Source organism: Hydra viridissima, unplaced genomic scaffold, assembly GCF_058129835.1.
Source record: "Hydra viridissima isolate aposymbiotic clone 2 unplaced genomic scaffold, HvirCarnegie_v1 scaffold_1, whole genome shotgun sequence".
Classification (NCBI taxonomy): Eukaryota; Metazoa; Cnidaria; class Hydrozoa; order Anthoathecata; family Hydridae; genus Hydra; species Hydra viridissima.
This window is the reverse complement of record NW_028324300.1, coordinates 27,370,913-27,430,688: the sequence shown is the minus strand read 5'-3', so window position 1 is coordinate 27,430,688 and position 59,776 is coordinate 27,370,913. Positions and strand designations below refer to the sequence as shown.

The window sequence follows — 59,776 nt, the reverse complement described above, 5'->3', positions numbered from 1 at the left end:
GTTAAAATTGGCACCATGTTTTTATAGGAAAACAAAGAAATATTCCGGAACATTTACTTGTTCTGGGTTTTCGGGGCGGTACTAAAGTTCCTCAAATGTTCCGTGAATTTTTGTTCAAGTTGCGTTCATACCAGAGAATATTTGTTCCCGTTCCATGTTCCACAGAATGTTCCATTAAATATCCCCTCGTGTGAATCGTATGTAAGTGACGCATCTGTTGGTTCATCATAAATTTAAATATAGCCACCAGAGGCGCTGTAATCGAAGTAACGTAGGACTACCCTTGTGAAAATTTGCGCGCAACATCGCCTATCTAAGGAACACGTGTCTTTTCTATTTACTTTATTTTTTAACTAAATAATTGTGTTGCGCTTTAACGAGTTTTGTAATATTTTATTGACCATATTTTATTGAGATTAACTGTTTTATCATGGACCTATAAGAGATAGATGTGCAACCTATTGTTTTTTTTTTCGAACCATGCTCGTTGCGCATTGTTACAAACCTTTTATTTTAAACAATAGAAATTAAATTATATTAAAGTCTGTCTGATTAGTCGAAAACTTTTGGTCTCGTCTATTTAATTTTAACATAATATGATTTGTAAGCTATATATAAACAAATTTTTATTTGACAAATGGGCTGCTATGTGCATTTTATGACAAAACGAAATATGAAATATGAAAAACGAAAACATGAAATATCTGGCCGCATTTTGCAAGATTATTGTAAATTTGAATAACTTTTTAAAAGGTTTTGCATTATCAAATGAATTATAAAAAAGCCCATTTGAAAATACACCTTCTAAAAAATAATGCATAGTAGAAACGAAAAAAGTTCCCAAATTTACAAATGTTTATCTTGGGAAAATGAGAAGTGGAGAAGAAGTTTTAATCGAATTTAAAAATCGAATTAAAAATTTTTTATTTTCGAAAATTGGAATTTAAAAAAATTAAATTTTATTAAAACATTTTTGAAAAAAAAAATGTTGAAAAGTTCGAGATAACGAGAGAAAATTGCCCTGTGGACCGAAAATATTGTTCGAGATAACAAAAAGTTCGAGATAATAAGGTTCGAGATATCGAGAGGATTTTAGCCTAAACTAGTACGTTATGTCCATGGGACCGCTAAAAAAGTTCGAGATACTCAAAAGTTCGAGATATCAAGTATTCGAGATATCGAGAGTCGACTGTATTTTTATTGTTTTTTATTTGTGGATAAGTTTTGAAACCTCCTTTAATATAACTAACATTGTTTTTTTTAATTAAACTTTTAATCTTGAACTGTCATGAACTTTATAAAGATGATAAGTAATTGGCCAAAATGAATAATCTGCACTTATTAACCCAGGAAAAAAGTTCTATAAAGTTTTAAAAGAAAATAAAAATTCTATGTGAATCTTAAAGATGTTCCATAAAACTCCTATAGAATCCAAAAAGGCTGTAAAAACTTAATAGGATTACTAAAAAACTCTTTTGTCCTTGATCCAATCAGAAATTTTGTTGTCCAATCAGAAATCAAAATTGTCCAATCAGAAATTTTGTTGTCCAATCAGAAATTTTGTTGTCCAATCAGAAATCAAAATTGTCCAATAAGAAGTTTTGTTGGTCTTTTGATTTTATAAGTCTTAAATAAATACTCAAAATTCTTTATATATAAACGGTCTCTTTAGAAATTGATTAAATGAGAAGCCAGGTATACTATAGAATTTCTATTAAATCTCTGCTAATTTCTATAGAAATTCCAATAAAACTTTTTTGTTTTACATATATTAATATAAAAAAAAGTTTTATAGCAAGTTCTATAGAAATTAATAAACATTCTATAGAAGTTCTACAGAATTTCTATAGGCCATATGTTCCAAAAGTTTATAGAAGTTCTATAGAACTTTTTTTCCAGGGTTTTTCAAACTGATGGTTTAGTTAGAATGATATAAGTTCATTCTTAACTGTTTGCTTTTTTAAGGTTAACGTTTTTTCAACTTATAAGTTTTTCTTCTCTCAGAAGCTAAAATAACTTTTGCGTTGAAAATGTAAACACATTTTTTAAACTTGAAAAACAAATTTATCTCAAAAGATTTTTTGAGTTTCTTATGATATTTTTAAAGTTGTTTAATAAAACATTTGAAGTTTTACTAAAAACAAATTTTATTTAAACTTGGTTTAAATAAAGTTCTCTGCCAAACTTCCCTGCTTATAAACTGTCTAGTTGTTAAACGTCATAAATAAGAAGCCAGGTGTTTAAACATAATTTCCTGGACCTGCCGTTAAAGTACTGGAAGGGGCAGTACAACTGCGTTTCTGAATTAACTCCTTATTCATAAGTTATCAACCTAAGCAACAAGGGAGCTTAGATCTGGGATCCTCATGCTAAGAGCGTTTTAGTTTTCATAAAACGTAAGATGGGAAAAATGATGATTTGGTCGGCATGATATAAGCTCCTTCTTATCTTGTGTGGTTTTTTAATGTTAGCGTTATTTCAGCTAATGAATTTTGCTTCTCTGTAAAAAGTGAAGATAAGTAATATGAATCATCTTACTTCAAAATGTAAAAGTATGATTCAAGTTAGTTATCTTTAACACATTTTATTAAAACAAAAGTCTAATGACCTGAAATAACTCTAATGTTGAAAATAATAAAAATGAGCGTTGTAGGTATATCAAGAAGATACATAGATTTCCAATATATAAACAGGAAACTCTGAATATCTTCTAAGTATTCCTACAAACCTTGAAAATGTTGTGGGACAAAAATTAAAATGACTTCTAAGAAGGTTTAGAAATTAATGGATTTGGTTGCTTAAAAACCCTAAGATCTTTCTAAATCAAAAATAAAATTCCTAAAACAGTGAAAGTGCGGCTACGACAAAATTAGTTTCATTTAAAAGGCGAAAGTTACCATTTTCTAGTAGAACTAGTACTGTGAAAAAATTAGGTAAATTGAATGAAATTCATATATTTTTTATAAGATGGGTTTATAAAAAAAGCAATGTACTATTTCATTAGATGGCGAGAATAATTTTTTTTTAATTTTATTCAATTTTTCCCAAAATTTGGTAAATTATTCGTAAATAATTTAAATATTTAAGGTTATTTACAAGTTACAGCTAAAAACTAATCTGGCGAGTTATAGCTAGTTTTTCATAAAATGTATTTAAGTAAAAAATTTTTTCAAAAATTATGAAAATTTCAAAAATACAAATTATGCAAAAATGTTTTCATTACATGCCAAAATAATATAATTCAAAAATAATATAATTCAAACATAATATAATTCAAAGTTAATATAATTGGAAAATAATATAATTCAAAGATAATATAATTGAAAAATAATATAGTTCAAAGATAATATAATTGAAAAATAATATAATTCAAAGATAATATAATTCAAAAATAATATAATGAATGCAACAAAAGAAACAATATAACATAAAAATTTTTATATTTTTATATTTTTTTTTAGTTTATGATTTAAACAAAAAGAAATTAGATTAAAATTCAACATAACCTTGAAATTAAAACTTTACTGTTAAAGAAATTATCAATATAATAAAAATAATTGATATAAAAAATAGTAAATATTTCTCTTTAATGCAATTATTAATAATATAAGGTTAATAATATAAGTAAAATTTATTTTTTTTTTTTTTTTTCATTTGTAGGTAAACAGATAGTTAAGGTTCTCATTAATATGGCGCCGTTTTTTAAATACTTTTTAACAAGAATCTCTTAAAGTATTTTTTATGAAAATCTAAATTAAGCAAGAATAAGTAATGCTTTTTAATTTTATTTAAAAAAAATTCAGTTTACTAAAATATTTAATTTATTTAAATATAAACTGTTGGGAAAATTAGTAATCAAATACAAATTTTGTCATTCAAGTATATTTCTTTATAGCGCCTTTAAAATGCAGAAGTTATAAACGAATGAAGCCTGTATATCTTTGGATATAATTATGTTTATCGCAATGAACACTTTTTGAAAAGTACTTTGTTGAAATACTATAAACTTTGATTTGTGTTCCATGGTCTTCCAATCGAAATATTTTACAAAATATTTCGATTAGAAAACTATGAGAAAATTCCGTTTGAGAAAAAACGTTTGGAACACCGTGGGTCATTATTTTTGAATGGAAAATCCATAAGCCATGGGTTTCTCAAGTTGTGCAAGTATCAACTAAAATATCATTGGTTTTTTTATCATGATTTTCACATGGATAAGCTATTATCAAAGTGTTACCAGGGCGGCCAAATTTGAAATGCTAGGTGTTGATATTACAGCTTTTTCATGAAATTCTTTGGTTTATTGAAATTTAGTGTTTTATCTATTAGGATGTAAGCACCATGCAAACCCTTAAAGCATCAGTTTTACGACACAATTGCAAATTAAAATATCATTGAGTTTTAGAAAAGGCATACTATTTAAAAGTCTTGTTACAAGTTAACTGACAATGAATCCAAACCTTCAAGAAAAGTTTTTTTTTAAAATAACTCTTACTAATTTGTTGGCCTACAATTGAGCTTTTTTCTGTTCAAAATAGGCCAAATGTTTTTCTTTGGGTATAAATTAGAATACTGTGCTGGCCAAGGCATTATTGGTATCAGCTTGTACTCTAAGTACGTGTATTAAACCATGCTGTATGCTTCGGGTTTTTATCCTGTTGAAACATCTAGTCACCATTGGGAAAAAGTTGTTCAATACTAGATCTACACATGCTGGTCCATAATTACACAACCCGGTGTAATTACACAACCCAGTGTAATTACACAACCCGGTGTAGTTACACAACGCGGTGTAATTACACAACCCGGTGTAGTTACACAACCCGGTGTAATTACACAACCCGGTGTAGTTACACAACCCGGTGTAGTTTTCCAACTTTTTGTGCACTAATCAAACCTAAACATTTGCCTTGCAAGTCAAAGGGTTGAAAACTTTCTCCAGTTTCTTTCAACAGTGGAATCGACCATTTTAAAACAAGACTTAGGGACGCCCATCAATCCAAATGGCTTTTCCCTACTGTTTTAATGTCAAATATAAGTGCTTTAAGAATGTAGCAATATTCTCCTTTAGACGTTTTAGGCCTTCTTCCTGATCAAACTCAACATTTTAGTTTTACCAGTAGGTTGATAATTCTTTACCAATCTTTTAATAGTTGAGCTTCGGTGTTTAAGACCTTTCCCAGTCTTTTTGTGAGGCTCATTTTAGTCAACAGCATCAATAATGCTGTATTAAAATTATTGTTTCATGAAATGTCAGTTTCATAAACAGGTTCATGACTTTTAGTTTTTTTTTCAGCAGAAAAATTTTGCTGATTGTGCTAAAATACTTTAACCTTTTTAAAACAGAATTAAAATATCCCTTTGTTTTGCTGTTCATCAATGTTTCAAAATGATTTTTTTTAGTTGTGTTTAACTAAATGTTTAAATCTTAGAAATTTCATTTAAATTTCCTCTTATGCAACTTTTATGCTTACTTTTCTTTATAGCTGATCTGGCACAAAAAAGACCATGTGTTGTGATGTGAAGTGAAGTTCTTCGATAAAAATACTGCCCGATCTGAGATTACCCAAACTGTTTATCTTTATATATAAAGACACCATCATATATTCCAAAAAAAGCGGCAATAAATGGTAAAAATGAGATTAACTGGCAATACTCTCTGTTATATGTCTAGTTAAACACAGACTTAATATGACTGTGGCGACGATTAAGTTTAAAATAGATATCGAGCAAAAATGTTTTGATTCTGGCGCCTTTCGATCCAAATACCATTCCGGTTCAGTTGTAAACCAAGCGGGGGGAAGGGGGGAAGGGGGCAGATCCCCCCTTCCTCAACTTCTTCAAAAGTTGAGAAAAAAATTAAATTTCATGCATAACTTTTCTTTTTTCTTTAACCCCCAACAAGCATTTCGCTCAGCTTGAAGTTTAATTCGGGGTTTTCTTTTAGTAGCGCACGGTCTGTCGAGTGTGATTCCTATGGCTGCACTGAAATTGTTCATGACCATTTGCGTGTCAGTAGCATCATGTGAGAGGAGTTTCAGCAACCTAAATTTGATAAAAAACTCTTTACGGGTGCCACGCGAGCTAGTTAGACCACTGTTCCTGTTGTAAATCTTTATATCATTGCCGTTTTAATCGCAGTTTGATTCTGAAAATGATTTAAGACTTTATGTGGTAGCATATATAATCTTTCGATAGCATATATAATCTTTTATGTTAGAAAAGTGTTTAATTCCATTAAACACTTTTCTAACATAAAAGATTATATATGCTATCGAAAGTTTTTTTATCATTCGACTCATAAAAAGTTTTCCGAATTCGATTTCGGCACTTTTTGCCCACAAAGGTATGATCGTGGCCACACGCGCTTTGAGGAATAAGTATCATTTAACCGCAGGAATCAATATGAATAGATAATTTATCAATATAAATCAATTTAAATAGATAACTTTGTTAGTACTGTGCAAGATTTCTAAAGACTCTTTGCATTCTTTTGCTTGAAAAAGATAAACGAATAGGTAGGCGTCCAGTTTTAACACATAGTTCTTTTTGCTTACTGGAACATTACTGATTTTAGAAGGTTTCTTTTTTTTTTTTTAAGGTTTTAACTTGTTAAACTTGATTTTTATTAAACTTAATTTTTTTTAGATAATTTATAGAATATTATCAATTATTGTACATTTAAATGTTTTTAAACTTTGAACATTTAGAATAAACAAAGTTAGCGCTACTGCAGTTTCTACCCCTCCCGTTTTTTTATGATTGAATATGATAGAGAACTTTATGTTGATTCATAAAAATATAAAAGCATTGAGCTGAAAATTAACGGAAAGTGCTCTAATTCGAAGTCAAAGTTTTAAAAAATCCCACTGGAAACCCTAATATTCGCCATTTTGAAAATAACAAGTTAATGATGTTTTAGCCAGCAAAAACAACACGTAAGCAACATGGTTTACGATGAAAAGTATTTAAAGTACGTTTATCTTGAGCAATATGCGCAGGTTAAGCCTTTAGTTTGCTGATAGAGCATTTCTCTTTTCTTGAATTTTCTTCTCTCAATTTTCATTATCAGCTTTTTGCTTTTGGTAAAAAGATAGAGGCTGGTAGGATCTCAAAGAAAATAGTGGAGTTGTAAATGTTAAAAAGGATGCAAATTATAATGTTTCAATAGTAGATAGCTCATAAAAAGTAATTACATGAACCATAAGACAAATCGATGTCTTAGAGTAATTCAAAATATTTTTTTGCACCCAAAAAAGTAGTCTTTTACTAAGAAATTAAAAAAAAAACACTTTAAATTAAGCTTTTTCCTAATATTATCTTCTTCACTGTTAAGTTTGGAAAAATAATTCTAAAGAGACATTAAAGATGGTTTGGTTTCACAGTGAAGTGTTCATAAATCACAAAAAATGTTAATAAAAGTCTTTATAAAGTATTTACAGAAGTTCTCATTAAGTTGTTTTACGTTTTGAAAACAATAACTAAATTCACACTAAAAAAAACTTTTTCGAATGAAATAAATCTTGTTGTTTTAAATATATTACAGAGTTAAAAATTCTTTAACTAATTTATAAAATGATTCACTCAAGACATTTCTATAAAATCATTTAAAAATACATATTAAATTTATATTATTTTACAGCACGCACTTGCTTTTCGCAAACTAAGTTCAATGGGTTACACTTCAGTTAAAACAATTTTTGAATAAAACATTGACACCCAAGTAAGTGATTATACACTACCAAATTTTACTGACCCTAATATGTTATCAGTAATGTCTCACTTATAGACTGACAACTACTTTTTGAACCTAATGATATAATATTATTGGTCAGGAACTTTTCTTTTATCTTCGCTTTTTCTTATTGCATAATTTTATAAAAGATTTAAAGTACAAATAAAGTACAAGGGGTGTTAAATGCAAATTACAGTGTCAGGGGCGGATACAGGTTGTAAAGATAGGGGAGCACAAATGGGGTGGGGTTTAAGGGGAGGGGGTATCCCCCTCCCCTTCTGGGGTCTATAATCAGCCGCCAATGATTTTTAATGAAATGACAACCCAAAATGGACAGTTTCCAGTACCCTACCCTGGAGTCGTGACTCCAACAATAATGGTACACTGCTCGAGGGGATTGCTGGGTGAAACGTGCTGCCAGGCCTTTGTTCTTCCCAGCCATGTTGCCAGCCCCATCCATTGTCTGGGATGGACAATTTGCAATTTCAAGCCCAGCATCCGAAAGAGCATCGATGACTTTCTGGCATAGAGCTTCTCCAGTGATAGATTCACAGGGCAAAAATTCAAACAAACGTTCAACTGGTTTATGCCCTACAGTATACCTTAGAACAAGTCCCAACTGCTCCCAATTACTGCTGTCAGTAACCTCGTCACATTGTATGCCATATAATGGTCCCATCGGTTGGGTTTTAATTTGTTTAACAATGTGGTTTTGAATTACAGTTTTCATACAGAATAATAGGTCATTCTGGGACGTTTTTGATATGTATGAGGCATTTTTATTGCAGTTCAGTAAATGGTGTTTGAGTACTTCATCCCCAGCTTCGGCACGCGACATAATTATAAATTAAAAAATTGATCAAATTTAAGGGGGGGCACGAGCCGGCTGTGCACAGTGGGCCAGGTGGTGGAAAAAAGTATAAAAAAAATATTCTCAAAAATGACATTGTTATATACCATTTTAAAGCTTAAACATCTGGCTTTTATAAAATGTATATATTTCTGTACAGCTCTTATGCCGTTTGCATTTCAAGCTGATAATAAAAAAGGTTTTTTTTTTTTTTAATTTTTTTTTTTTTTTTTTTTATTTAATAATATTTTTCGTGTTACTAATAAGCATAAAATTGTTTTAATTTTTAAAACTTCATTTTTTATTGCACAATTAAATAAAACTAAGTATTATCTATGAAATGAGCTATTCCAAAGTTATTTTGCAAGTAAGCTATATCAAATAAACTGGTTTCTAATGATGGCGTATTTAAAGTACTTTTTTTAGTGAAAATTTCATTTAAATAACAAAATACTTTTGCGCTTCAGGGTGCTCCAGAAATTTGAGACTTGAAATATCTTGCCCAATATGTACATTATCGATATATATTTTACCTATTGTCGGCGGATGTCAGCTGCGTCTCTATACATGATTTTTACAAGCTTCATTTTTGGGGCAGGGGGGCCAACATTCTGGCATTTTTTGTGTTCCCAGCTCCAATCATCGCGATTTTTTAGCAAAACATCTTTTTTATCACATTAAAATGAACATATAAATATTTGGAGCTTGTTTCATGTCTGGTTGTCCAAATGTCTAATCAAGAATATATTTTTTGTATTTGTAGGCTGAAAATAAAATACTTTGATATCTATGCATTCATCATGCATAAGCCTAATAATTTACAAATATCTGATTCTGGTATTGTGGACAAACTTATTGATGCTATGAATTTGCATTTCAACAAGCAGCAATTAGGAACAATAATAACGCATCTACGAGATAAGTGGCGCAAGTCATATAGCAGCATGGTTCGATTTGAAGAAAAGAATAAAAAATGGCTTCAAAGCCATGTTCCTGAAGATTTAAATGTAACACCAATACCTATTGGAAGACCAGTTAAGGCAAACTTTGATGACTACTCTACTAAAACCAAAAAACATAAAATTAGTCACTTAACTGAAATGTATTCTGCTTCTGCTTTACAATTTGCTTCAGAAATTAAACGTAGAAAAGAAAATCCAATTGAAAAAACCTCAAAAAAAGATGGTAGAATGTCTAAAGATGAAGCTCTTTGTCTTCTTTTAGATGCTAGATTGACAAAAGCTTCCTACCAAATTATTCGAAATCAAGCAGTTGAAAAGGGAGTTGATATATATCCTCCATATAATGATGTCCGTGATGCAAAGCTGTTATGCTATCCTGCAGATATAACTGTCTCAGACTTTTCAGCTGAAATAAAACTGCAAGCTTTGGTGGATCATACAGCAAAAAGAATATGCAAGGCACAGTATGATGTCCTTTGCACTGAAGGCACTCCAGATAGACTTTCTCTGAGATACAAAATAGGCTTTGATGGTGCCACAGGACAGTCCATATATAAACAAATATCGCAAGGAACGGTAACAAGAAATTTAAACAATGAGCAGGCACTTTTTATTACATGCCTAGTACCATTGGACTTGTGTGGCTTTAAAAATGGAAAACGGTACCCAGCTTGGCGAAATCCACGACCATCATCAACAATGTACTGTAGACCTCTGCGTTTTAAATTTGAAAAAGAAACGACAGCAGTTTCTAAATCAGAAGAGGATCTCATTAAGCTTGAGATTTCAAATTTGCAAGATACTGAAGTTGATATAAATAATAAAAAAATCAAAATACATCATATAATACAAATTACTATGATTGATGGAAAAGTTCATACTGCTCTTTCAGATGTTACAAATTCTAGTCAATGCTGTACTATATGTGGGGAAAGTCCCAAAGGAATGAATGATATTGAAAAAATGGCTTTGAAAAAGGGTATAACAGGCAGTTATTCATTTGGTTTATCATCCTTACATGCTTGGATACGTTTTTTTGAATGTTTATTACATATTGGATATAAAATGACTTTGAAAAAGTGGCAGGCAAAAACAGTAGAAGATAAATTCAAAGTAAAGGCTCTGAAACAACAAATTCAAAATAGATTTAAAGATGAAATGGGCTTGATAGTTGATGTTCCAAAATCTGGTGGTAGTGGAACATCAAATGATGGAAATACGGCTCGAAGAGCATTTCAAAATGCGGAAAAGTTCGCAGAAATTTTAAATATTGATGTTGAACTGATTCTAAATTTGCATATTATATTGACAACAATTTCATGTGGTTTAGACATCGACACTGATAAATTTGAGGCTTTCTGTTTAAAAACAGCTCGACTTTATGTTCATCATTATCCTTGGTACTATATGCCCCAATCTCTCCACAAAATTTTAATCCATGGTTCTGAAATTATTAAAACTTTAACATTACCCATTGGTATGTATTCTGAAGAAGCTCAAGAAGCACGCAATAAAGACTTTCAAAACTATCGTGAACATTTTACAAGAAAAACATCTCGTGTGAAAACTAACCAAGATTTGTTAAATCGACTATTGTGTACATCTGATCCATTTATTGCATCTCTGAGAAAGACAGCAGGAAGTCACACCAAAACGAAAAACTTACCAGCTGGAGTTATTGACTTATTGAGATCATCTACAGATGATATTAGCTTATAAATGTGTCTTATGTACCTTTATAGTTTTGGAAATGTGTGTACCTATATGAAAGTGTGACTATGAATTAAAGCAAATAGTTATGCTCAATCATATTATAATCATCAAATTAATTTGCATACCAAGTTTAGAAACAAATGGCTTTAAAAATAACCCTTTAGAACTAAGCATAAATATCTGTTGCTATGCAACTGGGGTTGCCATGGCAACCACAAAAAAATCATCATGCTCATTCAAATTATAATCATCCAATTACTTTATATACGAAATTTTGAGGCCTATGGATGAAAGGAAAAAAAGTTATGACTTTTTTCCAAAAATATGGGATTCTGGCCCACTGTGCTGTGCCCCCCTCTAAATCCGCGCCTGAGTGTAATAGTGAGAAAATGAATTGATGACAGGTCCAATGTCATCATAGAATTTAACAAATGCTTTTTATTTTTAAAACAGTTTTGATATTTCCTCTAAGAAAAAAGTACATTACTAGCAAAATAACTAGTGCTATTTACAAATCATATCCCTTTTGATGATTAAGTAAAATGTTTTTTACTCTGTCAAGCCTTTTTATCAGTCATTTGAAATAAGTTAGAATATTTTACATAATCAAACATTAAAAGTTATATGTTTCCTGAAATAAGTTTGCAAAGCCTCGCATACCTTGTATTGTTTTGTTTAAACCCTTCAAGCAATTGCACCGAAGTGCTATTTACTTATTCTATTTTTTTAATTTTTTTTTCATAAACAACAATTTATGAATATAATCATGCCGCACCAAATACATTTGCTGTTTTAAACTCGTAGAGTTCTATTTTAATAAACTTCAGAAAGATCAATTTAATTTACAAGGCAGAAAAACCAAAAACCAATTCTTAGTAATCATTATTCAAAATATGAATATATAATTTGGTTAATACAGTTTCAGATTTCTTCAGACTCTTTGCATACTTTGCTTAAACAGGTAGACATTTAGTTTTTAAAAATGTTGTTTTAAAAATCATATTTTGCATTTCTTAGTTTTGAGTTTTTTTTTGGGATTAGTTATTTTTAGGGAATTGAAAAGGGATTTATGAGTTATAAAGATAGTGTATTTGGGAATTTAATATAAATATAATTACCAATTTAGAAGCAGTTGCTAACAAAAATGATTTACTTAAATTAGGATGATTATAATCAATAGATTACTCAATTTTTTATTAAGAAATTCACAGTTGCAAATGGAAAACCCTAAAGAGTCAATCTCTTTAGGGTTTTCCATTTGCAACTGTGAACATTCTTCTCTTTATTTCAGGGGAAAGTCTTCATTTATCTAAACCAAAGGACAAAGTAGAATTATTAAACCAACCATAACTCAAAAAATTTAATATATTTTTTGAATTATGGTAAATATATGTAGGCATGTATTTTGCTGATAAAAACATTTAGGTAGAAAGATATTTGATTTGAGAGAATTTTTATGAAAACAATTCAGTGAATATGCCTCATCTAAGTTTCATAATTTTTGATTTTGTGTTAAAAAGAATATTATTTTTTATTTATTGAAATTTCCTGGAAAAAAAAAAAACATTTTCTAATTAATTCTATTATTTAGGAAGCAAGTAACAGTAATAAAATGGCAATCTATGGTGATTATTCATTTACATATCATTTATGTACAGGAAATTATAAACAATTAAATGTTTTTATATCATTAAAAATAATGATTATCTGTTACATTTACCCTCATTTCTCCTTATACTACCAACCTATTCATTAAAAGTTTGTTGCAAGTTTTGTTCTGTTATTCAGCCCTTCATTTAAATAAAGTTTAGACAACTTGAGTTGAAAATTACTTATTTGATTGCTAAGGACTTTCTTATAATGAGAGTTATAATATGGTGGTACCTCTTTTCAGTTAAACCGCTCTATTTAAAGCCAGTACTAATAATTTTTTTGCAAACAGGATCCTTAAGTACTTTTCAGATTTATAAAATGGTTCAATATATTTACTAAGTCATTTTAAATATTATATATTAAAATACTATATTTTACATTACATTTTTCCTTTTAGCATACTAGATTATATGGTTATCACCTGTTGTGCTGAAGTCGTTAATTAACAAAGTATTAAAGAAACCATATTTTGAAAAAAATAATAAACAATCTCTGAATTAAATGAGAAACTGCCAAAAGAGTAATAATACACTACACAATGCCACTGGCACTAACACATAATCAGCAAGTTATTTGGATAAAAGAAACTTCAGTTTTTTTGACAAAATAACTCTAACACTTGTTTTAAGTTTCCAGTTTTCACGATCTATTATTTTAAAAAAAATACTGATCACTTTTCTTATAATACTTACCTTTAAAATGATCAAATGTATTTAAATAACATAGCACTTTCCTTTAATTTTTTTTCTTAATTTCGACGGAACACCCTTTAATATCAACAGTTTATTAAACAAAGTTAGTATTATAAACTGGAATCAAAAGTATATTAACAAACCTCAGAAGATTGAAAATCCGAAATGAATGTATTAACAATTTTAAACATGCTTTTTAAGTTCCAAGCATGTTAGACTTCAAAAGAACAAAGCTACCTTTTTAACATGCTTCAAACTAGATAAAACACTGAGTTTTTTAATTTTTATGAAAGGAATAAGATAACATATGAAGTAGTTAATATCACTTTCTTAATTAGTCTATAAATCTATCTTTATGTCAAAAGAAATTTTGTTCTAAATTTCAAACTTGATCCATATTAACAACTTTAAAATCAATATTAATAACTTTAACATCTATTAAGTTACAAAAATTTATTGTGTAATTTAAATAATTTTTTAACTTTATTAATCACCTTTTTTCAGAGGTGTTGATGTTTAAACAAGCACAACATGTGGCAAAATGTTTTACACAAAAAAAATGTGGTGTCATTGTAGAATCAGTCAGTTATGGGGTTATAAAGATAGTCAAGTGCAATACTTGTAGTGCAATGTAATAAAATTAAAAAAAAGAATCATAACCAAGGAAAGTTAACATATAACCTCTATCAGATGTACCAATTTTTGTGAAATTCTATGCCTGTTTGGACTAATACCTATTTGTCCAAGCTACCTAGACAAATTGCCACAAAAAAACAACATACACTTAGCAGTATAATATTAATGTTTTATAACATTCGGAGGAGGGGGATGGTGGTGGGGAGGGAAAGGGGAAGTTAAAATTGAAAATTGAAAAAGTACACTTTCATTTCTTTTTCTACTATGCCTCTGTTTTAAATATCTTTTTAAGTATAAAATATATGTATTTTCTTATAATTTATTAAAAACATTGAAGAAAGTTAATACTGAGTTTGCAATAAAACATGGTGGTTATAATTGTGTTTACCTTTTTGGAAGAAAATCTTTTAGCTAATGTATCATTATAATTATGTTAGTGTTTGCCAAAAAAGAAACTCTACATATTATTTGAAGTGGTTTTGTGCATAAAATTGTTGTTATTTTTTACTTAACTTTTCCTAGAACTTGGAATTCTTTAAAAATTTACAGATTTTAACACTAACTTCTTAAATAAATGTTTTGAATACATTTTCAAAAAAAGCTTTGAGGAAATGTTTTGAATATGGAAATAAAAGTAAATCAAAGAACTTACATTAAACCCAAATAAAATTCAGAAAAATTCTTTGCATGTAATGTTGAGTATTCTGAACATTGTGTTTAAATCTGAACTTTTTTTTTCATTAAGGTGACATTTATAAAGTGTGCTGTTGAACAACTTAATAATTTAGAGTTTTAGGTATTCACTCTTAATGAACTTTCTATTTCTAATGATCTTCCTTAAAAAAAAAACAGTTTAAATAAAACACCAATCTACAATGGATGATATTTTAAATCAACATTTATGTCTTAGGGTAAAAAGATTGGGAAAGACTGGAAGATTTTGGGTCGTATTTTATATGTTAAAGATATCTAGTTGGAGAATATTGTCAATGAAAAAATATTTTTGAAGAATAAAGCATACAGAATGTTAAGCCTGTGGAAAAAAGATCATGATTCTGCCACTCTAAATGTTTTTATAAGTGGATTGGGAGAGACATAAATGAAGATTCCATAAATATTGTTAAACCAAGTATGACTTCTACTTTTTATTATTTAAAGTTTTCATAAATTATTAATACATAGAATATAAACTTCAGTCATACACAGAAGCTGTATTAAAAATATTCCGTAAATTTTTACTTTGTTTTATTTTAGCTAATAGTAAATAAAAAATGCATTGTAAAAAAAAAGTTAATACTCATGATGGCATTATTAGCAACTGGTATATTTTTATTGTTTTAACTTCGAATTAGTGCACTTTATATTGATTTTGAGACTTATGCTTTCAAGACCTATCTTAATCAATCATAAAAATATGACCTGAGAAAGTTAAGTAGCACCTTTTTAATAAAAGTAAACTTATGCTTATGTTAGCTTAAGTGTTTACTTTTTTCCTGTTTTAAAAAAATTTTGTAACCAAATTATATAGTTCTTCATAAATTTTTTTTTTAAAAGTAACTCAAAAATACGCTTTGAATTTAACTTAATTGCTGTATCTAATATATTGATTATATTTAATGTGAATCTGGATTTTTTTTTTTTTACTTTGGTTAAGTTTTATTTTTAGATCTATGATCTTTTATTTTCTGATAATCTTTGTCTAAAGTTCTTTTTTTTTTTTATGTTTATTTATTTCAAAAAATTATGAGTTTAAATCAAAAATATTGATTAGCTCTTCATGGTGCTCTGAAATAACTGAATAAGTTTTATATCTGAGTTTTAACATCTTTTAGTTCTTTGTTAGTTTTGAAATTATTAAGTTTTTCTTAATGATAGCTGTTTGTGAAAATTTTGAAAAATGCTGACCCACCCTGTTAGGGGAAGATAACTTTTCCCTTTAAAATAATGGGCATCATTGGGATTGAGATTGTCAACTCAAAACTATATTTTGTTCTATATTTAGTGGGTTTGCAAAATTATGTCTAAATTAAATCTTTAAAACATAGTCAATTAACTTTTTTTTTTCAAAAAAAAAAGATGAACTTTTTTTCTAATCAATCTTGACATTCCTTTTCCTCTTACATTTAATTGAAAGATTAACTAGTTGGGTTGCTAAAAAAAATATTACTTTTAAGCTCTAGAGTGGGCTGCATTGATGTAAGAGTACTCATAAGAGAAATACATATAAAGTTTGAACAAAAGGTTATTAATGCGTATTACCCTATAGCATTTCCTCATCTTCTAATAAGACAGTAACAAATAAGTTAGTTTTTAGCAGATAAAAGGTTGCCTAATATTTTGAAATTCTTTTTCTTTAGTTATGCTTTTTGAAAAATTACATAAACTAACAAAATGACTTGATTATAATAAATACTACTGCTTTTAGGGGCTAAGTTTAGCATTTAACTGATGTTTCTTTTAACATATAAATATTTGTCAGTGCAATTAAAACATTTAAAAGACTTTTTTTTATAGTTTATTTTAGTGTGAATAATTGTTTTGGTTGATTGATCATAATGGAGTATAGGCAGAAAATGTCACAAATTGCAAATAGTTTGTGTGAAAATGATGTTAAACAACTGAAGCTTATCTATTTGTATACTGGTGATGGTATCCTGGAAAACATCACAACAGGTCTAGAGTTGATCATTGAATTAGAAAGGCATGGTCATGTTGCAGAAAATGAGTTTGAAGATTTTAAAAATAATCTTTGTAACATAGGAAGACCTGATCTTATTGCAATCATTGATGACCAGGGCCAGAATTTCTCAAACTGTAAGTGTTTTATTAAATTTTTAGATACTTTGTTTATGTCTAGTTAAAAAAGATATAGCCAAATGAAAGACAAAAAGTTCTTTTATTCTTTTTTTCAGAATACAGCTTTGCCAATATTGCTTAGATGTTATGGTTTTTTTTTTATATAATAGAAGTTAGCAAAAGTCAGTTTTAGTAAACTAATTTTTTGTTCTGGTATAAATAGAAAAATGTTTCATGCTAATTATTTTTCTTTCAAATAAATTCTTTCAAAGTATATTTGTAAAAACATGATTTTGTGATTACTGAAAGAGCAGTTGCAGCAAGTATCCCAAGTAAACACATTTGAAAGTTACCAGAGGAAACTCATGGAATAGATTACTACAGCTATATGAGGAATGTTAAAGCTATTTTGATTACTTTGAAACAACTTTTATTAAGTATAAAAGTGTAATAAAAGAAAATCTGTCACTTCAGTTTATGAAATGAATTCAGATTTAAGGGATTAGTATTACAAAAAAATCAGTTAAGTTTAGTTTTTATTTATTAAAAGAATTATTTCACAAAAATATTAAACAGTAAACTATGTTAGATTTCGTTTTTTTTTTTTTTTAAAAAAAACTGTTTAGTTCCTCTTGAACTTCTTGCAACTGTTGCTTCTCAGATTTAGAAATGTAAAAAGATCTAAAGTAGACTTAGTGCTATACTTTGCCACAATATCATGCATGATAATGAATCACCAAAATTTAAGTCATTTTATTGGAAAACTGCCTTGTATCCATGGCATCCTATGGCCCAGGCACTTCATAAACTTTTTTTTTATGACCACAAAGTAATTGATAAAAAAGAACTATAGCTAAAAAAAGATGACAGTTAATCTCTTTTAAATGTTTAGAATGTGTCCATTGTGATGATGTTGTTTGACCATTGATTTGGTAAATGCTATGGAAATTAGTATACTTTAAGATTATTTGAACTTTTAAAGGATTTCCCAACAGTTTGGCCTGTTTGCTAAAACTATTAGTTTTACAACAGCTGTGCTAACTTTTGAGAAATATTTTGCCTATTTGGACTAATGCCTATTTCTCCATAATCAAGCCATCTAGACAAAGTGATAAAACAAAAATAACAATTGCAATTTCCTTGTGGTGAGTGCTTGCTATCATTAAAACACCAAATGCCAATAAAAAGGCTTATGAATATTGAAAAGCTTCATTCAGCTCCTGCATTGATCAAACTCCAGCAACACCAGAATATAAATTACTACAGTTACGCCAATATCTATTTAGTGATGCATAAAAGGCCATTCAAAAACTAGAAGATTAGGAATGAGAAGAAAAGTCTTCATGTACCTAGATGAACTGGACAGCTTCAAGCATATAAAAGATAACCATCCAAGAGATATTGAAAGATTCACTGACTTGCTTGAGATTGCCGTAAGAAATCTAAAAGAAGTTAAAAGAACTTAAGAGCTTGGCAATAGACCATTATCTTACATACTCCAAAAGTAGATTCCAGAGAGGATACAAACATTGGATACATAAAAATGGAGTAAATGAAAATGTTGAAGCAATTTTCGATTTTCTCCACAGTTAGCATTTTAATGATAGTGTGCAATTCACCATAAATAATCTTAATTTAGACTTAACCTTTTATTTTTTTGATAAAAATAGCTTGTAAATATTAGTAAAAAAATATTTCTTGAATAACATTAAATGTAAATAAAAAAGCAGTAAAAATCTTGAAATATTTAAATAATGCATAATTGATATTAATCTGTGATTTTCATTAGGTCATGTATATAATAAATAAAAGTAAATCTAAAAAATTATAATGAAATTAAAAAAAGTTCTTAGCAGAAAATATTGAGTATACTCAATATCGCATTGAAATTTTCACTTTTTCAAAATAACCATTTAAATTGTAACACTAATAAATCTTTACACCATTAAGGTATAAAGATATATTAGTGTTTTCCTTTTTAATAATAACAAATTTTAAAAAAATCATTTGGTTGAGAGAAGAAACTGTTAAGAATTTTGTATTAGCGAAATATAAAAATTCATTCATTAAACAAAAAAAGTCTATTTACCGAATTTAGTGATATTGAAAGCCAAGTATTCTAGGTTATGTAAATTGACATAAAAGAGAATAGCAGTGCTATTTTGCTGCACATATTTTATTTATAACTTGTTTTTCTTTAGGCTTTATTGTTGAAGATTAAGTTCTGTTCAATGCTAAGTTTTGTTCCGCTTTAAGTTCTGTTCATGAAATCTGTCACATTAGGCAGTTGATGATTTTTGACTAAAGCAATTTTTCAGATCTTTTCAGAGATTCTGGTTTGTTAACTCATTCTTGCTAATACTTTTTTGACTGTGCAACTAAGATTACTTACTAAAACTAGCTGCAAAAAAAAAAAGAAAAAGAAAATTTGAATACAGTTAAATATAAAGTTGTTTATATAGTGACACAAATTTATAGTTTTATTTCTGTATTGCTGCCATAAGGTGATGTTTTGTCAAACAAAATATATTGTTACCAATATAGATAATAACATTAATTATTTAAAATGACTAATATTATTTTGCAATTTCAATTGGGTTGAAACAACTAACCACTGGATGTATGCTAACCAATTTGTAACATTCTTTGCAAATTCTCTAACTTCTAGTACTTCATTAGGTGCAAGTTGCTTTTTCAACTTATGGCAGTCTATTTAAACAACTTTAAGGTGCTGTATTTAAAAACCATCCAAAAAGCTTTTTTTTTTACATTAGCACTTCAGCATTTTTAGCAATCAGGAAACACTTACAAACTAGTTGTGGCATCATTCTAGATACTCAAACAGCTTTCCTTTTAAATGGACTATTTTATCCTCACTAAACCATTCTAACCCACCTCTTTATTAGAGCAACCAATGAAAACTAAATTATTTAAACCTATCATCCCATTATTACTCACCTTATTTGGATTATATTATAAACCATTAGTCAGAATTGTTTCTAGCACAGTCTGAAAATTATTGCCTGAATTAAAAACTATCTTGTTTTGAACTCCAGCAATCATCTGCCTTCATTTTCTAACCTAATCATCCTTAATATCATATTTCCTTAACTTCTTTTGCTAGCTAGTCATAATGATGACCAGTTTAGTTGGAAGATTAGTGAAGATCTATAAGTTAACTAGGGTCCTGTGAAGCTTTGAATTTGAGTTGAATTGGAAAAGTGATTCAAGAATTGATTAAAAAATCTCTCTATTGAATTAAGGTTTCTAAATAAGATTTTTTAAATTTACTTTATGATATTTTCTAATTATAAAAATTATTCATTTTATTATTATTATTAGAACGCTATTACTCTAATAATTGTACTGTTATAAAAATTTCAGTTTTTAAAAAGTGTTTGAAATAAAAATTGTATATACGTATAAATTTGTGAAAATGGCACACAGGGCTGCTCCATGGTCAATATTTCTAAAGAAGCTCAGTTCTAAAACAAGTTGCTGTCAAAAACAGCTCTTTTTATAGGTTGTTTATTTCATTAAACAAAAACCAATCTTTCAATTATAAAGTAAAAAATTGTAGCAATTAATCTTTTCAAAACTCCATTAAAATAAACTTAAAAAACTTCAACAAGAAGCTATAAAAGGATATGCAAATGCTATTTTTATGCTTTGTACATTCTTTTTATGGAGAGCAGTAAAGTTTAGAAAACATTCTTTAATAAGTTGATTAAAAAGCATTTAACAATTCAAAAAGTTTTTTCATTCTTTGCATGGTCATTACTTGCTGAGTAATTAAATTAGAAAAATTCTTTTTAAAATTGACTCTTGATTTTACAAACTCTTTCAAATTCCTATATTACTATTTAAAAAATGGCAGCAGTTATTAAGTCATACTTTGAAGTAAATGATCAATTTCATTTATGCAACACTTGCAAAACTAAATTATGTGTACAAAATTCTGGTACAACATCAAATCACATGGGATCACCTGGAAAGAAAACACAAGACTCTTCATACACAAGCTGAGGCTGAATGAACAATAAAATGAAAATTGTCAAAACCAGATGTATTGGAAAGCAATTGTTCTAAAAAGTTGAAACAAAGCATCATGCAAAATTATCTAAACCACCCTGTTTCGATTGAATATAAGAAAAATTTTACTGTTGACATTTTATACACAAGCTGTATTAGAACTCATCTTTGCAGATGGATGTACTTTTGAGACTTTGGCTGGTAAGGCTTTTATAAAATCGTGTTCAACTCTTACTAATAAAAGTTATAAACCACCCCATCCATCTAGAATTTCACATAAGATAAATGACTTAAATACAATGTTAGAAAGTATATTTAAAACAGTAGTCCATGCAGAAATCTCAGCATGTAAATCTGTTGTTAATCTTAAAGATATTGATGAAAATTATACCTCTTGAAAAACTAAAGAACTATAATTAATCAACTGCAAAGTTCAAATATAAAAATAGACAACGTGCCATGTGCAACCACAGACACAACAAACACAATGTCTGCATCATCAAGACATAACGAATGCAATGTTAGCCACAAAATCGAAGGTTTTTTCAACAGTTCTTCTGTAGGTCTGAAATGTTTAAAAAAACATCAACTTGTAGAAGGACTTTAAGAATTCTACCTACCACTTAATGTTGTAACCAAGTTTAGCATAAAATTAACTTCCTAAATTGATCTTGTGAAAATTGTATGGCAATTTTACTTGCTCCAATGGAATGCACTTAAAGTGGAAGATGCGCCTCAAGCTTTATCAGTGACAATGAAAGATATTCAAATAAAGTGCATTCCATTCTTATAACCAACTTCTGATGAAACAGCGCAACTTGGCACTGGTACCATAGTGGTTATCAGTTTTGTTAAACCTTCATTTATACTTTAAAAGTTTAATTAGAATTATTAAAAAGTAGTTTTATGAGCAGCTTTAAAATGTAGTTACTTTCATAATTAGATGATTCGTTTAGCAAATGTAATGCTTCTTACTTCAACATACTTAGACCAAAGGTTCAAAGCCATTATGCACACTGAAGACGAGTTTTTATTTGCTAAAAACCATCTGTTTTAAATGTCAGTAGATTAACAACTATGTGATACCGCTACTTATGTAAATTCTATAAATGACAACAACATTGAAAACTTACCAATAAATTTCCTTGTCGCTGTATTTAATCAGTTTAAGAAAAAATAATCTGAAAAACATAGACTTCCCCTACAGAGTTCTGTAAAAAACTGCATTAAAGATTTAAGCCATAAATAGTGAAAAATACCTTCTAGAATATTGGAAAAAAATTTTTCCTGTCCTTTTGCATGCAGCTCGATCTGTACTAGATGTACAAGCAACAATTCGCGTGTAATAAATTATTCACATCATTCTCTATCTTATCATAATGCTGAAACCATGAATTGGGCGCAAAAAAATAAAGACATCATAATCTAACTTTTTTCAGTCAAGTTACAATATTTTCTTTCATTTTTAATTTTTACTTATGATGATCCATCCCGATTCAAATGTGAAGTTTGCAAAATGTTAATGCAACATAAATTATTTTGTGATTAAACCTTAAAAAAACATTGAGATAACTTTTAACATTCAAGATTTGATTTACAAATATTTAGGTGATTTAATTCGAGATTCGATTTTATGTATAAATTTCTGATTTTCTGGGGTCAAAAGTTAAGCTAATTATGAATGGAATGAAAAGCAGTAAGCAAAGTAACTAACTGGCAGATAATTAAGCATGAACCTGTTAAAACTTTCAATTAAAACCTTGAAAAAGATGTTTCTTGAAAAACAGTTAAAAACATTTTATTTAGAAAAAACATTGGTGCTTATGCAGGCAATGGCCTTGTCATCAAAAAATCAATAATAATGGTCAGAGGTCAGTAATAAAAGTAACTTTAAGGTAATAGGAAAAGCATCTTGTTAAAATTATTTAAATCTTAAAAGTATAGTAATTGCTTTGTTGTACCAAGGTGATTGTGATAATACCAAGGTGATTGACTGATACTTTTTTAATTGGAATAGATTGGTTTATATAATAACATAGTTCCATCAGCAGACATGCTAATTGATCAAAAACTAATGGTGGCAGTTTCACGAGGTATTGAGAAACAAGGATTGGATAAAATAAAATAAAATTGAAAACCCTAGTTGATGTGATCACCATACTTGAATTAAATTGAATCCATTTTGAGTTGGATGGATAATTAAATTTTCAAACTCAAAGTCGCTAACCTAAAGAAAGAAGTAGATACCATTTGGATTAGAGTTCTTTTTCAAAAAACACTTATTTTGACTACATTTTGCCTGAAAGAATGCTTAATCAGAACAACAAAAAATCAAGTTTATCTATTATACAGGAAAGAGGTAATGTCTAATTGATTCATATTTGGTTGAACAAATTTTCAAACTAAAAGGTTTTTACAGGCTCAAGTACCTATACATTTAAAAAAAAGCTGTCAAAATAGGACATCCGAAAATAATTCAAATGTAATTGAATTTAAAAAGTTAGCTAGTGATATGAAGTGAAAAAAGTTCTTGTTACAAGAACTGTAATTTTTATTGCAAAATAAAACTTCTTAATCATTTTACAAACCTTGAATTATCATATGAGATTACTGCAAAGTTTTTAATTGTCTCCTCTTTTGGATTGGCTATAGGTTTCTATCAACATAATTCCTGCTGGTATATAGTAAAGAGATTTGGAAAAATAGGTTAAGTTTGGGATGTTTTTTTTATCTATCTAAGCTTTTAATGAGTTTTTTCATATTTGATGAACATGAGAAAAAACAGACATTTTACACATGAAATTACTTGACAGACTTTTTCCCTCAAGTTTTTAGATTGTAGAGGTTGGTAACTGGTAATTAGGTTGGTAATTAGCTAATAAGAGTTTAAGTAAACTTAAATTTTTTTTTCTGATGTCAAAAAAGGAAGTGTCATGAGAAAAATTTTTCTTTCAAAGATGATTTTATTATTATATAAAGGGCTTTACTTTTATTGTTTAGTATTTACCACATTTTTTGTTTGATTTGCAGTCCAAAAAATTTTGTATCCTGAAAACAATTTTTTTGGTGTCATTTTTTTTGTTAAAAAGCAAAAAAAAAGTTTAAAAATAAAATTTAAATCAACACAGAGATCATTTGTATATGATAATTAAAAAAATATTGCCTTAAATTTCACTCTTTTTACACAATTTTACAAAACTAGCACACTGTTTGAACTTCATTGATATGTTAAGTCTATATGTCAAATTTAATTAAATAAAAAGTTGCGCTTTGTCTGTGTATGTGAAATGCCACTGAGTAGAAATGAGTGAGCGTGCCAATTAGTAGCAGTATCTGTTTTTTAACATTGATTTTGATTTTTTTGTGTGAAGTTTTAAGTTTCTTATTTGTATAAATGTTTTATTCTGCAAAACTTCAGTTATTGTATTTGTTTAAATTTGAATTTATTTCTTATAACATGTTGTTTAAGTTTAAATGATTTTACATTCAATTTATTTTCAAATGATTTTACATTCAAAATATTTAATTCTAATTCATTAGAAGGTTGTTTGTATATTTTATTGATTTATTTAGATTGTCTTTTATTATCATTTATAGTCTTTTTATTCCCCTGTCTCCTGATATTTTTTAAAAATCTAAGCCAATATTTTTGGTAAATTGTTTAACACATTTTTTACGCTTATGAATAACTGTATTGATTACTTTTTTTTAGCTCCTGATGCAAAACGGAGGAAAATTGGTAAATGATTTTATTTCGTAAATATTTTTTTTATAAAATATTTTTATTCAAATTTTGTTCCAAGTTGTTTAATCTCTAATCATTTAGGTAAAAGACAAATTCAATTTCTAATTAAGTTTTTATTAATTAAACGCAAGCAATCATTTAGTACTCCTCTTGTTTTATTCTTATAGATAATTTGTTTTCTACTTATGCATTTTTTATACTCAATTACTATAATGGTTCTTCTGTTCTTTTTTCCAGATTCAGAACAGTATAAATATGGTAAGCAAATTAATGTCAAATTATATTTTGAATAAAATATTTTTCAGTTTTATAAAACATGCAAAATTAAAGAGAAGATTGCAATATTTTATAAAGATTTTAACACCATCTTTTAAGACCTGTTAAAACCTCAAACAAAACTCAAAAAACTAAAAATAACTAGTTGTGAAATTGTTACCTTTTCTGATAAAGTCATGAAGTCTACAGGAGTTGGGTCTAAAGGCTTAATTCTTGAGTTGAGTGTAAATACTTTGTTGGATATCCAATCTTACAAATTAAGAAAGTGTGTTGAAAGTTATTTTACTGATTCTTTGTTTTTGTATTTGATAAACGTTTGAATTTGAGTTTCATCATACTGGATTATTTTCAATTATTTTTATGCAGTATCTTATGACAATCATGATTTTAAAAAAAATATTTGTCTTATCACATCTATTTTTTTTTCTAAGTTTCTTTATTAACATCAGCAATTATAAGCCATCATAATTTCTTTCCATTGAAATTATGAGGGTGTGATGAACCCAATTAAAACATAAACCTCTTGATAAAGGCTTTATTCAACAATAATATACTAATCTAAAAATACAAGAGTTTTAAATGTACACATAACACAAAAAGTTCAAAAACAATAATATAACCACAACAAATCACAACAATTTTCCCATCTATATAGAAAAGACAACTAGTTTCATCAGTTTAGTATAAAGTCATCAAATTTTGCAGGAACTTTGCAAGTTCTTGTAGAACGTCGCAAAACGTAAGTAGATGACTCATTTATTGGTTTATTTACTTCAACACTTATTTCAGATGCAATTTTCGGTGATAGGCTTCTATTTACATTAAACACTTCCGCAGTTACATTATCATGAGATTCAATAATTCTATTCTTGTTGATATTATAAGAATATGGTGCAAGATCTTGAAGTGAAACAGTTGATTCTTGTACATCCGGGTAATGAATATTAGCATATGTTGGGTTTACATCCACTGATTCAACTTTATCAACAAGATTATCGTTTTTGTTTGTTCGCACAAAATGTCTAAGAAAAGTAGGACAAGGAGTTAACCATGAGGGTAATTAAGTTCCACATGATGAACGCGAGGGAAACTGAATAATCTCTCATGGGATGTACAATTAGTTGCAGTTGATAATAACAAACAGAGTGAGTGAAGGGCATCAGATAGAACAATCTTCCAATTTCTAACATCTAGGTTGTGGGTTTTTAGTGCCAAACAAATATTTCTCCATATCACCCTATTATACCTCTCAACTTGTCCATTACCGATAGGATGATATGGAGTGGAATTACTTGTTGCAATTCCTTTCTGAGTCAGGTAAAAATTTAGTTCATTAGATATGAATGACGAGCCTCTGTCAGAATGAATGTAAGTTGGAAAACAAAAAAAAGAGAATATTTGGTCTAAACATTTTACAACGGTTGTTAAACTGATATCTTGACATGGGATAGCAAATGGATACCGAGAATATTCATCAATAGCTGTAAATAAGTACTTATTTCTTTAACTAGATGGCAATGGTCCTTTAAAATCTATACTTAGGCGATCCATTGGGCGTATTGATTTGATTAACTCACTGACATTTGCAGATCGATAAAACTTTGGTTTTAATTCTGAACAAATATGGCAGTTAGAACAAATTTTCTTGACCTCTTCCGTGGAAAAAGGTAAGTTCTTAGATTTAAGAAAGTGAAGCATACGAGTGGCTCCTGGATGACATAAACAGTTATGTATATTGCTTAGGTTTGTTTGAGGTTGAGTTGTGGCACAAAAAGCACGCGTCAAGGGACTACATTATCAACAAGTGCATCAGGGACTACATTATCACTTCTAGGGCGATACGATATAGTATAGCTAAACTCTGCTAACTCCATCCTCCAGCACTGAATCTTACTATTTTTAATCTTTGTTTTCTTTCGTTTATCAAACATAAAGGCTACAGTACGCTGATCAGTGATTAACTGGAATTAATTTCCTAACAATAAATGTCACCATTTTCGAACAGCTTCAATAATAGCTACTGCTTCTTTTTCTACTGCTGGGTAATTAATTTCACTTTTGTTTAATGTCCAAGACATGAAAGCAACTGGGCGACCATTTTGATTCAAGGTAGCTGATACAGCTACATCTGATGCATCATATTCAGCAACAAAAGGTAAGCTCTCATCAATGGAACTCAAAGTGGCAGAGTGAAGTTCCCTTTTATATAACTGAAATGCTTCAAATGCTTCACTATTGATTGGGAATGATTTAACATTAATTAAAGGTCGAACTTTATTAGCGAAAGAAAGGATCCACTCTGAGTAATAAGAAAACATACCCAAAGTTCGACGAAGTGATAAAACATCAGATGGAGGAGGTAGTAAATCTAAAGGACGTAATCGCTCAGTATCTGGTTTTATGTTGTTATGACTAATGAAATAATAAAGAATATTTATCGAAGGAACTGAAATGCACTTTTTTAGGTCAAAGGTAGAGAATACCTTGTATTTTGCAATTTCGTTTATCATATCATCTATTCTGGGGAGAGAGTATGCATCTAATTCAGTGTAAAGGTTAATTGTTTGAGAGTAATCTATGCAAAGTTTTTTTTTGTTTAATTTAGTAAAATTCTTTACAATCACTACTTTGGCTCTCTATGGTAAGAAGCATGGCTCAATTATACCATCTGATAATAGCTGTGATATTTCACTTTCAATAGAATTTTGGTCATCTTTATTAAATCTTCTTGATTTGGTAGCTATTTGCTGCGCTTTGTTTGAAATACTTGTAAACAAGGAAGGTATTTTTATTTTAGTCATTTGCAGTGCATATAGATTATTTTCCCTTGTGACTATTAAGTCTTCTTTTTCTCCACCAAATGGAAAAATAAGATGTTTGTGTTGCTTTTGGAAGTCATAGCCAAGTATGATATCACTACAAAGATTTTCCAAGACACCAAATCGAACACTATTATACAGTAAACCATTTAGTTCAAGGTTAACCGAACAACAATCCACCAAACCAGACTCCATTGTTGTGAGGGCCATAGAAAATTTTCTTTTACTGGGTAACGTTTTCTTTTCAAATTATCAATAATTTTTTTGCTCATAAAATTATCTGAACGACAAGAATCAATTAGTGCTGTTAATGATTCATTATTAATTTTGACAACAACAGATGCATGAGAAAGGCTCTCAGGACAACTACTTGAAACAGTACACAAACTTGGTTTATGCACTGCATAAGTAACACTGTGGGTCTTATTGATTGGCCGGCCAAGACAAACTTTGGAGAAATGTCCTTTTTTTCCACATTTAAAACAAGTAACATTTTGAGCCAGACAATTTTTCCAAGCAGAGGTTCGATGAGTTGGTTATGAGATTGATGACCACAATAAATAAAATTTGTTTGTGGATGAACAGACATAGCATTGAGTGCTGCTGAAGATTCTTCTGGTAACTTTATAGTAGCAATAATATTTGGATTGGTTGATGATGAGGAGGTTTTCTGTATATAAGACTTAGAGTTCCTCTAAAGAATATCAAGAGAGCAAGCTTGGTTAAATGCTGATTGTAAATTCAATGTTGAACTTTCAAGAAGGCGTTGGCGAATGTAATTTGAAGTTATTCCAGAAATAAAAGCGTCTCTTATTTGTTCCTCTCGATATTGTTCAGCTGAGACATCTTTATAATTGAACCCAATAAAAACATAAACCTCTTGATAAAGGCTTTATTCAACAATAATATACTGATCTAAAGATACAAGAGTTTTAAATATATACATAACACAAAAAGTTCAAAAACAATAATATAAACACAACAAGTCACAACAGAGAGCAAATCATCATTGATGTTAATGTTATATAATAGATAAATATAATGAAACATATTCATATTACATTATATTATATTGTATACTCATCCAAAAAATTTATTTTTTGGATGAGTATACAATATAATACAATGTAATATGAATATGTACCTAGATTTTCTTATTTTTATTCAGTACATATTCATATTACATATTTATATGTAATATGAATATGTACCTAGATTTTCTTACTTTTATTCAGACTGTAAAAATGTTAAGCTTTTTTTTATTGATGTAAACAAGGCACAATTGTTATTGTGTGTAAACAAAGCACAATTGTTTTTGTGCGCAAAGAAAGTCATAAAATAAAGACAGGGGTTTTGTTCTTTTGTTAGCATTATTGTGTTACAGTTATGAAATTTTTTCGATGAACACATTCTATTTGCATCAGTTTGATGAGAGAAACTTCTTTTATTTAAAGATTTATTTTTTCAAACAATATCCCACAAGTTCTGTACACAAATTTCAATTTTGTGTTACATAGTTCCGATTAAAAACAAAAAAATAAAAATAAATTAATATGACAATTACTTAGAGAAAACAAATCTGTAAAGAATGTCACTTGCTAAATTGCTTTCATTTTCTATTTCTGAAGTTGGTGGTAATTATTTAATTGTTTGTCTAAATAATTTGTTAACTTTGTTAATCACCTGTTTTCAGAGTTTTTGATGTTATTATTAAACAAATACAACATGACATGACAAGAGGTTTAACACAAAAAATGATGCCATAGAATCATTCAGCTGCAGGCTTATGAAGTATAGTCAAGTGAAGCTTTTTTAGCATGAAAGCCAAAAAAAGATTTGATAAGTGTAAAAGAAGAATTGGAACCAAGGAGAAATGGCAATTATCTCTTTTGAATTTTTAGAGAGTGTCTACTTTGACAATATTGTTTGACCATCATATTGGTAGCTGTAATGGAATATAGTATATTTTAAGTTTCTTCAAACTGCTGGGGAAAAATTTCTCAACAGTATGACCTGTTTGCTTAAGCCATTAATTTTGCATCAGCAGTTCCAATTTTTGTGTAACCTTTTACCTATTTGGACTAATAATTATTTATCTTTAATTAAGCCTCTTCATCACCATTTTGGATTTTAGCCTAAGCTTTCTCCCATTCAGAAGATGTTTCAACCATTTGATAACCAAGACAAAGTGACAAAGTGAAAGTTACAGGCAATATGTAAGATAATGTTAAATATTAATAAATTAGAAAAAAGGGGAGGGAGAGGGGGAGTGGTGGAGCTGATGTATGAATGCTTGGGCTGATGTATCACTTTAAGAAAATTTTAGAAGATTTAAGAAAATTTGGGTTTATATATTAATTTTCTTATATATTGTCTAATTTTTGAGGGATTTTTTTAAATTTTATAAAGTTTTTATAGATTAAAATACTTCCTAAATTAGCCTCCTAAATACATTTATGTTGTAAATAAATATGAATAAAAAAATTCACATAAATCTCAAGTGAAATTTAGAAAAGCTCTTTACATACTTTTTATAAAGTATGCTCAACTGAAAGAACTTTTTCTTTCATTTATAAAGGTGCTGCATTTAGAAATAGCGTAGTTGAACAACAGAATCAGCAATTTGGAATTTTAAGTTTCTATTACTAGTATTCTTCTTTTAGGGTAATAAACTATGTTAAAACACCGCTCTATGGTGAATGACCATTAAAATTAACATTTATTTCATTAAGCAAAAATATTGAAAAGTTTAAATGATGATTATGATGGGTGTATTAAAAATGTTTCAGGAAATGTCAGTTTGTTCAACTTTTTAGGAAAAATTGCTGGTTGTTTATCCAAAAAAATGTAAAGTTAAAAATGAAATAAAATCAAAAAGTTGCTAAAGTAGATAATGTTAAAATATCAAATTAAAAGTGTTTTCTTGCTTAAGTAAAGTTTATGCAAAAATTTATTTGGTAGATACCATTTTTAGATAAATCATGTGGGTATGAGATAGATGTTACTAAAACATTTTTGTATTACTAAAATATAAATATTTAATATGAAAAGTCTATCTACCAAACTTACTAAAGTCAGAATCCAGGTATTCTAGTTTAAGTAAGTGGATGTAACAGTGAGTAGCACTGCCAGTTTGCTCAGTAAGTGGATGTAACAGTGAGTAGCACTGCCAGTTTGCTCAGTAAGTGGATGTAACAGTGAGTAGCACTGCCAGTTTGCTCAGTAAGTGGATGTAACAGTGAGTAGCACTGCCAGTTTGCTCAGTAAGTGGATGTAACAGTGAGTAGCACTGCCAGTTTGCTCAGTAAGTGGATGTAACAGTGAGTAGCACTGCCAGTTTGCTCAGTAAGTGGATGTAACAGTGAGTAGCACTGCCAGTTTGCTCATAGATCAGCTTTAACTCTTCATTTGTTAATTGTACAATTGACTATCATCTCAAAGATGAAATCTGAAAACAATAGATTTTATGTACAACTTGGTTTTCTTTGAAACTAATTTTTAACAAATTATTATTATTCTACACACATGTATATTTTCAAAGCAATTAATATTTTTTTAAATGTTTCTATCATTTAAGCAGTAATCTAATATCATTATTACATAACCTTCATGTTCAAGAATTTGTATAAGTTGTAAAATTTGTATAAATTAGTATGAATTGTAATTAATATAATACTAGATTTTTATCACACCAAATATTACTGCTTATTTGTTACATTCAATTTGCTACTATTTGCATCTTATTCAAAATTCAGTTGCTACAGGAAAAAAAATCCTGTTTTTGATTGTTTTTTTTTTCAAAGAATGGGCATCATAGTTCAAAAACCTTTTTTTTGTTTTCACTGTTACTGCTGATGTAGAATTTGCATAATTTTGGTAATTATGAGATGCTTGTTTATGTGTAAATTTAAACTTTTTGTAGAATGTGGTTGTAATTAGCAACAAAAACTTTGCTTTTTGCTGACAGGAAGATTTCTGATTTATGAATACTTATGAAATTTTTAAGCTTGATTTTTGTAAAGTTGATTCTTTTTTTTTTTTTCATTTATTGAAAATTATGAATTGATTGCACACTAAATCATTTGTAAATTTAGAACATATATTTTAGAAGAAATAAGATTTACTAAAGCAATTTGTAATATAAAATTAAACATCTTACACCTGATATACTGACCAGAACACATCACAACCTTATGTTCTTTTGTAAGACAGTTCTTGACAACAATCTATAAAATATTTATCAAAGTCCTCATTGAGTTGCTTTATGTTTTTAAAAATAAACCTAAGTTCTAACAAAAAACTTTATTGAAATTAAACGAAAAGTTTTATGGCAAAACATATACAATAAAGTTAACAACTACTTGGTTGTTAGTCTATATATTAATTCAATATATTTACTATTGATTTATTTTATTATTTTACAGAACATGCTTGCTTTTGACACACTAGGTTCAATGAGTAACACTCCAGTTAAAACAGAGGGTGAACAAATGATTATTGACACCCAAGAAAGTAATAATGCACTAGACAATGATAATGACCCTGATACGTCACCAACAAGTTCTTTGAATCATGAAGGTATGAAAAATGCTTGAGTATTTTATTTTGTTAAAAAAAAAACTTTTATAACAACCTTTATCTTAGTTTTCATGTTTCAAAATCTTTTATTTTATACAAATATTGATAGTTTCCTTTCTTAACATTTACCTTTAAAATGTCAAATATATAGTTAAAATAGATTACTGTCAGTATTCAGCACCATACATAGAAATGCACTATATATATATATATATATATAAATTACTGACCAAAACAGATCATTGAAAATACAAGCAACTGATCTGAATTTTTTTTTTTTTTTAAAGTTTATATTTTTTTCAATAATCTTTTGAAGATGGTCTTTCTTACTCATATGAATATAAAAGATCAATATGTATTGATAATTTTGTATAATCAATGTGTTGATGTATAATCAATATGTATAATCAATATGTATTGACTATTTTGTAAATCAATATTTATTGAGTATTTTGTATGTTTGTATATGCATGTATGTGTATATGTGTTTATTTATATGTTATAACAGAGAGATTGAATTAACAGTGGATATCCAAAATTCTATGGTTCAATTAGAACATAGAATTTTAAAGTTTTTTTTTTTTTTAAAAATTAAACTTTAAAGTTTTCTAAATTCTCTGTCACTCATTCATGAACATTTTAATCTTTGACCACAAAGTTATGGTTCTTTCTTTCCTAAAGTTGTCATTTCTAATGATGAAGTGCATTTTAATAAAAATTGATCAAAACTTTTAAGTAAAGTTAGTTTTTCTTCATAAAAGTCTTAACAAAAGCATGGAATCTTAAAACAAATGAACAAGATTGTTTTTACAGATTAGTTCCAGAGTTTTAGATTTAAACAAAGCTAAAATTCAGATATTGATATAATGCTTTGGTTGGCTTTCATCAACCAACCAATAAAATATAACAACCACTTTATTTTTCAATGAATAGTATGATTAGTTGACTCAAAATAATGTGTGTGTATTGCTGTTTATGTTGCTTTTATTATGATTACTTTTTTAGACGAAGTTCTCCACAATACAGAATTGTTTTTACAGTTAAAAAAGAAGGTTGGGAAAGACTGGTTTGACTTAGGACGTTTTTTATCAGTTAATGATAATGCCCTTGATGCAGTTGATGCTGACTACAATGATTTGGAAGAGAAAGCATATAGAATGCTACACTTGTGGATAAGGCAGCAAAAGCGTCCTACATTAAATGCTTTAGCTAATGCAATACACAAGATAAATAGAACAGATTTAATAAATGTGATGGAAAAGTTCTCAAGTACAAACTTTTTTTAAACATTTTTTAAATAATAATTTTTTTTTTTTTAAATCCTGTTTCTCTTAATTTTACAATTACAGTAAAAGGATTCAAAAAATGTTGTTTTCTTTTTTTTTTTTGCTTTTTATAATAGAAGTTGAAGTTATTCTTTAAACAAAGTTTTAAATGTTTAAGTGTTTTGGTTGTTTTTTATACATTTATTTATTAGATATATCATTTATTATTTATATTTATAAAATAAATCATTGGAGACAGGTTATCCTCTCATGTAAAAATTGTGTTTTTTGATAATTTGTATTTCCTCTTTTATGATGTTTTTGCATACCTTAGGCAAGTTTTGCAATGTTTTTAAATTAGATCTTTTTTGTGGTGTGTCTCATTCCTGGAATGTACTCAGGTTTTTAGGAGCTGTTTTTATGGTATTTCACTATCAAGTGTTAATCACAGGTGCTTGATGGGGCATTACAGTCATTATCTTTTTTCAAACATCTACAACCAGAACTGGTTTAATCAACACTGTTATTGAGATTTTCACCCAAAATGTTAATGTAACCAGCACCAGATTTTTTAGAATCTATATTGACTACGTTTCCTACATTTTAGCCCCAAACATTTTTTTAGAAACTATTTTGATTAAGTTTCATAAATTAGAAAAGCGAATCTATATATATATATATATATATATATATATATATATATATATATATATATATATATATATATATACATATATATATATGTATATGTGTATATATATATATATATATATATATATATATATATATATATATATATATATATATATATATATATATATATATATATATATATATACATACATACACATACATACAGATTCTATAATCTATAATCTTTGACTGGTTTACACATGCTATGGCAAATATTTGTATAGAAATACAAAGTTTCTAGTTTAACATGACCACTGATTACTATACTTTTATACACACTATTTGATAAAAGTACCATTATTTATAACAGAGAAGCTTCCATTAGTAGTTTTATCTTGCACATATGTTGTACAATAACTACACAAAAGAACAATGTATTTTTAACATAGATGTGCAATAACTAATAGTAAGACTTAATAGACTTAAGGTTTGTAAATTTATACTTTCAATTGATGGGTAGTGTCTGTAAGTAAGCTAAACCAACAGATGACAGTTTAATGCTGTACCTGTATCCTGTCTAATGGTTTATTTACTGTATCAATATAATCAGTATAACTAACTAAGATCACTGATATGTGCAGTAGTTAGACAAGGAGCCTTTAACCAAGCCTCAATGTATATTTACAGATAGACAAGAGAAACTGAAAGATACCTTTTTCTTCACCAGCTTTTAGGTTACACTAAGATCTAAACATACAAAATTTAAATGAATAATGGTTCAAACCATCTAGCATGCTCAGTTCAAAGTACTAAGTGTTGTGAAATAACCACCACGCTGTAGAATTCTAAGAGGATAATTGGTAGTTCCAAAAGTTCCTAATAATTTTGATGGGGCTGATATTTTGACGTTTGTTTAAGCTAATTAACTTAGCCCTAAACTCAGCAACATCTACAAAACTTTAAGTTGCTTTGGTTATTCCAATCCCAATATTATTGAAACCTTAATAAAAAATCTCGATCTAAAGATGTTCTTCCAAAACAAAATTAAAAGTTTGTTTTGTTTAGAAATTGAAGGAAAATTTCCAGGTGGTTGTGTATTCAAGTTGGATTTACAGACAGACAATGAGGAACTCATAAAAGTGGAGTTCAAACCTAAAGAAGCCAAACCCAAATGGAAAGTTATCAATAATGGTTGCCATGAATCAAATTATTGTTATATCACCAAAAAGGAAAAGAAAGTCTTGTTTGTCAAAGTTGAAAACATTAAATTTGATGGTGAAGTTGATTTTAAATTTTCATTTGAAGACTCAAAAGGAAAAAAGCAGCGAACAGATTGTTTTATGGTTTTGATTACTGGTACAACTTTAACTTCCTAATGTGAATCTTAAAACATTAAATTTAAAAAACTTATTTGTTAGAAGCAGTTTTTAAATTATTTATTTATTTCTTCTACAATTTTAAAGTTTTTTTACTTTGTTGTTTTTAAGACATATGCAACTATGAAATGATTTCATGTAATCAATTGAGCATCATAATACCTGATCCGTGTTTCAGCAATGAGTTCCCTTGGATTAATCAAAACCCTCCTATGCCAAAGTGTTTGGATTGGAGAGATAAAACAAGTTCCCAATGTAGATTATCAAAAGAAAAACCCATTCAAGAGTTTGCGGAAGAATATTTTGAAAGGAATTTTCTTGATCTCAACCAAGTAATTTGTTTTCCTCCCTTGATGATTAATGAAGAAATGAAAGATTTGACAGAGAAATTCAAGCATTGCATTTTGCAGTTGTTTACTGAACTGTTTAAAGAAAAGCTTACAGAAGGAACTCGTGCTATATTATTTGATTATGACCTATATCACCATGCGACCTTGTTAAATTTTAAGCCTCAAGAAGATATTGAGCAATGTTCAGCCAATAGAGTTGTAATATTTTACTCAAAAATAAGTGTGATTTTTATTGTTCGTGTTGCTTCTTCATCAGATTGCATCAAACAAGAGCGTAAAAACTGTTCAGCTGATGTCAAATACTTTGCAAGTATCAACAAACCTGTTATTGAAGAAAAAGCCTTAACTTTATTAGGAGTAGTAGCTTGTTGTTCAGTGGAAAGAAAAGATTTAGAAAAAGAATTAACTTTCCAATATTCATCCAAGTTTGATTTATACAATGTTTTATTTATATGCCAAGATGAACTTAAAACATGCGAGGCTTTAAACAGTTGGTGGCGCAAAGAGTTTTATAAGTACTGTTTAAACAAAAACTCCCAGTCAAGTAATGAAGCACTTTTTAAGCAAGTTATAGGATTAACCATGTTGATTATTGCTAAACGTGATATAAACTTGCCCACACTCAACTCAGATACTTTAGAACAGATTAAATCATTGATTCTTAACCCTGAACAAATGAATGCAATAAATGACAAGGAACTTAAAAAAATTATCACTGGTGGATTTGGCTCTGGAAAGTCTATTGTTGGGAGAGAGATTTTGAAAAGCTTTTATGTAAAATCACACAAAAAGTCCACTTTGTATTACATTTGCTGTGATCATTTTTCTTTACTTCAATGTGTGATGAAAGAGTTCACTGATAGTTTAAAAAAAGGCACAAATAGCAATGTTGAAATTGTGTGTGAAAACTTATTAGAGTTATGGCAAAGGATGTGTAAAAAAGAAAAACTGGATGATAACAAAGATATTTCTCTCCCTAAATTACTGGAATATTATAGTGAAAAAGGCAGTGGTGAAATACATTTTATACTTGATGAACTTCCCGGAGAATATGTCAGAGAAGAAGATGCAAACAAGTTAAAAAAGTTGTTTTCCTCATCTTTAAAAGATTCTTTAGTAGTCTTTATACCTCAAAGTATTGAGAAGAAACGACATTTAAGTGTAAATGGTGAAAAACAGGTAATAGAAAGTAATTGTTTTCATGAAGATAAAATAGGAATGAAGAAAATAGCTCTTGAAAAGTCAATGAGAGTTACAAAATGTATTCAATCATTAATTGATTCTGCTCAAGACACTATTAGGAAGTCAAATACTGTTTTGTTTCAAAAGTCAAAGATAAAATCATGTCATGAATTAGATAATGGCTCACAAAGTATTATGGAAACTCAGTATACTTCTGTTTTGAATCAACAAAAAACAGTTAGTTATGAACAAATAACCAAAACAGTTAAAACAGAGAACAGTAATTTTGATGCTGCACAAAATACGACACAACGCGAACATCCATCTAGTGATGAACAGAATGATGATGCTACAACTGTAAAAAGTTATCATGATTATGATTTAGATCAAGGAGCAAAGATAGTATCACTTCATCAAAAACTATCAAACCATCAAGAGCTTGTTGGATCAAATAATTATATTGAAACTCAATTTGTTTTTAAACCTGGGGTTTGTGGACATTCAGTTAGAGGCGAAAAACCTAAAGTAATATTTCTTCCTTCTCTAATCTGGACAGAAGAAAGCTCAGCAAAGGTTTTTTCAGTTGTATTGGAGAAGATTTGTTTTGACAAAGTTAGGGGCACTACTGTCATATGCAACAACATGGATGAAATTAAATTGGTTGCATATGCAATAGATATTATTGAAAATTATCAAGCAGTAGTTTATTCGCCACATTTACAGAAATATACCCCAACAATGCAAGTAAAAATCTCCGTGACCAATAAGATTAAAGAAAGTAAACAAAATGTGCTTGTAACTGACAGCAGAGCAATGTGCGGAGCAGAATCAGAAGTTGTTATTGCCTTAGTGAAACCAGAGGAATATTATCTCAGACATGTGATTGCAGACCTTTGTGCAAGATGTAACTCGTATTTGATAGTTTTTGTTTTACCTTCAGAGAATGTAGTTTTTCAAAAGGGTGGAACCATTGAAGAAGTGTTAGATAATTGGTCAGAAGACCTTGTTCAAAAGATCCAAGTTAAAATCACTAATAATGAAAAACAACTATGCAGACTTACAGACTACAGTTTTGATATAAATAATGAATGCAAAGATTTTAAAGGTCGTGGAGTCAAAAAGAATTTTGCTAAATATGTTCAAAAAAAGTGTTTCAAAATTAATGTGGAAAGAAACATAATGTAAGTGTTTTGTTAGGTTTATGTAAGTATTTACAATTTTCTGTAAAGCATATGCAGATATGTTAGAAATTTTACAGAAAGTATGTAATGAATTAAGACAGAAGATGGTCTGAAGTTGAATAAAAAAGAGCTCAAAAATTTTGAATTAAATCTTAGTAATCATATTTTTGTAATGGTTGCAGATGGAACTATTGTAAAGAAAAATATCAGAAGATTCTCAATTAATTCATCAACCTTTTTTTGTCATGGAATTCATTTGCAGAAAGCAAATGATCAAGTTGTAGATAAATACTTCTGAAGTAACTGTAGAAGAAGACACTGAAGAATTTGATCATGATGATCATAAAACTAATATTCAAACTTCTGTCATTTGGGAAGAATTAACTCTTAATGAAGGTGCTGTTGAATTAAATGAGCTTGATGGAATCTAAAGCACTATTCAAAAAATTCACATAGTCGCAAAAATTTTAAAAGTTCACCTCTAAAAAATGATGATCTTCAATGCTGTTATCTTGATGTGTTTTTGGAAAGAGTTAGCTTTAATTTTGGATACAAAAACGTATTGAAATTCATTTTCTAACATTATTTCAAGATTTGTCTAATTTTATTTTTAAAGTTTCTTGATGTTGAACCAGCTGTTAGGAAAATATAAGAGTATTTTAATACGCTGGAAATGCTACTGATTGATAATTAGATTAAAACTGCATAATAAACACCACTAGTTGTGATATCCTAAAAGTGTTTACTGAAGAAAAATCTTAAACATTTATTGTATTTTGGGTTCCATTTGAAAATTAATTTAATTATTTTTGTTTGAATCTTACCTAAATAAGTTCAAATGTATGCCATAAATTCACTATTTTTCACAATAAAAAACCCTTAGCTTTTCAAATTAACAACTCATAAAGAAATCAAAGAATTTAGAGTTCATTTTTTATGCATTTAATTTTTGCTTTTTTTTTTTTTAATTCCTCGTAACAACTTTCTATTAATTTATAGTAGTTTAAGTTTTATGGGTGTTTATAAAGTATTTTAATTTTTTTGAAAGGTTAAAAACTTTTGATATGAAAGACAAAGTAACTATCAAGAACTCTTCATTAACAAACGAAAGAAAAAGTTTTTTTGCAGCCTTTTATAAATCTTAATAAAATTTCAATGAAGTTGAAGGTTCATTTAACAATTTGGTTATGTTTAAATAATTTTGTTTTTATTCTTGTATTTTAAACATATAACCATTCTGCACTCTCCTATTTATCAAATGCTTAAGGCTCTGCTACACTGCCTATTTATCAAGTGCTTAATGTTTTACATATTTTTTCAGTCATTGACTAAGAAAATGTATGTAAAGTTTTGTTAAAAATTTTGTGTAGATTATGGTAATAAAATAGTCTTAATTGTAAATTTTAATGTAATTTTTTTTTAAAAGTTATTTTATGACTTTAGAGGGATTGTTGTTAAAGATTTCTTTCAAATCATTTTACATTATTACATTCAGGTATGAAATTTTGGTTTCTGACTTTTTTAACAAGTCAAAATCAATGGAAAAAGAAATCAAACAAAGTGAGTGATCTTTTTCTTTTTAATAAAAAAGATAATCTTTTATGCAAATTTTATCTTAAACTGTTTTTAAATATATTTAAAAATATGTTATACTTGATACAAGAACTTAATTTAGACTTCAATGAGAGTTTCGAATGAATTACTGGAGAAATATTCTGAAAGGGGTAAAAATGCAACATGCTCACAAAGGTCTCTTACCTGCACATTACTAAAATTAAGGGAATTTAACAAACTTTTTTCTGAATGGTAGTGTATTAGGAGCAACACATTTTGGGAAAATTATCTAAAAGCTTGTATTAATAAAACTTTCTTTTTTTAACAGTCAGGCAATCTTAAACTCCAGCAATAAGCAGTTTAAAATCTTGTTTAAAAATTTAAAAGCAAATTAAATCAAGCAGAAACCAAATATGCTGAACATTTTTTGTTTTAAAAAGTGCTTTAAATAGATGCTTATATAAGCTTAATAAAAGATAGGTTACCTGCTTATGTATGATTTATAGGATTTTATTTTTTGACATTTTGGCAATTTTATGAACTTTATCAATATTGGCTTGATTTTACAATCCTACCTACTGAAATAGGAAATCTTCCTTCCATAGCTAAATTGAGTTTTTTTTTTTCTCATTGGTTATATCCCAATGATTTTCTGGAAACCAATCTAAGTGAGTAAAAGTGTTAAATTTTAAGATGTTTGTTGTGCTCTTACTTTAAAACTATTTAATTAGCTCCTTAACTAGTTATACACATTATTTAAAATTAGAATAATACAGTGTAAAATAGGTTGGAAAAAATTAAATAGAAAAAGAAAATTTTTACCTTACTTGTTTTGCATCTTGGATCAGTGGGATGTTGCTCTGCATAGTAATAGGTCATAAACTCATCAAATTATAAACTTTTCTACTTAATAGTATTACAAATGTTAATAAAATTTAAAATACTTTGTAAATGTTAAAAGTGTTAAAGACTTTCATTTTTACTTTTATAAAATCCTATTATTGTTAAAAAATGGGTCTTTGCATTATTCAGAATTTTTTTGTTTGGTTTGCTTTCTCATTTAAAAAAAAAAAGTTTTAGGGGAGATTTTACTTCATAATTTTGTTTTTATGCAATCAAACTATTCAATTGTGTATCTTAGTAAGCTAGATATCAAAAAAATCTTATGTTTAGGGAAGATCAGTACTAAATGGACCTCGTTGTTTAACTTTAAATAGATGTTCCAGCTTCAGTATCTACCCTAAAATGCTGGGGCACTAAAAGCAAATGAAGCATAATGTAAAGTTTAATTATAGTCGAACTTTTAACATATTGTTTAATGGTAGTTCTAGCTGTTATTCTAATTAGAACAACCTTATACTAAACAACCCTTCAGTTAGTGTTTTTTATAAAAATTTGTTAAATTTTAATAAAAAGTCACCAACTTGTTTTTTCTTTTTCTGGTGAACTGTTTCAAGGGACATTATCCAATTTTCTGTTTGTTAAATTAGGGAAGATCTTTAAATGGGATTATCTTTAAACAATTATTAAACTTATCAATTAAATAAAAAGTCAACCCTTCAGTTAGTGTTTTATATGAAAATTTGGATACTGAAAATCTGGATACTTTTACAGTCCATTGTAGAAAATTCAAGAAATTGTAAAACATGGACTCCTAGGTAAAACCTAAATAAAAGGAGCACCCTTAACAGAGAAATCCATCCACTCTGAATGGGTATATTTTTCTTTTTAGGAAGCACTCAAAGAATAGGGTGAATTATGGTAAAGTATGGGAAATTTTTAATATTTTGTAGCAGCTTTGTTATTGGCTGTTTGCTTTATAGTGATGCTGAATCAAGAAGTTATATTCAATAAAGGAAACACTTACTTATTAAATATTTGTGCAAAAATAACTAAACTAAGAGCTATTCATCAACAGCCATCACAAGTTGTTTCACAAAGTCAAAGAGATGAGTTGTTAAGTTAATTTGTAGAAAGGGCTAGTGGAGGAGATATTCTTAACAACAACATTAATGCTGATATCAATGAAAGGATTTTTAAATTCATTTATGCTAAACAAATACTTGTTTTTTTTTAAAAAAAAATCTTTAAGAAAACTAAAATTAAAAAATTTGTCCTAATCAAAATAAAAAATAAAACAAAATTAAGATGTGAATCAGTAATTTTAAAAATAGCTTTTAACTGAAATAACTTATATAACACATAAACAATTGAACAGAGAAAAATTTTTTTTTCAAGCTCAAAATTAAGCTGACATTTATTTAAACTTATTTCTTAAATAAAGATGCCTATTTCTCTTTTTACTTTTTGCTTACATATTGTTGTTTATTGCTTAGAAGTGAGCACTAAAATGATTAGGTGGAAAAGTGCAGTTATTTGAAAATTATTTGATTAACTACAAAAAGTTCGAATGAATGAAAATACTGTAGTGAGATGCATACTTTTTTAAAAAAAATTTGGCTGGTTTATTTTTTTTTAAATATTGCTAAAAAAAATTTTATTTTCAATCTCAGTGTCAAATATTAATTAAAACCCTTTATTTCATTAAATTAACATAAATTTTAATCAAATTAATTTTTGTTAATGACTTTTGTTAATGATTTGGTTAATGTAAAGAGACAAAGCAACATTTTAAACTCAATTTAGCTGGTGATAGATCTCTCTCTTGAGAGTAAAATTTATTTAAAACAGAACTATTAGTATCCTGGTCCAAAGACAAGACTTAAGCTTACTAAACTTTCAGATTTTTTATATAGAATACTATGATTGTACATAAAAAATTTTAAAGTTTAGAACATGCTTTTGACAGGTTTAATGGGTAATACTTCAGTTAAAACAACTGTTTGACAAAACATTTATTGATTCATTTTCAAAGAGACTGATTTTATTGGTTAATGAGAAGGGTGATTAAAGATGATATAAAGATGATAATGGCTTGGTTCAACACTTGCTTATTATTTATCCATGCCTTTTGTTGTTCTTGTATTTTCAACAATTGTTTGATTTAAATTTTTCATTTCAAAATTTAAAAATTAAAATATTTTCATTGTCTTCTAATATAATTTTACCAAAATAAATTTGTATGTACAAAGTTGTTTTGGTAAAATTAAATTATTTTATTTTTTTGACACACTAAGTTCAATGAGTAACACTCCAGTTAAAACAGAGGATGAACAAATGATTCTTGACACCCAAGAAAGTAATAATGTACTACACAATGTTACTGACACTGATACCTCACCAGCAAGTTCTTTGAATCTTAAAGGCATGAAAAATGCTTAAATGTTTTATTTTATTAAAAAAAACTTATATAAAGACATTTATCTTAGTTTTCATGTTTCAAAATCTTTTACTATTAACAAATATTGATAGTTTTTTTCTTAACAACAAATTTTACTTATAAAATGATCAAATGTATTGTTAAATAATAGGGTGGCCGGTTCTAGACAAGAATTCAGGAAAGCCTTTCTAGGAAAGAAACATGAAAATTCTTGCTATGATAGAAAAAAACATGATTACTTTTTAGGATAGAATAATTGAAGGATAGAAAAGAAGAAAGAAATACATATATCCTTTCTGGCAAAGAAAAATGAAAAACTTGCTAGCAAAGACTTTTTTAGGATAGAAATCGCACAAGTAAAAGTCATTTTCTTTCTAGCAGAGAAAATTGAAAAAAACGTACTAGCAAAGAAATTTTAGAAAAGAAACTAAACCTAACCCTAAGCCTAAACCCAAAACCCTAACCCTAAGATTCTGGTCTTAAATATTTCAGTTCAACCTTAACCTTTACAACCTTATTGCTTTATAATAAGCTAATATCAATATATTTTTGAATGGTGTAAATTTTTTGATTTGAAGAAACATTTAATCGTCATTATAGATTATAAGTATAATCTAATTCTAACAAAATCTTTGTGAAATAATAAAGATTATCTGAAATTTCTGAATCATTCATCAGTGATTCACTTTTATTATAAATGGTAATTCTGTCCTAGCAAGTTTTTTTGGATTAATGAAATAAAATTCTGTCGTAGCAAGTTTTTTAGATTTATTAAATAAAATTCTTTCCAAGCAAGTTGTTTACGTTTATTAAAAAATATTCTTTCTTAGAAAGTATTTCAAGTTTCTTTTCAAAATTTCTGCCAAGAAATATTCTTTTGTAAAAATTCTTTTCTAGTAAGGTTTCTTTATTTCTATCATAAAACATTCTATTCTGAAATTATTCTTTCCTAGTTTTTTATTCTCATTTTATTCTTGTCTAGCATGGCACACCAATAATAGAGAACTGTCAATATTCAGTACCATACATATAAATGTATCATATACATAAAATTTTATTAAAAACAGATTTTTGAAAATGCTAGCAATCTGGGATAAAATGATCTGAATTTTTTTTAAGTTTATACTTTGTTTCTTCAATAATCTTAAGAAGATTATTCTTTCTTTTTCATGTTAATTATTTTATAAGTTTGTGTATGCAACTATGTGTATATATGTGCTTATATGTTATGACATAGATTGCATTAAGTAACTAGATATTCAAAAATCTTTTTTGAAGTTTTTTATAACTTAATATTATTATGATTCAATAAGAATTTGTTATTCTAAAAAAAAAAAAAAAAAAGGAAAGAAAGAAAGACAGAAACTTTAAGACAAGAAAACTTTTGTTTAAACTTTTGTTTTTTTTTCTAAACTCTCTATGTCACTTATATTTTCAAACATTTTTTATCTCTTTGATCACAAAATTATTGATATTTCTTATATTGATATTGATATTGCAAATTAGTGTAGGATAAGTTAATTAAAACATGAAGTTTGAATTGAAAGTTGACTGAAGATTTTACAATCTTCTATTTTTAAATGAAGTTAGTTTTTTTTCATAAAAGTCTTAACAAAAGCAAGGAGTCTTAAATCAAATGTTGAAATTTTACAGTTTTCACTTTGTTTAAATTTAACGTAAGTGCTGGAATGAATTATTCCAGCAATTACTTTAAATTTAAACAAAGCTTGAAATCAGATATTCAACTAATGTTTTGGTTGGTTTTTATCAATCAACCAGTAAAATATAATCAACTTATTTTTCAAAGAACAGCATGAGCTTCTTATTGTGAATTCCCTAAATTCAAACTGATATATGTGTATGTATATTTATACACATATATAAATATATTTGGGTTGTGACTTTTTAAATAATAATATTAATAATAATAATAATAATAGTAATAATAATATTATTATTACTATTATTTTTATTTATATTCTTCTTTTTCTTCTTCTTATTCTTATTCTTATTCTTCTTGTTATTATTATCACCATTAATCTTTATATTATCTATTTTAATGTTTTAATTATTAATATTGTCTTCATTATTATTGTTGTTGTTAATATTCTTGTTTTTGTTATTAATATTGTTATTTATAGAAGAAGATGAAGATGAATTTGAATATGATGATGATGATGATGAAGATGAAGATAAAGATAAAGATAAAAATAAAGTTGAAGATGAAGATAAAAATGAAGTTGAAGATGAAGAAGACTCAGATGAATATGAAGAAGACTTAGATGAATATGAAGAAGATGACGATGATGATGAAAATGAAAATGAAGTTGAAGATGAAGAAGACTCAGATGAATATGAAGAAGACTTAAATGAATATGAAGAAGATGGCGATGATGATGAAGATAAAAATGAAGTTGAAGATGAAGTAGACTCAGATGAATATGAAGAAGACTTAAATGAATATGAAGAAGATGGCGATGATGATGAAGATAAAAATGAAGTTGAAGATGAAGAAGACTCAGATGAATATGAAGAAGACTTAGATGAATATGAAGAAGATGACGATGAAGATGATGAAGATCAAGAACATGAAGGAGATGAATATGAAGATGAAGATGAAGATGAAGAATTTGATTTGTGAAACTCCATGAATTTTTATGGAGGTATTAAACTTATCCTTTTTCTCATTTTGTGGTTCCCACTCCTAAAACTGCAATTACTTCCTTACAGTGAATTTTTGCAAAAGTTGTTTTTTAATTTATCAAGAATTACTCCTATTAAATCTACTTTATTCCTAATTTTGTAATTTCAATTTAAATTTGTTAATCTTTTCATGTGAACAAAAATCATTGTCTTTTTCTACTGATTTCTTGAATGAATTGCTGCACAACTTTCAACCTGGGATTACACATGTTTTCTTGTGCCAGGAAAATGGACAAAAGTAAAATATACTGCATTATTTTTTTTAAAGCACAATTTTATAACCTTGTACTGTTTAGGAGCACAACTAATTGATAAAATATGAAAAAAATCAAATTTAAAATTTGTCTTTACATGACATTTTCAGGTGTGCGATCTTAAAATTTATGTATTAAAAATTTCACTTTTGATTTTTGGAAAAATATTTTGATCAACCGTTTAAATGTAAAATAAAGCGAGAACAAAGTTTTTTTGAGAATTCCTAAAATATAATAGTAGTATTCGACCTGAAAAACCCAGCACTTAAAAGGTAAAAGGATTTTGTCTATAATTAACAACTACTATAATTACGACCATTACTATCGACAAGAGTTAAATTACCACGTTTTTTTAGAATTTTGTCTGTAATTAACAGCAGTATTAAAACCAAGTTTTTAATAAAAGAATGTTTTATAATTGATATTTGATATATTTGATATGGTTATTTTAAAGCTTAAATCTTTGATTGGCTTTCATAATTTTGCTTGTATCATTTTTGCTTAAAAGAAAAGGGTAGTGTAAGGCTATGATAAAAATAAAAGATGAATAAATAAATAGAAATAGGAATACAGTAAATGCAACATACAAAATGTGAAATAAAAGCAGTTTATATAAAAATCTTTCCAGGTAAGCATTCTAAGTTATTTTTTCTGTTTTTGTTCTTTCAGAAATGCGTAAAGCACTGAAAAAGTTTTATCTTAAAACTTTTGATATCTAGTATTACTGGAATTGGAAAAACTTGTTTGCTCAGAAAGTGCTTACTTGACTGGGCCAGTAGTACCTTATGGGAAAAAACTGATCTTATTTTTTATCTTGAATGCAGAAAGTTAAATAAATATCAAAATTTCAGTAACATAAATGAGTTATTAAATGCTTTCTACAAAGATATTTTTCAAGAGTGTAATGTTTGTGAACATTTTTCTATTTTGTTTGTGATAGATGGGTTGAATGAGTTTACTCACTTAGGTGAATTAATAAATCACAACACCTAAATCCAAGCACACAACCCGTTGTTTATGCATGAGCAGAAGAATTGAATACTCATGAATACAAATGTGTTGTTGCTGGAAGAGTTCGAGTTATACATTGATACAAAATAAAGTGTTAGAATGTACTAACAAGTTAACCATTCAAATGATGGATTTTAATGGTGAGGGAATTGATGGATATATTGAAAAAAACTGCTAACAAAAAAAAACCATTTGCGTTCACACCAGAGAATTTTAAAGAGTTAATATATCACAAGTATATTAATATTAAAAAAGCTTACGAAAGAAATTTGTATAGTAGAACTCTTCATACTATTATGTTAAATATATGTACTTTATGGTATATTAAATTGATATGTATGAGTATGTATATTTAATTAATACAATGATAAGGAGAGTTTTAATACCCAAGCTTCTCAAAAACTATTCAAAAGGAGAATTACCCAGAATAAATTAGAATTAAACGTTGATTAAAACCTTAACTAAAATCGCACACGGTGAGGGAGCTGCTCATACAGAAGAGTTTGCTCACTTAGATGAATCAATAAATCATAGTCCCTTAATCCAAGGAAACAACCCCACAACCTATAAGTGGAAGAATTGAATACTCAAAAACACAAATGTGTTACAAAAAGTTGCATAGCTGCCAGTCCACATATGATCTGTGGACTGGCAAATAAAAACTAAATAGAAAATAAAAACAAATAGAAAGATGTTTTGTGAAGTTTTTTGCAAGCTTGAAGAATTCAAATGAAGAAACAAGTCAAGTTTCATGTATTCGGTAAGTTCATGAAAAGTATTTAAAAAGTATATACTGGCGTGCCAAAAGTTTCTGTTTACGAATAATCACGCATTGAATGTTCACAGTTCACAGAAGGTCATGAAAGCATAAACATGATTCAATATACTTTAAACCCAAATTCGTGAGAGAAGTAAAGTATTCAAAGTAAGGAAATTCATCTCGTGATTTTGCTTTACTATTATCATACCAAATTAACCATAAAGGATTTTATTTAAAATACCGTTTTGTATGGCTAAAAAGATCGTCTATGTAGAGGAAGACCAAGAAAAGGAGGAACACAAAGAAAAAGAGGAACACCAAGAAAAACATCTAAGCAAATAGATTAAACTCAAATAGCTGCGAGTGTCAAGAAAATAGCTGCCGAAGAAGCACGCAAGCAAATGGATGAAAACTAAACTAATGATAGTCGTAGTACTGTGGCGCTAAGATTACATGATGTGGGACTTTTTGGTTGTATATATATATATATATATATATATATATATATATATATATACAACCAAATATATATATATATATATATATATATATATATATATATATATATATATATATATATATATATATATATATATATATGCAATTTCTCTTGAGTTTTTATTGAATGGTTTATAGATTTTCTAAAATTTTTGTTCAAGTTTAAATATAAAATTGATTTTTATTACTCTTTTAAAAAAATGCAGAAAAATAGATAGTATATAAGATAAATATGATAGTAATAAATAAATAAATAGATATGTTAAGAAAATGAATGAACATAAGTAGTAATATTATATAATAATATTTAGCATATATAGTACCGTAAAAGTGTCTAACTTTGCACAAAATTTTCATCTATAAAAATTTTTTTTTTTTCAAATATAAAAATCTGCTTTAAACTTCTTATTTTACTGATGTAAACTAGAAAATCATTTATTTAGGATATCTAAATTCTATTTTAATTGTTAAATTTATTTTTACAAATTAAGAAGTAGTTTTTCAAGATTAACCAGGGGTCTAGCTTTATGACATGTATGGAATAGGTGCAAAGTGACCTCTTTTTTATACTTTTTAAAGGAAAAATAATTCAAAGAGTAGTTTAACAAAAAAAACAAAAGATTAATTTTAGCATTATTATGCTTAATAAAGAATATAACATGCTATGATAAAAAAAAACTGAACACAACCTTATTAAAAACACAAAAAAGTTCATTTGTATCTTGGTAAACTTAAATAATCAAAGATTACTTTTAGATAAACTAAAATATTTAAAGATTTCCTTTCTTAAATAAAAAATCTAAATTAACAAAGCACAGTTCAAAAGTCCTATTGAAAGCCTGATTCTGTTACTTTAAAAAGTTTCCTAGTTTTGCTTATTTTTTCCTCTTTGCAATTTTCTTTGAGGCAAAATCACAACCCTCGTTAAATTTTTCTAGATCTTCAATGCTAACACTTTTGCCTGCAGGAACAGAAAGTTTCTTTTTTTGTTTATTAGTTCCTACCATAGATATATAAAACACTTTTATATATCTATGGTTCCTACAGATTCCAAAGATTTAAATTTGTCTTGTAAGAAAACCTTTAAGCTGTCTTCTAGAACTTCTTTATCATAAGATTCTCTTTCTCTAAATTTTGTAAGAAGTTCATTGACATTCACTGGATAGACTCCGCACTTTCTAAAACCTGATTGTAAATTACTAGCCTGATTTGGCTCTACAGCAGACTTATTTAAAAGTTCTGGGAAATGTTGTTTGTCAAGAGATGTCTTTGTGCAGCCAACAGGTGAATCTTTATATTCTGAGATAATTTTACGCCAAGCTGTTTTCAAAGGTTTAAAGAAAGCTACATCTAGGGGTTGAGTTATATGTGTACTATTTGGTTGTAGACAAACAAATTTTATTTCATTTTCTTCACAGGCTTCAATAACTTTTGGAGATATGTGAGAGGATAGGTTATCGCCTAAGAGAACTTTAACTCCTAACTTCTTTTTCAAAGAAGGTAAAACTATAGAAAAAAAACCACTCTTCGAAAGCTACTCCATCAAACCACCCACTTTTAGTACTGAAGTATCTGGCTCCTTTAGGACCTCCTACACACCAAGTTGACCACAGATTAGTAGCCTTATAAACAACAAAAGGTGGTAAAATTTCACCTGCTGCATTACCTGATATCATTATAGAAATACTTGTCTTAGAAGTGTTTCTTATATTTGTGGGGTATTTACTGCCTCTTTTTACCAAGCACTTTTTTAAGCCAGGGTCATCAGTTAGATTTGTTTCATCATAATTGAATATGTTGCCTGGAGGAACATCTGTATGGTTTTGGTAAGATGTTGAATATATTCTTTTAGAATTTCTTTATTAACATTTGCTCGTGATTTTTTTATGTTTGGCACAAATTTATTTGTTAGTTCTGGATGTCTTTGTAAAAACGACTTGATTAAATCAGGCCCAGGAAAGATTTTATATTCTTTTACTTTTCCACCAGAACTATGGATATAATTGTACATAATATGACGTAAGTCTTCTTTACCAATAGGAAATCCAAATTGACTTAATTGAATGGTACATTTGACAAAGGCAGTCTCCTCTAATTTGGAAAAATAATACGGTTTTCCAGGTTTTAAGTTATGCTCTCCTTTCAATTTGTAACAAATCGTTCTTCGACTAAGACCATATTTTGTAGCAGCTTGCTCTTGTGTCAGCTTTTTAGATTTTACATCTTCAAGACATTTAGCTAGATTGTCCTCTGTATAGTTTTTGTATTTTCTGGTTTTAAGCTTCTTTTTGTAATGACTTGACATCTGGAAAAAACATTACTAACAACTTAATTTGACCTTGAGTTACCCAAGAAATTATTTAAAGCTATAAAAATGTATGAATTAACTCTATTATATAGAATATTTGCATGAAGTTTTAGAAAGTATTGCTTTTGAATGACCAACGACATTTAAGGTGAACTTTGTACATTGTGCAAAGTTACCCCAATTACCCCAAGTTACCCCAAATTCTGCCTAAAAAGTACTTTATTTACAAGACTGTTAAATTTTAATTTTTTTTTTTATCGATATTAGTTTAAACACTTAGTATACTTCAAATCAATACCATAACAAACACTTTAAGCAGTTTATTCACTTTTGAGTTCAATTCTGATCTGCTGCACAAATAAAAGTTGTAAGACATAATTTTTGTATTCTACTTCTATGTTTAGACAAAACGACTCGTGTTGCGAGAAATCGCGTTTATAAAACGACTTTACATGAGTTTCGTATTGACACTAAAACAAACCGATTGATTCTAAAGTGATTTGCATTTGTAGTTCAAATTTTTAGTTGCTAGAGAGTAAAACATCTTTGACATACTGTTGTGCAAAGTTACCAACGGTTGTGCAAAGTTAGGCACTTTTACGGTACGCTAAATTTCTTTAAATGTAAGTTATAAATGAAGATCACTGTGGATTAAGCCTGTTATTTTATTGTGAGCATGCGCACATTTGTTATTTTCGAAGTTACGGAAAAAAAATGCCTAAGTGATTTTCTTGCAACTAAAATTCGTTGATTGATTTTGTTACTAAATCTATACTTATTTCTCATTAAAAAAAACTATACATATTGAAATCTTACATCCTAGAGTGTTTATAGTAAAACATAAAAATAAATAAGGACGTTTGTAAACAAAAAAAATTTCAATGTGCAAACTGCAAGGTTTTTTTGAGTTAAAAAAAGGAAGCATCTGCTAAATAATTTAAAGGAATATCTTTTGTTTTAAAAATTTTTGACTAAAAAGTTAAATTGTTCTAAGTTCTGTAATAAATGCCTAAATAATCGCTGTTTCTTTTTAACTTGTCATTTTTTGAAAAAGAACATACTCTTTTTAAAAAAATGCATTATAGCATATAACTATATAATATAATAGTATTATAGTATATAATAATAGTACTTAAATAATACCATGTCTTAGGATAAATCTTTTAATACCTTCTTATATAATGTTCTTTCAGCTTGCTTTTCAAGCAATTGTTAAATTCAGCATGCAAACTTTCTTCACCTTTTTCCTCATACACTTCAATGCCTAATCCCCATTTTTGAATAAATTAAAGAATATGGGTTTTAAGCAAATGCATTATTGGATTTACAGATGCACTTGGCCTTGTCAGTTAATAAAAGTTCATAAGATTGTGGATTGCTGATTCTAAAATTATTTACTTATATAAAATTATTTACTTATATGAAAAAGATTTCATAGAATTTATTCAAATTTATTCAAAAATTTCTACCTTAATAAAAGCAATCAGCAATAAGTGATGCTTTTCAAAGTATCTCAAATATGGTATTTTACAACCTGCTAAACTTAAAACATTTTAAATACCTTCTTAGTTCCTGAATATCATTCTCTTGAAAAGATTGCGAGCTGTTCATTACCTTTTGACATTTTGAATAATATTGAAATAACAGTTTAAATTTCTGGCTTATATTGATAGTTAATGATCAACTGTGTCAATAAAACCAAGATTTGTAGTTAGACTTGGGATGGAATAGCACAAATCAAGCAAAGGTGAAGGCTAAATTTCATATTTATGAACTTAACAAATTTAATTACTCTTACTCTTAGCCCACCAGATAGAAATTCTGTTATAGTTTTTTTGAATTCTCGAGTTTTTGATTAATGACATGCAACACTGCATCTGCAATATCATGTAGAATATGACTTGATTTACTAACTTTACATAAATCATCATGTATTATGCTGCAGTTATTGCTTAAATGATCTTTCTTACACTAATGATTTACAAATTTGTCTTAAAAATATTTTCTTCCATATATTTTGCTTGCATCATCATTTTGCATCTACAAAAGTTTAACTATCTCCAATACATGGACAGAGCTGAAAAGGCTATTAATCATGATGTGGGTTGAGAATAAAGGACATTTTGCTTCACTTTCTGGTAAGCATCCGCGTCTTGCTATTTTTTTATTCGAGATGAGACGAGACGATGATATCCGGGACATAATTTTTAAAGTCCAATAGAAAATTTATTGTCCCGATTTATAACTTTGTTCCGGGACAGTTTATTCGTCAATTTTTTCCGGGACATTTCTCGTCTCGTTATGCTTGTCCCGGATAATTTCGAGAAAACGATTCCGAGACGCAGACCCTTACTTTCTAGCTAACCTCTAATACCATATTCACACGAGTGACGTTTGGCGGAACATTATTCCGGAAGAAATGTTACCGGAACAAAATATTCTTCAAAATGTTCCTTGCAGCGTTCACACGTAAATTCGGTTCAACGGTACATAAAAGGAATATCGCCTAAATAAACGTCAACTAATGTAAATAGAATTAAATCGTTATGATATAGCAGTTTTCCCTTATACAAAATAAAGTTTTCTTTTTTGCATATAACTTTTTGATATTCTACGAGAAGGAAAATTTATTTAACGGGTGACAACTGAAAAACGAGACTGGATTTAACGACACATATCTCTTTTAAGGTTAAAGTAAAACAAAAAGGAAAAATGTTTTAGAAAGTATTTTTATTCTAGTTTTTATTTATATGTAAGTTACTTTCAATTTAATCATTCTTTCTCACTTTATCAACTAGGTCTAGTATAGACTGAGCTACACTCTACATAAGCTCAAATCAACGTTATTAAGGCAATACTTGATCCTTGAGGGTAATTTTTTAAGATTTTCTGCACACCAATTATCCTTATAGACAAAGCCTATAATGTTCTGGGAATTTTGCAGGGTTATCCGCTTTCTCAACAAAAAGGACTTTTTTCTTGTTAAGGTACGTGATTACTGTTTTTGCATAGTGAGATTATGCCAAATCACGCCAGAATACATATGCGCCATCTAAATGATACTTATCCATGAATGGAATAAGTCTCTTCTTAATACATTTGTTCAAGTAGATTTTTTAATTTACAGCTAGTCCACTACACACAAAATAGGGCTGAGAAAGGCTATTTTTAGAAAGAGCAATCCATAGAAATTTTTTTTTTGAAACTTTTCTTTTGTTTGGTATTTTACTGTTGATGGAATAGATTTTACGTTGCATAATAAAATATATCATTTCCATTGATACTGGAATGATTTAACGTAAAATAAGACTCATCATCAATGAATGGTTTACGAATTTTGAGTTTCTGACAGAATTTACTGCACTTAGTTCTAGCAACTGCTTTTTGCTGGTCAGAACGTTTTCTTTTGCTGGTCATTTTTTTTTGTTGGTTTAATTTTTTTCTTTTTTTTTTTTTTTAATGTTTTACTAATGTGTTGCTGAGCACAGTTGAACTTTTCTAGCTGCCTGTCGTTGTGAAACTCCATCTTTATGGTCAAACATAAGTTTGAGCCTTTTAATGTCTGTCTTGGTCATTTTTCTTAGCCTTTCCTCTACTTCCTTGAACTCTTTGGTAAGCAGATTCACATACAGCACATTTAATTATCTTGTAAATAGTACTATTAGGTATATTCTCAGTTTTAAAATGATCATAAGAGAACTTTTTACCAGCATTTCTTTAATTTAAATAAAATTCTTACACACATTTTCTAATCTCTTCTTGTTTTGAACTTTGAACTTTTGTTTTTTATTCATTTTTCTATAAAAAATAAAAACACATAAATAAATGTTTTAGAAAGTATTTTTATTTTAGTTTTTAAAATATTTAAAAACTAAAATAAAAATACTTTCTAAAACATTTTTCCTTTTTATTTTACCGTAGGGTAAAGGAAGGTATGTTCGTGATAAATTAACTAGATGTGTAATGAGAAAGTCAATTTCAGTAATTTTACTTAATTACTTTAATTGTTTGATGTACATAGAGTAAAGTTACTAGAATCTATGCAGTTTTGGGATTTTAAGTCCTTTGATAAGTTTTTATAAAAGCTCAAAAGTCATTGAGAAAAGTTAGGTAATTTTGTGATATGATATTTAATTTCGTGATAGTGGTTAGGTAATTTCGTGAATACACAATAATAATTAAATTTTTCTTTATTAATTAAGTATAACATCTGGTATAATATAACAAAAAATATCAACACTTGTTTTGAATTCATAACTATTCAATCAGACTTTAAGTTCATAAAATATAAATATAGTCAGGCTTATAAGTTAACAAAATTATAATAATACTTTCATTACTTTATATTTATATATAAAAAAAATATACTTTTAACATAGGTAGCTTAGAAAATAAAATAACAGACCTACAAAAAACTCTTAATATAATAACTATAATATTAACCATACTTATATCTGATTAACTTATTTTTCTAAATCACATTCTTGTTGACAACATGTATCACACATAAATACTTCACCAATGTCCTCATATGTTTGACAACTCTCATGATAAGGTACTAAACAATAGGAACACTGCACCCATTTTTTTCCATTTTTTTTTTTTTACATCACTGTTGTAACTTTTTTTACAAACACCGCACTCCCAATCATCATCTTTTGAAGCATTTTTATTTTTTTTACTTTTTTTAGAACATACAGGAATAGAATCCTTTGAAGTTAATGGAATAGGTTGATCAGGAGGAGTCAGACACTTTGCACTTGAATCCCTTTTTTTGCAGATTCGTATAGAGAAAGATATTATTATCATTTAACTATATAGTTATATCGTGCTTAAAACAATTTTTAATGTCATTATATTTAATAAAAGAAACATGATTAAAAATGTAAATTCATTTGAGGTGAAAACGTTAAGAAAATGTGTAACTGCGATAAGGAATCATAAGTTATAGGAAGTTAATAAAAAAACAAAAGTTTTACCATTAAATCAAGCATCTTTTCTAGTTTAATATTTAATAAAAATAATTTACTTACCTTAAAACACAAGTCTGGAAATAAAAATGTTGGACAAGTACTCCAAACAAATGTGCTGAACGCACGTTAAATAATGCTAAAGAATGTACAAACTGATAGTAAACAATTGACGTATCACACGCACCCAACGACTATTTGTGAATCGACAGTAGTACCCCGGGGTACCATTTGACGCAATTTCGATGTTTTTGACTAATAGGTATGTTCGCTACAAATGCCGAGCGAAATATCACGAAATTACATATATCACGAACATACCTTCCTTTACCCTATACCTTAAAAGAGATATGTGTCGTTTAATTCAGTCTTTTTTTCAGTTGTCGCCAGTTGTTATTTGGAGGAACATCTGTATGGTTTTGGTAAGATGTTGAATATATTCTTTTAGAATTTCTTCATTAACATTTGCTTGTGATTTTTTTATGTTTGGCACAAATTTATTTGTTAGTTCTGGATGTCTTTGTAAAAATGACTTGATTAAATCAGGCCCAGGAAAGATTTTATATTCTTTTACTTTTCTACCAGAACTATGGATATAATTGTACATAATATGACGTAAGTCTTCTTTACCAATAAGAAATCCAAATTTACTTAATTGAATGGTACATTTGACAAAGGCAGTCTCCTCTAATTTGAAAAAATAATACGGTTTTACCAGGTTTTAAGTTATGCTCTCCTTTTAATTTGTAACAAATCGTTCTTCAACTAACACCATATTTTGCAGCAGCTTGCTCTTGTGTCAGCTTTTTAGATTTTACATCTTCAAGACATTTAGCTAGATTGTCCTCTGTATAGTTTTTGTATTTTCTGGTTTTAAGCTTCTTTTTGTAATGACTTGACATGTGGAAAAAACATTACTAACAACTTAATTTGACCTTGAGTTACCCAAGAAATTATTTAAAGCTATAAAAATGTATGAATTAACTCTATTATATAGAATATTTGCATGAAGTTTTAGAAAGTATTGCTTTTGAATGACCAACGACATTTAAGGTGAACTTTGTACATTGTGCAAAGTTCACCCCACCCAGCAAACATTTAGTCTAAAAAAGGGAAGTTTGCAGGGTTATCCGCTTTCTCAACAAAAAGGACTTTTTTCTTGTTAAGGTACGTGATTACTGTTTTTGCATAGTGAGATTATGCCAAATCACGCCAGAATACATATGCGCCATCTAAATGATACTTATCCATGAATGGAATAAGTCTCTTCTTAATACATTTGTTCAAGTAGATTTTTTAATTTACAGCTAGTCCACTACACACAAAATAGGGCTGAGAAAGGCTATTTTTAGAAAGAGCAATCCATAGAAATTTTTTTTTTGAAACTTTTCTTTTGTTTGGTATTTTACTGTTGATGGAATAGATTTTACGTTGCATAATAAAATATATCATTTCCATTGATACTGGAATGATTTAACGTAAAATAAGACTCATCATCAATGAATGGTTTACGAATTTTGAGTTTCTGACAGAATTTACTGCACTTAGTTCTAGCAACTGCTTTTTGCTGGTCAGAACGTTTTCTTTTGCTGGTCATTTTTTTTGTTGGTTTAATTTTTTTCTTTTTTTTCTTTAATATTTTGCTAATGTGTTGCTAAGCACAGTTGAACTTTTTTAGCTGCCTGTCATTGTGAAACTCCATCTTTATGGTCAAACATAAGTTTGAGCCTTTTAATGTCTGTCTTGGTCACTTTTCTTAGCCTTTCCTCTACTTCCTTGAACTCTTTGGTAAGCAGATTCACATACAGCACATTTAATTATCTTGTAAATAGTACTATTAGGTATATTCTCAGTTTTAAAATGATCATAAGAGAACTTTTTACCAGCATTTCTTTAATTTAAATAAAATTCTTACACACATTTTCTAATCTCTTCTTGTTTTGAACTTTGCTTTTTATTAATTTTTCTATAAAAAATAAAAACACATAAAATATTTAAAAACTAAAATAAAAATACTTTCTAAAACATTTTTCCTTTTTATTTTACCGTATACCTTAAAAGAGATATGTGTCGTTTAATTCAGTCTTGTTTTTCACTTGTCGCCAGTTGTTATTATTTATTACCATTGTAATTATTCATCATAACACTCAGTTACAAACTAAATTGCAATTAGATATTTTTGAATACAAAGTAAAGTATCATATATTAAGTCTAGAATAAGTACTTACCTGAATTGTTTCCTCATACTACTATCTTGATTGAATTAGAGATCCAGTTAAGGGGGAGGTACAATATGAAATGTGTTTAAAAATTCAGCTGCCATTTGTTTATAAATATTTGTGTTTCTTCTTGAAGAAACTAATGCTTTTTAATTATCCTTCATAAATCTAATAGTTCACTTGTGTTAGTTATATTCCATACAAACTTATTTTCAGAAGATGCAACAAGACCAGTATTAGTAACGCTGGCGTCAATAACGTCTTGATCTTTTGCTGAGACATTGTGGAAATTTTAAGTTTACTAGATATTATATACTAACCTGTCAACTATTAAAAATAATAAGTAAATTTTAATTGAATAAAAATTCAAAATTGTATTAAATTTACTTGTAATTATACCTTATAAAATACAATAACTATTACCATTACATCAAGAAAATGTATTTAATTTAATTGCTATTGATCCAAGTCTGCTTAAAGTAATTGACCGAAGTCTGATAAGTGCACGCTTTTTCAGGATATACATTAAATATAGTTAAAATTGGCACTAGTTTTTATAGGAAAACAAAGAAATATTCCGGAACATTTACTTGTTCTGGGTTTTCGGGGCGGTACTATGGTTTATCAAACGGGATCCCGGGAACCCGTTTTCCCGGGATCCCGGAGGTAAAAAACCATCCCGTTATCCCGGGATTTCAATGAAATTTCCCGGGAATCCCGGTAATTTTTTAAAACATTTTGAACATTTAAAAAGATATTAAAAATAATATTACTCAAAATTTGAGTACAAATTACTTCCTTTTCCTTTTCTATAAAAATTTGGAAGATATATTATAGAGGGCAATTAAATCGCCAATATTTTGCATTTTGGTTTGTGTCTAAGATAAATAAAATATTATTTTTGAATTCGATTTATAAATAGATTTGATTTACTTATTTAAATTTTATATGTTGTAACTTACAGCATATAAAGCTTAGATAAACAAACCAAATCAATTTATAAATCAAATTCAATAATAATATTTTATCTATCTTAGGCACAAACCAAAACTGCAAAAAATTGGTGACTAATCTAATAAATAATCACAATTGCAAGAAATTACAATGAATAAAGGGGAGTCCCTGATATGTTAAGTATAAAATAACTACGGACAAGTTACAAATGCTTGTACGTGCACAAAAAGTAATTAGTCACGCATAAAAGTTGGTAGTTAGAAAATAAAGTAATTAGTTACGTTAAGAAAGTAGTTTGTATGTAAAAAGTGAAATAAGTGAAAAACCAAGTAAGTGAAGTTTAAAATATATGTTTAGTAAATACAACTAATTTAAAATAATTTATCTACAATCAGCACACTATTTCGGGATTTTTATTGTAGGTAATATAGTTATATTTTAGTATATTTTTATCTATTTAATTGATAGGATAATAAATATACAGCATCATGTCAAGTGGATCTAAGGCATGGGAAAATTTTACCAAAGAAAAAAACACAGAATCTGCCACTTGTAATATATGTAAAACAACAATAATGTGTAAAGGATTTTCAACAAGTCGTCTTCTTCGTCATTTAAAAAATCTTCACAAGGAAGTCGAAATTGAAGTAAAGAAAAAAAGGCCAAACGAAGAAACAAATTTTGAAGTTAGAAATGCTCAACCTAAAATTACGTCATTTATAAAAAAGGAATCTATAGAAGAAGTTGTTTCAAAATTGGCGGCTGTAGATGGCTTTTCTATTAATGCTGTT

At 28.0% G+C, this 59,776-nt stretch overlaps 2 protein-coding genes and 1 pseudogene across 6 annotated transcripts; 2 read left to right on the top strand and 1 right to left on the bottom strand.

Moving 5' to 3' along the window:
* Positions 1 to 6,468: 6,468 nt before the first annotated feature.
* On the top strand, positions 6,469 to 48,326 carry LOC149894244 (uncharacterized). Of its 5 annotated transcripts, none has more exons than XM_090076157.1 (13): positions 6,470 to 6,518; positions 14,987 to 15,037; positions 15,152 to 15,370; positions 16,756 to 17,055; positions 24,782 to 24,808; positions 25,052 to 25,072; positions 32,359 to 32,487; positions 33,493 to 33,756; positions 35,451 to 35,741; positions 35,873 to 38,474; positions 39,970 to 40,034; positions 45,450 to 45,971; positions 46,935 to 48,326. In XM_090076157.1, the coding sequence occupies exons 4-12, from the start codon at positions 16,797 to 16,799 to the stop codon at positions 45,947 to 45,949; spliced, it is 4,158 nt and encodes a 1,385-aa protein (XP_089932283.1). In that variant the 5' UTR covers positions 6,470 to 6,518; positions 14,987 to 15,037; positions 15,152 to 15,370; positions 16,756 to 16,796; the 3' UTR covers positions 45,950 to 45,971; positions 46,935 to 48,326. The 5 variants fall into 5 exon arrangements, with proteins under 5 accessions (XP_089932285.1, XP_089932283.1, XP_089932284.1 ...); XM_090076156.1 differs by having other exon boundaries at positions 6,512 to 6,580; XM_090076159.1 differs by lacking the exon at positions 14,987 to 15,037 and having other exon boundaries at positions 6,469 to 6,518.
* Positions 8,628 to 11,607, top strand: LOC149894245 (uncharacterized). The gene is made up of 2 exons (XM_090076189.1): positions 8,628 to 8,784; positions 9,053 to 11,607. The coding sequence occupies exon 2, from the start codon at positions 9,314 to 9,316 to the stop codon at positions 11,264 to 11,266; it is 1,953 nt and encodes a 650-aa protein (XP_089932315.1). The 5' UTR covers positions 8,628 to 8,784; positions 9,053 to 9,313; the 3' UTR covers positions 11,267 to 11,607.
* A 1,083-nt stretch (positions 48,327 to 49,409) lies between the features above and the next one.
* On the bottom strand, positions 49,410 to 50,989 carry LOC149894243 (uncharacterized; annotated as a pseudogene).
* Positions 50,990 to 59,776: the final 8,787 nt, after the last annotated feature.

Coding starts and splice junctions, on each gene's coding strand:
- LOC149894245 (XM_090076189.1), top strand. CDS start 9,314: ATGTCTAATCAAGAATATATTTTTTGTATTTGTAGGCTGAAAATAAAA.
- LOC149894244 (XM_090076159.1), top strand. CDS start 16,797: ATGGAGTATAGGCAGAAAATGTCACAAATTGCAAATAGTTTGTGTGAA. Junction 32,488..33,492: donor AAGTTCTTTGAATCATGAAG/GTATGAAAAATG, acceptor TTACTTTTTTAG/ACGAAGTTCTCCACAATACA. Junction 35,742..35,872: donor TTTTATGGTTTTGATTACTG/GTACAACTTTAA, acceptor GTTGTTTTTAAG/ACATATGCAACTATGAAATG.